Here is a 72,089-nt window from a genome sequence, read left to right as displayed (position 1 = left end):
AGGTGAAGCGGTTCCCACTAGAAATGGTGAAAGATTATTAGAACGACAAAATGATATCGTGCAAATGTGGGAATTGGAATGACATGTTCAGTGTAAAATCTGGAATCTGCCTATGTGATTTTAAAAAGTGCTATAACTATAAAAATGTGCAATTTACATCATAACTGATTTTGGCTAAAAGAACTGTGGGAGGGCCATGGGCATTGTAAGCTCACTCCATAAAACGGATGTCATGTCCCTGAAGTCCAACCAGCAGACAGAAAGGCGGTAACAGTAGCCCCTGACCAATCCAGTTGTTAGAGGCATGTCAAGCCAAAGGTCTGCCCCATAGAAAATCTGGGGATGTCATCCACCTTATAAATGGTGGAAGCTCACAGAGACAAAGGAACTCTCTTCTGAATGTTCCAGCTCCTGCATATCCAGATATTTCATATTCATCCTGCAAGATTGCAGATTCCACTGCCAGGCCAGACGATAGCTGACCCTATCCAGGCACGACCATTGATCCAGGAAAACCCCACAAAAATCCCAATAACTCAGGGAGAAAGGGGAAAGGTGGCTGAATCCTCATTGGGAATATCCAGTCCTGCCTGCTTGCCCGGCTACCTTCTCTATCCAGCTGAGGTGCTGCTGTGCCGTGACCAGACCTGTGCCCATCTGTTTTCTCCTTGGAGGGCACGCCACTGTGACCAGTGACCAGATATTGCCTCGCTGTCCAGAAACTTGGTCCTCTAGCCAAAATACCCCATTCAAGTGCTTGTTGTGGGTATTCCCTAACACAACAACCACAAACTGCATCCTCTGCTCTGTTACCTTGTATTAGGTCCAATCCCATAGAAATCCCCTAACTGCCTTAGCAGAAATCTTTAAAATTGTCAGAATTCTTTGTACATCATGTCCTTGATTTCCAAGTTTTAGTGCCATTCTTCCATTCATTTCTGTTCTGATGTAAGTCCTTAGTATTATTTTGATTAAATAAATCAGTTCTCCCTAAAAGAGGCACAGCGGGAAGGGGTTAAAACTGCAGTTTAACCTTTCTATTCACAGGTGCATTTTTTTTTTTTTAGCCACTAAAATCTAGTTTAAGTGATTTTCCTTGTCCACTGCTTTCATTTTTAAAACCAAATTTCCTTTCCCATTGAAGATCTCATCCTGTCATAAATTAGTCACTCTTTCACTTTCATATTATCCCTGTGATGTGCATCTGTCACTCAGCATAAAAATTGCATTCCGATTCTGTCTATTTCACCCGTTTTTCAAGCTGTTTTGTCATTTGGAACCTGTGTAAATTGGCAAAGGCAATTTCTAAGCATGTGATTTGGCTGCACTATGTTTTTCACTTTCAAGTTGATTTTCTGAATTGTAGGCCTGTTGTTAGGAAATTGCAGGTAGTTTCCTAGTGTTCTTACACCCCTGAAACTGTAATAATTCATATTTACCACATTTGTTCAACCGCACATGTAAATCAAATCGTTACTAATTCCGAGTGCTATTTTGTTCAATTGCAAAGGGTTTAAATGTTGCCTCCCATTTCATGGGGGGTGGTCGGATTTTAATTATGTTTGTTGCCTATGATACCTGACTCCTTGCTACTCCTTGCTACCAACACCAAAATCAGTTAATATAGATTTGAGGGAGTATTGCAGAGGGAAATCTTAACTGGGGTGCTATCTACCCAAAAAGTAATATTACTCTCATGCATGTATGCTTTGTGTATGCTATATTTGAAGGTCAACTTCAACATTACTGTGTTCTGAAGTTGTGGTAAACTAGGGTTTTTTCTCCCCTGGCAGGATTCTCAAACTTAGGTGGCCTCTCCACTGGTACCTTACACGCATTACTGTGTTCTGAAATTGTGGTAAACTAGAGTTTTTAAACTAGTTTTTGACTTTTATTCTGACAGAGACTCGCCTGCCTTTTTACTGAAAATGTGTGTCCGTGAAAAGGAATTTTACATGCAGAATACCATTTTAGCTATAGCAAAATAATAATGCAATTTTGTATCTCCATTTCCTGCATGTGTGCAAAATACAATTGTCCAGCCGCAGAGTTTGGACAGAGGTCCTTGATGTGGCTCAATGAAACAAATAGTACTGTATATAGCTCTCAACATAATCAAGTCTATAAATCCATTTGTTCAAATCAATATGTTGCGAAGATGCTAGCTCCAAAGGTTAACTCTGGTGACCAGAGTATATATGTGACAAAACACGCTGCTGGCTTACTCACCTATATAATGCAGCTATACACCTTTGTTCAAGGAAAACAGAACTTTCAGACCAGATCGAGCTAACCGATGATGGTCTCCTTGATTAACAGTTTAACAGGATGAGCTGGAGCACAAAGACATCAATAATCATTTTGCTTCCATTATAAAACCTAGAGTAGAGGCACCAAAAAAAAAAAAAACAAAGAGCTCTAAACGAAGTTCATTTCTTTACTGCAATGACCTGGACAAAGCAGAGCTCCCTTCTGGATCAACAGCTCAGGCATTATGTCTGTGAAGTGAAGGCGAAGTTCTGATTCTTCCTTGTTAGAAGAGAAATAGAGTGCAACTTGTAATGCATTGCACAAAGTTAAATTGGCGCTGAGAATTGTCTTCTCCATGATGGTCATAAATAACAGTGCCGAGCAATCTTGTTCCAAATTAAAAATAAGCTGTGCAATTGTCGGGCGCAGCAGAGATTAAGTTCTCTAGCCTGGTAAGAAATATGCAAGAAATAGAATGTTCTTTTCTACTTCCTCGCTTTGCAGTCCATGCATTGGTAGATTGGTGGATTGTTCAAATGTATCCTTGTTTACATTTTAATTACCACAGTATTATCATGTTTAGACTCACAGTAAACCTTCATTATAGGTCACTGTATTAGGCTCCTAATTTGTATTTTGCTTGCACCTACTTCCCCCATAAATGTTTAGGGGGTAATACATAGAAATCAGCGCACAAGTGGCGCACGCGGCTGGCGCACAGTGTGCGTGTGCGACAGTCGGCGCCAGCTGCGTGCGCCAAAACCCATTTCAGTGCACAGCGTATTTATGGACTTCAACATCCATAACCAGCTGTGGCGCAGAGCTGCGCAGCCACTCTGCAGCAGCTCCAGTTACACCCCCAACCCCGCCCCATGCGCCATGAACAGCGCATAAATCCAGTACATGGCGCAAAGGCCGGTGGACCAGAATACAGCCACCCAACCACGAAAAAACGTGTAAAACTCCCTGTGCAAGCCCCAGAATACACGTACCCCGCTCGTTCCAGCGAAAATGCATGTAAAACTCCCCGTGCACCCCTCTGAATACACGTACCCCGCTCGTGCCAGCGAAATTACGTGTAAAACTCCCCGCGCACCCCTCTGAATACACGTACCTCGCTTGCGCCAGCGAAAATGCGTGTAAAACTCCCCACGCATGCCCCAGAATACACGTACCACGCTCGCCCAGGTAAATTGCATAGAAAAAGCACCCCCCTGTGGCGTGGGCTGCCTGTGGGCCATGCCCAGGGTGGATGGGGTGCCTGGGTGTATTTGGGGGGTGTGCGGGATGTTTCACACGCGATAGGCCTTGTGTGAGCAGGGTACGTGTATTTGGAGGGTGTGCGGGAAGTTTCACACACGATAGGCCCTGTGCGAGCTGGGTACGTGTATTTGGGGGGTGCGTGGGAATTTTCAAACAATATAGGCCTTGTGTGAGCGGGGTACGTGTATTACTGCGGTGCGTGGGGAGTTTTACACACGTTTTTGCTAGCACGAGCGGGGTACGTGTATTCAGAGGGGTGTGGGGGGTGTTTTACACATGTTTTCGCTGGCGCGAGCGGGGTACCTGTATTCAGAGGGATGCGCGGGGAGTTTTACACATGTTTTCGCTGGCACGAGAGGGGTACGTATATTCAGAGGGGTGCGCGGGGAGTTTTACAGGCATTTTCGCTGGCATGAGCGGGGTACGTGTATTTGGGGGGTGCGTGGGAATTTTCACACGTGATAAGCCCTTTGCGAGCGGGGTATGTGTATTTGGGGGGTGCACGGGAATTTTCACACTCAATTGGCCCTGTGCAAGTGGGGTACATGTCGTTGGGGGGTGCGTGGGAAGTATCACACGCGATAGGCCCTGTGTGAGTGGGGTACATGTATTTGTGGGGTGTGTGGGAAGTATCACACATGATAGGCCCTGTGCGAGTAGGGTACGTGTATTTGGGGGGTGCGCAGGAAGTATCAAACGCGATAGGCCCTGTGCGAGCAGGGTACGTGTATTTTGGGGGTGCATCATGGGGAGTTTCACACGCGATAGGCGTTGTGTGAGCTGGTTATGTGTATTTGGGGGGTGTGCAGTAAATTACACACGCGATAGGCCATGTGCGAGCGGGGTACATGTATTTGGGGGTGCGCGCAAATTTTCACATGCAATTGGCCCTGTGCAAGCGGGGTAAGTGTATTTGGGGGGTGCGCAGTAAGTTTCACACGCGATAGGCCCTGTGCGAGTGGGGTACATGTATTTGGGGGGTGCGTGGGAAGTTTTACACATGATAGTCCTTGTGTGAGCGGGGTACGTGTATTACTGGGGTGCGCAGAGAGTTTTACACGCGTTTTCACTAGCGCGAGCGGGGTACGTGTATTCTGAGCGGTGCGCGGGGAGTTTTACATGCATTTTCGCTGGCGTGAACGTGGTACGTGTATTCGGAGGGGTGCACAGGGAGTTTTACATGCATTTTCGCTGGCGCGAGCGGGCTATGTGTATTCAGAGGGATGCATGGGGAGTTCTACATGCATTTTCGCTGCCGCGAGCGGGGTACGGGTATTTGTGGGGTGCGCGGGAACTTTCACACACGATAGGCACTGTGTGAGTGGGGTACGTGTATTACTGGGGTGCGTGGGGAGTTTTACATGCGTTTTCGCTGGTGCGAGTGGGGTATGTGTATTTGGAGGGTGCGCGGGAAGTTTCACATGCGATAGGCCCTGTGCTAGCGGGGTACGTGTATTACTGGGATGTGCAGGGACTTTTACATGCATTTTCGCTGGCGCAAGCGGGGTACGTGTATTTGGGGGGTGCGCAGGAAGTTTCACACACGATAGGCCCTGTGCAAGTTGGGTACATGTATAACTGGGGTGCGCAGGGAGTTTTACACGCATTTTCGCTAGCGCGAGAGGGGTACGTGTATTCAGAGGGGTGCGCAGAAAGTTCCACGCGTGTTTTGGCAGTGAGGGCCCTCCCTGGTGTGTCCCTAGCCCCCTGCCCATGCCCTGCAGGCAACCCGCACTACAGGAAAGCACCCTACTCCCCTGGGCATGCCCCACAGGCAGCCCGCATGTCACCATGCAACTGGGAGCCTTGACACATGTCCCCCACCCCACCCACCATTGACGGGTACCTACCAGCAGGCCCGACTCATGTCCCCCGAACCCCACCCCCAGAGAGGGTACCTGCCAGCAGACGCCGACTCATGCCCCCCAACCCCACTCCCAGTGACGGGTACCTGCCAGCAGGACCCGACTCATGTCCCCCCACCCCCAGTGACGGGTACCTGCCAGCAGGCCCCGATATATGTCCCCCCACCCCCAGTGATGGGAACCTGCCAACAGGCCCGACTCATGTCCCCCCAACCCCACCCCCAGTGATGGGTACATGCCAGCAGACCTTGACTCATGTCCCCCAACCCTCACCACCAGTGACGGGTACCTGCCAGCAGGCCCAGACTCATGTCCCCCCCACCAACCCCAACCCCAGTGACGGGCACCTGCCAGCAGGCCCACATACGTGGCTCAAAAAACACCATGTTCTCTCAAAACAGACCCATGGGCCTAATGCCTACACAACTCCCCCCTGCCCCCCAGTCCAAGCATGCAAGTATCCACTGCCCCCACTCACAAATTACACATGCAAGCCTCAAAAGAACCACCATGGGCATGCATAAATGTACAACAGAGCCACAAAGTGGCAACACATGACAGAGGCAATGCTCATCGAGCAATGCCAAAAACCAATGAGTGTGCAAAACACCAATAATGAAGAAATATGATGTGTATTAAAATATGTAATTAAAAAAACAGAAAGAAAAATCAAACTGGTAAATGAAGAAACAACAAAATCTAAAAATGATGATGAATCCAATGTAAACCAAAAAAAATAAGAGGAAAAAAGGGAAGTGGTCCGTTTCAAAAGTCCAAATAAAGTACTTGAATAAATCAAAAAAATATTGATCCATGGTGATGACAGAATAACCAAAGTATGTACAAGTCTTGAATTATATATACTGAAAGTTTGAAGGGTCCATGATGGCCAAACAAAAGGAAACCTACCAAAAAACCCTATAAAAATATCTATGTACATAAAGTGGAGCAAAGTCCACGAACTCCAAAATAAAAAAAACCCAAAGGAAACCTAACACTAATGAACTATATACAATGGCGGCGGGCAAGTCCTATGGCTCACTAGTTGATTTCCTGGGCCAGGGCATCATCGAACTCCTGTTCAACGTCCTGGAGGCGGGCCTGTTCCCTGGCCCCGAGGTCTTGCAGGGATAACGCCATGTCCACCTCCAACTCCCTGCAAATTCCCTCGAGGCACTCAGCCCGCCTAAGCACCCTGCACATGGAGTTCTCCGCCCTGATCATAGTGAGCCGTGCCACCTTTGCCCACCCTCGCTCCGCACCTATCCGCTGGCCCAACCGCTGCCACACGGAAGACACTCTCATTCCAGGGTCCTCCTGCCCTTCGGCCGATGCCTGCCCCTCTGATGTTGATGGCACCGAGCCATGATGCCTCCCACGTTGAGCCTGCCGCTGCCTCCGACACAACTGCCTCTGCCAACACAACGGCATCCAGGCTGATGGAATCCACCGGCGGCGTCGTGCAGGTGCCCTGCCCGATGATGCTGGCACATACTCCATCTGCTGGGGTCCAGTTGCTGGGGTGTCCACCCCTGCTGGACCTCTGACTCCCAACTGTGGCAGGGATGGGATCTCCACCGAGCTGGCTGCGTTGGTTGGGGCAGGTCCACAAGGGGCCCTGGTGGCATCTGGGCCAGAAGACGGCATGGAGACCTACTGGCGTATAGTCTCCACAGAGGAGGAGAGGGCTGCCAGAGTGCCCGACACATGTACGAAACCCCTGACCATGGCCCCTCCCAACTGGGCCACGTTGGCACACAGCTCTTTGTGATGACGTGCGTGCTCCCCCCAGGAAGCATGCACGTCATCCCAAAAGTCACGCATGTGCAACGTGACACCAATCAAGACGGTCTCCATATGGTCACGGGTCGCCTCGTCCACAGACAGAGGAGTGTTAGATGACGTGGACCTCCCCCCTACCTGCGGACGGGCATGGGATGGGGCCTCCCTGCTGGTGCATGGTGGTGCAGTCACAGTGTCAGGGACAGTGAAATGCACAAGCCCCTCCACGGCGACCTGTGCTGCCTCCTGCCCCTGGACTGCACCACTTGAAACAGTGGTACCACCCCCATCAGGCCCCATGTGCAGATCAGTACCAGCCTCCTCCTCCTCTGTGCGAACCACCAACCTGGATGGCTCCACACCGTCTTCCGCCGTTGCAAGCCCCTGTGGGGGCTCACCCACCCCTTCCTCTGCAGCCGTAGTGGCAGACGCAGCACCAGTCACCTCGCTCCCGGATGATGGTAATTCCTGGGAGGGTGACTGGGCCTTGCGTCGCCGGTCGGTGGAGGCATCCGGGCCGCTTTGCTCCACAGTGCCGTATCCGCCCTCTTCTTCACTCACCGCTGTGTAGAGGGAGACATAGAACACAAGCATCAGGGTGCTGTACAATAGTCCCCTAGACAGGAGGCAATAGCACATGAGTGGCACTGTCAAACGTCACTTCCATCATGTCCCTCCACAACACATGGGTCAGTGCAGGCAACACACATGCAGAAACAGGCACGGCGCATGCGAAGAACATTTGCATACATGTCCAAGGAACTGTTGAAACATGCAATGGTGGTTTGAAACTCACATGCATCATGGGTCATACTGATCACATGCACACACATCACCGTAGTTTCATCCATCTGGCCTCGTACACCCCAGACACAGTGGAGACAAGGATGACTAGGCTGCATCAGTGAATCAGAACATTGTCACAGACATGTGTCATGCATCCATGGCGTTTACAAGTCACAGACACGCTACTCAGACACATAGACATGTATACTATACATGTCCTTGACAGCAGCACCCATCTCTCACACCCCATCCATATCCAACAAGAGACAGGCATGCATTCATGTGTGCATTCCGCATGTTGCTCCGCATGTTGCATTGTAACACATACACCATCCATGTGGTTCACGCATGACTGGTCTCACATGCATCACCATGGTGTCCCTGCACACACACATCCATACATGGCCTATGTCACACATACAGGCAAGTAGCTGACTACCAGCACACTGCAACATGCCCTGTTTCACACAGCAATGCATGGCCACTTACCGCTTGACTCCAGAGGGGCCTGCATCCTGAGGATCTAGTGGTGAAGCACTGGGCGAATGCACTCCAGGACCCTCATCTGCTGGTTGGTAACCTGGCCCTGGCGCCCCACTGCATCCTCTGCGTCTAAGAGGAGCCGGGCCTTCTTGAGGGTCCTGGACTTGTAGTCTTCCCAGTGCTTCTGGATGTGTTTCATGTTGCGGAGTGCCACCCCCTCTGCGTTGATGGCACCCACTATGTCCGTCCAGATCCTCCACGCCCTTCCTTGTCAGCGCATGATGGTGTGAAGAGGGAATTATACTGCCCCAGGACTTGCTCTACCAGGTTGCCAACTTCATCGGAAGTGAAGCTGGCAGCCCCCTGCCTCTCTGGCTCGGGGTTGCCACTGGTGCCGAAAGGTGTTGTGTCGGACATGGCAACCGCGAGGCAGGTGTGCGTGGGCAACTGGGTCCTGGGCCTGTGGAGTGATGGAACACCAGTCAAGAGTCTTCTGTTCCAGCAGGGGTGGTCACTGCAACTGGACCCCTGCAGATGGCAGATGTGCTGGCACCAAATGGCATGGCACGGTTGCAGCAGGCAGGAAGCAGCAGATGGCTCGTGGGAGGCTTCCCAGGGCTCTGGGGGGCAGGAAAATAGCCTTCTGGGCAGGAGCGTGATCTTTGTGTGTTGTTGCGTGGCCAGCTTGATAAGGAGTGATTTGGCACGTGAAAAAACTGCACGTCAGCGTGTAATTCGAGGAAAGGCCCTTATTGCGTAAGCGTGTATGTGACGTTACGTGCGCGGGCATTTCCCTCGTGACGGGTGCATAGTGAATCAGGACGTGAAGAAACTGCATGTCCCCGTGTTAATGCGTGTAATCCGAGGAAAGGGCCTAAGCGCGTAAGTGACGTGACGCTTGCAGGTGTTTCCCTCAGCACGGGTTAAAGGTGAGCGGGGCCAGGAGTTCACTGTACGTGCCTTTCATGGAGACCGACATGTGTGTTGCTACTTCGCGTTGTTTCACGCGCCATCACTACTTCACAGAGGATCAAGGACCTATCTCTTCTTTTGGCAGGGGTATTGGCTACGTGTGTTTTTCATTATCACGGTAGTCAGACGGTGAGTCGCACATGCTATTTTTCCCACTGCGGGCACCCCTGTGTATCGCGTAACTTTTTCGAGGGCTAAGTCATAGTAGCCTGCGTGTCCCACGCGTATGCATTTTTCGTGTTCCTGGGTTCCACCGTGTACTGTGGGAGGTTAATTCCAACATGTAGGCTACGGGGGTTGCGTGCACAGTTTTACAGCAGTTTTGGGATGCCTGAGCATTGCGTGACCCATCACTTAATCACTGGAGTAACATACAGCCTTGCAGGTGCAGGGGTGCTATTAACATCTTGTATCCCACCCCCTTCACCCCAATTGCCGAGGACAATTGGCGTGTACACCTCCCATTGGCACTATTACATCTGTGCCAGCACTACTTCATCTGTGCCATGGCTGGGAGGCCACGAAAGGTGAGGGGTGCATCAGCTGGGCATACTCCCCATGGCGGGTGTGGTCAGGGATGTGGGCGGGGTGACCAGGGAGTAGGGGGACTCCAGGGTATCCAGGGTGGCTGCAGAGGGGGAAGAGGCAGGGGTGTGCCAGCTTGGCATGATGTTGTGCCACCTGTTGGTGCAGTGAAGCCACCACCCCCTGCGGCTCCGGGAGATGCAGGTCTTGCATCTGGCACTGGTGCCCATGTGACCCGGCAGTTCGTTTCATCGACTGCCATGGGCCCAAGGCTAGTGGTAGCTGCAGATGCAGCTGTGGACACCACCACCCAGGCTCAGGGTCTGCCAGCGCAGGCTGCGTAGGCACTTGAAGAGTCCATGGAAGATTTCCAGGAGGTCAGGAGGCACACCGTAGGTGCACGCAGGGCTGCCCTGACCGAGGCACGTGTCCCTGGGGCAGTAATGTCATCTGCCGGCCCGACCAGCCGGGTGTTGGCAAGTGCAGGGGCAGATGCAGCCGACAACCGGTCAATGACCCTGGCACAGCGGATGTTGCTGCGCAGGGTCCATTCCAGGGCACCCAGCAGCCACTGACGCAAGTCAGGGCTTCACTCCATGTTCCACCTGCCACTCCCTCGGCTCATTCCACCAGCGCCACTGCCAATACTGATCTGGGCGGCATTTGCCAGCCAGGGTCCGGACCAGCGTCCAAGAGGAGGAAGGTTGCACCTGCAGTACAGGCTGGGACCCCAGACACAGCTACAGCCTCCGGCACATCGAGGAAGAAGCCTTTTGCAAGCAGGAACTGGACTTCCTCGTGGACTACGTGGGGGTACACAACCGTACAACAACTAAAGGACCGGAGTAGGGATTCTTGTTTAGGTGAAATAGGCAAGATTGAGGCTTTAGAGACACAACTAATCTCAAGTGTAACTGAAAAATACAAACCACTACTTAAGACAGGAGGGGAAAGAATTCAATTCACATCCTCAATTCAATAGATATTTTATTTAATATACTAGAATATATCATAAGAATTCTAAAATCTCTTAATATATCAAAACACATTAAGGTCATAAAAAACATTTCATGAAACAGTATTAGTACAAAAATGTCAAGGAAAAGAAAACACAGAACAATATGCAGCACAACCAGATCCATACAATTCACCAATCACTCCATTCATACTGAACTCATACATCTCTAAAATCCATACCTCAAATATAATATTGAAAAACACAGACTATACATATAAACACCAATAGAGTAATTAGACAAAATATTATAGCACCATGTTCAAATTCTAGTACAATACAAGTACTGTATTACTAGAATATCAGTAGAAAGTCCTGGTATTGGAGACCTTCAAGAGTCATATTAATTGACAACTTGGGCCACAACATGAGTGGACCACTTAAAAAACCGACATGTTTCTTTAAATCTTCATGATTCGATTAATTGAACGGAAATTCATCAGGGTGACATAAGAAATGGAGTCATCAATGATTGATGGTACTGGATGGTTGCAAAGCTCCGTAAGCCAGTCTTGCCATTACACCTAAGCAAAAGAAAACAGAAATTACTGATCTCAAATCAAATAATTACTTGAGTTCAGTGTATATCTGTAACACACACTATCAATGGGCGTGAATACAAGGTCACAAGACCTATTCAAAACCACCTACGGTGGGTCACAAACAAAAAATGAATGGACCAACAGGGCATATAAACTAAATAAATACAGTTCTAACCCAATGTACAGTGCAAGAGAGTGGGTACAACAAAAGAAGAACAAAGTCATGTGTATACCCCAAAAGAAAACAATCATCTGGAGAAGAGAGCATAAACTCAGGCTTCGCTCTGGATGTAAAAATAACACATATTTACAAATGAACATAAAAATTAAATGAATAATAAATGCTAAAGAGCAAAAGACATGTGCCAGTTCAATTTTGAGCACGGCGGTCTGGTACAGAGCACGCGGTACGTGAATAGTAAGTAGTTTTCAAGTAATGAACCGCTGGCACCTATGGTTAACCATAAATGATGGGCGTCCGAGTGTCGAAGCAACAACGTGTGGCTCTGGATACATATAATGTTACACTCGATGGTCTAGAAGACTATAACGTTTACCAATATATGTTCAAATAAATGTGGAACAAGGTAGAACTATCGTCAAAGTCACACTTACTCTGCCGTGAAACGGGTAACAGTATCCAGCCCAATGGATGGATCAAAAAAGTAAAGCCTAGCGCAGCATAGCCAAGCGATGGTCCCGCAAAGACATGACCTATGAAAATGAAGCATGAGATCAAATGAGGCGAATAGCTCCAAAAGCTAATATATGAACTACTAATTAAGTACGAATCAAGAGAAGCCAATGGCGATCAAAAACGGGCAAAAATAGACAAAAGTAGACTGGGGCAATGAATGATAGACACCGAAAAAACGTACTTGAATAAATCGGTGTAAGCATCAACAAGATTTGTAGTTGCGCAGAAGCATATACGGTCAAGCACCTCGGACACAATTCATAGATGTACGGTGAATCGTGGCAGATGCATCTCGAAACTGGCTTTTCAAAGTGCCTAATAACTGAAACAATGAGTACACGCGTTGTGAATGAATTGTCCAACCTCTCGGTGCATGTGCTGTAAGAAAGCATGGTGTCTGAAGATTGGCTGTCTCACTGTACCAGATGGTAAAAAGTTCCATGATTTAAAAAAAGAAACAAAATTGCAGAGGGAAAATAACCAGCATCCACAAAGCAGTGAAACTGCCAAACAAGGCTGTACAGGAATGTACGTAACAATATGGGGCGGGCACCTATCATGAATGTATGTTATTATAAATCATACAGGTAATGGTTGGCAACTCGATCCCGCCCATATAACTAGATGTGTCCCGGTTGTCAGGGTGACCACAGTACACACTGGTTCTCAAGACAAACAACAGCAACGCCATGGATCGAAATTCCAGTACCCTCGTGTGTGGTCAAAATATTAAAGACCACAAAACGTAACATCGCATTCTTACCAGCAGCATAAGCATAACCGTGACATGCTAGTGGGGCCGAATTGTCAAACTACGGCTGCCCATTGTAATACCCACTGGAAGCAAGTTGCGGATCATGTGAGTGCATTCGGCCATGAGGTGCGCACAGCGCAAGAGTGCAAAAAGCGTTGGGATGACCTCAAATGCAGCACTAAGGTGAAGAGTGCCTCTAATTACAACATGACTCTGGTGACTGTCAGTGGGCCACCACCTGAGGAGGAAGACCTCAATCCTCACGAGTCACTCGTTGTGGAGTTCATACCAACAGGAATGGTCGAAGGAGTGGGAGAGATGCCGGACTTTGATGACCCGTCCGGTGAGTGTTGTCACCTGTTTGTCGAGGACATGTGTGTTTTGCTTGTGTTGTGCTTGACTGCCACTGCATGTCATGTGTACATGGTTCTCATGTGCAAGTCATGCAATGCTTCACTGATGCATGCCTGCTGTGCAGGATAGTGGACATGTAGAGCAGACGGGGACTGTGCTCACCACCACACTTGCACCCTACTCACATGCTAGTCACCCAGCTGCCCTTACAGTCCATGTTCCAGCTCAATGGCCCTTCTGCATGTAGCCTGGGGTGTGTTTCCTCTCAGCACTAGGACTATATCATTGCATGACTGACGTGCATGTGTCCTCTGCATGCATGCGGGTACTCTACGTAGGCATGCTCCCTTGCCCCTCCACCGCCCCTACACCCCAATTTCAAGATTGCACAGGTGTGCATCATTTTGGCATACTGCAATGTCCTGTTCAAGACTCCTGTGTACATCCAAACTTCCACCAACCAACCGACCAGACACATGCAGTGGGGTACATCCTCTGCACTTCATGCAGGGTGTCTCACTTGGACTGTGCAGATGGCAGATGCTCTGCAGGGACATGAGTTCCCATTCATGCTCCATGTGTATTCCATGCATGCCCCTATGTGTCCTTGACTGGATGATCATTGTAGTACGTGCCCAGGATGACCTACATTTCTTTGTATTTGATCATCCATTCCATGCCCACTCTGGCTCAGTCCTGCATCACACACATGTTAAGGGTGTCACAGTCTGTGCGGGGCACAGGCCTCCCCCCGTTCCAGGCCCACTGACTCTGTTCAACTGGTATAGCGGCTTCTGCACACATGGCTGTACTACTGAGGGTGCATCATGTGTCCTGCTTTCTGTCCCATCATCATCTGATGTGTTGTCAATTGACTCAGATGATGCAATTGATGCTAGCCAACACTGTCTGCCAATACACAGGTCTCTGGTCGCCCTTTCACTGCCATGCAATGCATCCCTGCATTTTCACTTGGGGGGTTTGCTTGTAGCCACGCAACACATTGCATGCACATTGCAAATGATGCCTTAACTTGCCCTTGCACTGCCTTCAAGTTAATTGATACACATCATGATGTACTTGTTCATGTAGATAGTGGATAACGTTCACATGTTCTGCACTGCATCAACCCACTTCAGAGCTGTGTTACACCATTCTACATGCCTACTCCCTGATGCTATGTCAAAGTGACCTGGCATGCATGCCAGGTTCACATTTGTGTGTGTCATGTCTGCTTCATGTGTTGGCTGTCTGTGTGATGTCTATGTGTGTGTGTGTTATGTGCTCCTGACATGTGTACTAAAGTACATTTTTCTCCACTTTCCAGATGATGACGCAATGGAGCCAGAGGTTGGTGTTGTCATGCCAGACACAGGTTTGCTATCACACCAGCAACCCGGCACAAGTGGAGGTCGTGGGGTGGTAGACCACGAGAACCCACATGTGTTACAGGCCATCTTGTCTATGGCTGGCAATGAGTCCAGCCCGGATGATCACTCTGACGACAATGTCGAGTTGGATGTGCATCGGGTCCATTTGTCAGGGGTGGGTGATTCTAATGTGGGCAACTGCACTGAGGGGCCAGACAGTGGTGGGACCTCCACCTGTGGTGGATCGGGATGCAGGGTAACCCTCCACACCAGTTGCTGATGTGCCTGGGGCATCACGTGGATGGGGCAATGTAGTCCTGCAGCCGCGGGCGATGCCAACCCAACAAGGACGTTGGTGCCTTTAGCCCCGCAGGTTGCAAGCTCAGCAACGCGGTGGCCTTGCGCCACTGGGGTATACTGATTGGGAGCAAGCCATGGTTGCCAATTCAGAACACCAGGGGCAGCAATTGATAACATTGCTGAGAGCATGGAGCGTGTGGCCCAATCCGTGCTACCCCCTGCTAGGCAGGTGGAACTCCAGCAGCAGGCGGCACAGTCCACGGCCCACTCGCTCAGGCAGGGCATGGCGGCCTCAGACAGGGCACGCCGGGGTGAAATGGTGTCTTTGCATCAAGCAATTGCTGCTCACGCAGAGGCACACATGGAGGCCCTGAGGGTTGAGTATGAATCCCTCAGATCCACTCTGGGTGTGCTCTTGATGTCCCAGAGGGAGCGGTCAGAGGAGAGGTTTGCGCAGCTTGAGCATACCATCTTGGCTGAGCTACGTGCTTGCCGGGAGGTGTATCAGTTGTCCAGCCAGGCCACGCAGTAAGAACACGTGTTACCTTGCATGAGGAAGCACGCATATCACGGGAGGTTATGCATGCTGACCTACGTGTCACCGCCGCACAGAACCAGGCTCACCCATCCAGCAGACTTGCTGCCGATGAGGGGAAAGCTGCGCCTAGGTGTGGTCAGGCTTTGTGCCACATCTACCTTTTCAGGAAGAGGCTGACTCGGACGAAGAGATATCTCCCACACTGGTCGGGCTGTGCATGCGTTGAGCCCATGGAGGTTTTTTTTTTTCTCAACATCATCGCATGTGGGTGTTGAGGTGCACCCTGTACCTCCCCCCTCCTGAGTGCCCCCCCCCCCCGGGTCGTATGTGGCCATTTTTGATTTTTCATTTTAGTTTAGTTAGTTAAAAAAAATGTTGATAGTTAGTTTAATTAGGTAATGTAGGTTTTTTATAGTTAGTTTAATTAGTTAATATAGTTTCAAATTGCTTGTCTATTGTGCATTCATGTGACGGTGTGGTGCTTTGTGTCTTTTGAAAGCATCCACTGTCTGTTCCAGCTGGGCCCTTCAAGATTGTCTCGTGTATGTGTTTGCAGCTTGGGGCCCTAACTCACGTAGGTCACTCCTGCTTCCCTTATCCATGGTTCGGTGTTACAGTCATTTACACAAGGGCTTTGGACTGTCATATCTGTGGCCTGTCTGCTGCTGTACTACTTGTGTTAACACCCCTAGTGGGGATTGTGGGGGTTTTATCCACGGCATGTCTGTATTAGATTTGGGTGGGTTCATGATTGATGTGTCAATTAATTGATATAGATTGTGATGTATGTTTCTTTTCTTTGCTGTACATGTGCTTGATGCACTTCATGCTGTAGACAGTGGCCGGCACCCTTTGCCTGTGAAAGTCACACTGATGGTGGGAGGAATTCTGATGTAGGTCTCTGAAATGGCCCAGTCACAACCAGCATGAAGAGACACACACAGGGAACTTTCCAGCGTTAATTATATGTTTTATGCCCTTTCTGCAGGAGAATGAGCCTCCATACCAACTTTGCCAGCCGACATGGGGCAGAGTACTACAGACAGCTGGCCACGTTTGGTGGGGCAGACATGCGCATGTGTGCGCAAGCAGTGGCACAGGGCATGTGCTTAGACGTCCAACAGAAGCAGACATGTTCCCAGGCTCTCCAAGCAAGGTGAGCAGCACAAGGGGGCCAAACCGCAGCGAACCTTGTACCATGCCACTTTCACATGCATGCTAAATAGCGCCACTGATGGGGAGCTTGAACAGATATTGTTGTTGAAGCGCACAGTAGAGCTAAGATGCATTGGGGGACAAATGTCAAGTTGCTTTCCCAGATGTCAGAGGCACACGCAGGGGCTGTCACACATATCCTCTGGTCCCCCCTGCTCCATAGAAGCAGAGTTATTAGCGCAGTAGCGTTCCTAGCCAGATACTTATACAGCGCACAGGGACACCCAGCAAGGCACAGACTTGTGTGCAGTGCATATCATTGGCATGTGCAAATTGACACATGCACTACCTATTGAAATCTGCGGATGCCAGAACACAACTTGTACTGAAGTCGTACCTCGCTATACGTGTCTAGCTGCTCACCCAGGGGCCATTGTATGATGTGTGATTATTGACGCATTGGTCTTACATTTCACGCACGCCCACATGCGCCTGCCTTACTGCATTGTCAGTGTATGAACCATCATGGGGGCAAGCTAACGTATGTGTACACGGCAGCAGACAAGAGTGTTTGTTTGTGGAGGAGTCACTTACTTTGGGGCATGAATGGTGTTGTGTGTGTGTGTGTGTTGTAAACACACACAGATTAGTACCTCACATTCTCTTTGCAGCACTGAACTGCTCCTGTTACTGGACCAGAGAGTGCGCAGACAGGAGGCCAGCACTAAGTCTCTCTTTGGCTGCATTTGACTCATTTGGTACAATGTGCACGATGAACATGTTTTGTCTGATTGAGTATGTGTTATTGTCAATAGTTGTTTTTTGTATTTTGCCTACTTTCCCTTAACAATCCTACTCCCCTCTCCTGCCCTTTGTTCCGGTTATCCTGAATACCAATGCCTGTCGGAACAACATATCCCTGACCCTCCTTCCCCACCGGGGTCTCAGAGGCCTGTGTAAGTTTGACCTTGCAGGCGCCCAGACCACAGAGGGGTTGGTTGGTTCGTGCCACTCCTGTGCCTGGACACCAGAGCTGTGACACTACCCATCAGTTGTTGCATCATCATTGTATATTATGTACCGAACATGGTAACCATCCTGTTGGAGCATTGTTGAACTGTGCTACCTTGGTGGTTCTATCATTGTGCTTGGACATGTGCTTGCACATTTTCTGCTACTTCAAGTCATCTACTGGAGACTCTTCCAGGGTTTTTTGGTGCCTACCGGCTTTTTCCCTGGTTTGTGGGTTTGGCTCCTTGGAGTTCTCTGTGATTTGGTATTTTTACCAGCCAAGGTGGCCTCTGAAGGGGCTGGACCCTATTTACGCACAGGGTGGAAGATAGAGACCAAGGGGTAGGGTGATCCTGTAGCCAGTTAGACTTGAAGGAAGAAGGCTACATACCCCAGACACAGTTGTTCGGTAGGTCATGGTTGTGTCTGAATGACGGAGGGCCTTTTGTTGTTGGACAGTTGGCTTGGGCTACAGTGTTTTGGGCACTCTGACATTGTAATTGTGGGGTACTATGCACATGATGTGTTCTGCTGGTCAATGCCTGTTCATGTGTTGTCTTTACTTTTCAGGTGTCAGGGGATTGGTGTGGTTTGACATGCTAGGGTGTATACATGAGCAATGTCCACATGTGATGTGTACAGGACACTGAGGGTCACTTGATTTCGCATGCATGTATTGAGTGCATGTCCCTTCTAACACACCACAGTTGCACAGTGATCCACCACATGTACAACCACCCTTCCATGGCCACAGGTGCACACAGATTGCCTTCTGGGCCCGCTGTGTCCCTGCAGCACATGATCTCTGATCATTTGGGGATCCTGTACATGAGTCAATTGGTTATTTATTTAATTAGTCCTTTTCATGTGATGCTCAAGGTGTATCTGCAACCCAATGGCTGCTCACTGTGATGTGTGCTGAGCAGTGTGTTGCAGGAGACACACACAGCACACGGGTTCGGGAGTAGGGATTTTGTCTTGCCCAATGTGCATGTGAACAGGCATTCAGTGTTATGTTCATGCTACGACTGGTGGAAATCATTTGTGTATGACTTGGTATGTGTGGGAGGTTGTTGGTCAGTCATTTCATCTGATTCCATGTCAGGCATCATTGTCTCGAGCCACTTTCCATTTATCACATGTCACTTCATTTCTTATTGGTCATGTGTTGGGCTTTTGCTATGGCTTGCCATGTCATGGTGTGGCAGACAAGGGTGATGTGGGTTGGGAGGGTTTGGGTGACGTACCAGGGATTTCCATGGCCTGTTTTGCGGGGGGTGTGATGCAGACCTTGCATGTGTTCCTTTTGGTCACACAGGATTGGTTAGGTTTAAGTAGCTAGGGATGCACACAATGTAGCACTTCCATGGCAACATTCTCAGGGTGGTAAGGTTGTAACAGTTGACTGTCTCTTTCATCGATTGTCACCTGGTATGTGACAGGCCTGTGTGCACTCCACAGGGGTGGGAGTTTAGGTGAAAAATGTGGCCACAAGCTGGGTCCGGGCTGCCTCGCCACGTGCCCTATCACCTCCCATGGGCAGCGCCTGTGCCTGTGGTTGGGGATGTGGGGCACCACCATGTCCACCGGTACACCCTGCCATGTTGCAACATTGTGCAGGACACATGCTGCCACAATGATCCTGCACACTACTGGGGTTGCATATAGTAGCTGCCCACCAGAGCGGTCAAGGGAGCGGAAGCGTGACTTGAACACTCCGAAAGTGAGCTCCACTATGCCCCTGGTTGCAATATGGGCAGCTTTGTATTTTACCTGGAGTGGTGTGGTGGGGTTCCGGATTGGCGTCATCATGTGGTTGCTCAGAGGGTAGGCACTGTCTCCTGGGGAGGTGATAATGGTTGTGATTATTAGGGTTTGTGTATTTGTCTGTATGTGACATGCATGCATGTGCACAGGCATTTGTATTCACCTAGGAGCCATGTGTCGCCATGCTGCCCAGCTTCCAGGGCCCGGCTCAGGGTAGACATTCTGTATATGAAACTGTCATGGGTGGAGCTAGGGTAGTTTGCATAGACAGAGGTGATAATTCCCTTTGCATCGCATACGACCTGCATGTTGATGGAATGCTAGTGCTTGCGGTTTCGATAGATGTGCTCAGTGGCCCTAGGTGGACGTAGGGCCACATGGGTGTAATCTATGGCACCGAGCACTTTGGGGAAGTGTGCCACCCTGTAAATGTCCTGGACCACGGCCTGCCTTTCTGCGGGTGTTCTGGGCATGTATATGTGCCTGCGGACTGAGGGGCGCGCAGTCATGATTGCCAACACCTGGTGTAGGCAGCGTGACTGCGTGGCCTGTGAGACCCCCCCCCACTATGGCAGTTGTCCGCTAAAATGTCCAAGTGGCCAAAAAATGCAGGACATTGAGCACCTTCTCCAAGGGGCTCAATGCTTGGGAGCACAGGGTGGGGGATGTAAGGTCATCTTCCCACTCCCTGACCAGGTCTAGGATGATACGAGGTGGAAACCTATACTTGCCATAGACCTGGTTGTCAGGCATCCCAAAAATGCTAGTCTGGTGGGAAAAAATGCGGGCCCTGGCTATTCTCCTCCTCCTGCGGTGTCCCACGATCAGTGCTGCGACAAATGGGGCATTCATCGTAGCTGTATATACGTGTTTGATGTGTGCGTGCACTTTTATAATGTGCACGGGGACGCTTCCGCCTGCCTTCGTGTGGCGGACGTGTTGATGCCTGTGCGAGACTTTTAGCGTGTGCGGGTTTCCCGTATTCAATACTATGAATACGTGCTCTTCGCGTGCGTGTGGGCGTTCTGTGTATTTCCCTGCAGTACTTCCCTAGTTCTGCCTTCTTTTTCATGCGTTGTTCCCCATTCCGCGTGTCACGCCCATGTCCCGCCCCCTTTTTGGTGTGTGCGCCAGCGTTCGGGATGTTTCAATGACGTATGCGCCCGTGTGCGCCACTCACGGTTTGGCGCCTATCCAGGGGAAAACACGCAGAGGCCCTTCCTTGAATCGCGTGCGCTTGCTTTTTCATGCTTGCGCCAGCTTGCGCCAAGATTTTCGGCGCACATTTGTTCCATGAATCGGCCCCTAAATGTATACAAGTTAAGACATGATTCATACTTTTGCAAATACCCTTGACTGGATGGTCCATGCCTTATCTGTTGACACTGCATCTCTTTCTTAAACTACTGAGGACAAATTGTGAGGTTAAATGGAGACTGCGGCTCACCAGTTACATGCAAGCCATGTTGGAGTGTTGTGCAAGAGTATTGTTTCATGTTGAAAACACACTTTAATATATTTTGTCAGCGATGTTGCAGTACTGTACTAGCCAACCAAACAGTGTATGTCGTCTTGTTGAAAGTTAACAGGCAAAAATATGGATTTAGACTTTTAAAAGAGTAATAGCGGCAAGAATGCATGTTTTATTTTATTTTTTACGAAAACAACCACATACAAGGGCTCATTATGGGTTGGGAGGTGAACACTGCAGTAATTCCTAACAATGTGTAGCCACGCGAAATTACTGTCTTATTAGAAAGTGACAGGAGCATGCACAGACCATCGTCAGTAGCAGTAATTCTGTCAGACTGAATTAAAACCAAAAACTTTGGACGTTAATTCCACCAATTTTAGGAAGAATTACCATTACCTCCGGGCACATCCGCGCTAATTCAGCCAGCGGAATTAGTACGGATGGAATTACTCCCACAGCTGAATACGACATATGTTGGTGGTAATTCAGCCGGTGCTAATTCTGCTGGCGGAATAAGCGCCAACACCTCATTCGGCGCTGTGATAAAAGTGGCAGCAATTCCGTTATTGCGACTTTAACGGCCCCAAATAAATACATTTCTGAGAAAGTTCTTGTCACTGTCGATTCAAGTTTAATGTGTATAATCTGACCAATTTTAATGCAAAGTCACAGAAAGCAATGGATCACTGCATGTAGAACTGGTGTGGAGTGGAAGGAGAAACAAAGGAATACGACAACTAGTTTGAGGAGGGAGTGTATTAATTAAGCTTTATAGAGTTAGCCCATGCACTGTACCCGAAATTATGGGCCATGAAGACCAAGTTAATGGCCTGAGTGCAGCAAGGGCATTTAACAATGTCTTCAGGGACCATGATACAGCCTGATGGTGTCTTCTATACAGCTATTATGTCCTAAAAAATGAAAAATAAAATAAGGCAATTCTCCTGAAGTGGTTGCTGGGACCTAGGTAGATCCCAGCAACCATTTAATAACTTGATGAGGTGAGCTGGACTTAGAAAATAGTTTGGTCGCTGCTAGGTGCTGCCCTCAAGGTGGCGGCAGGAATATTATGAAGATGCCGGGCTGCGTCTGACAAGTATGGGCCGGTGAAGATTTTATCTTCAAGGATCAAGCAGAGCCATTCGTCTCGCACCTCAGTATGGTCAGGAGAGGTGGTAGATCTTGTGACCAGGATGCATCTGTCTGGTGCCACCCAGGGCCGCAGCGCCACGCTGCTCCCCTCAGGGCTCTCAGCAAGGCAGTCCCTCAGATCACAGAAGGGACATCTGCGAGGAGACACATGAAGGTAGGGGTGCTGGCATCAGGGTTCAGTGTGAGAGTCCTGTGAGGAGAAGGAGCCTGAGCTGAGAGGTCGGCCCCGGCAGCATGACTATCAGCGTGGAACACCCTCTCAGCACAGGAGTGGACTGCTGACAACTGTGTCACTGCTCTGGCGTCAGGGCTTCTGGGAGCTCTAGACATAGAACCTAGACATAGACATAGACTATAGACATAGACTATAGACATAGACTATAGACATAGACCCAACTCTAGACATAGACCCTTCTGGGAGCTCTAGACATAGACATAGACCCTCATAGACCCTAGTGGAATGAAACTGCTTCACCTCATTGTCCAATTTCTAGACCATACGAAAATGACCAGCCATGCTAGCTCATATGTGCCGGCTATTGGCCAATGTGGGGCAGATGACACGTCACTCCTCCAGGACATAATCATCATAAACACAACCCTGGGGAAGGCAGCACAGAGCAGTACATATTCGGAGTTCTTCATGAGGCTGCTTTGTGTCAAAGCTATAGCAGTTGTGCCAGGCCTTTCAGTGTTGCCATTATGAGCCTATGATATATTGTAAGAAGAGAAACCTCTCATAGTTTACTATTATCAAGGGCAATACTCAATTTAGGAAGAGCAAGGCATTCCATATGCCGGCTGCATGATGTACAAGAATCCTGGGTTCAGATTATTATTAAGCATCTTTACTGGTTAATGTGGGTGCATCTGTATCTTTACTCATCACTGGAAGAACTCGTGAACTGTGTTTTCACCAAAACCACACAGCCTCCGTACCAGAGTGGACTCCAGTACAGGCCAGCAAACCCCAACGCTTGGCTCCATCACCAATGTGACCATAAGCATGCCTCTCTCCATTGAATGGAAGCTGCAAGACTACACAGACTATCTTGACTGAGTCTGCCAACCCCTAGTAGGAATGTTTCAGTCACGCCATATAAATCTGACTGGTCACTCAGGAAAGACTGACCTCAAAAATCGAATATGGAATGCACTAAGGGACTTTTTGAACTGGCTTTACTTAACCGGCCTACAGAACTACATGCATTTCACCTTTAATGAAAATGCAAGGAAACATTTAAACGTAAACAATTCTCTTAAGACGTTTGTGCTTTTAATTATTTATTTCACTGTGCACTTGTAAGGCACTTACATATCAAGTAAATTGTGTTTCAAAGCGCGAACCAAATTGGGAACCAGGCAAATTCGAATGCAAGTTTACAACTTTCTGGCCAGTCCCCAAAGAAGAAGTGATTGATGTTGTAGACATGTTATCCTCTTAGTCAATTGTATATATAACAATGAGGACCGTTTTGGGATTTCCTACTGTGGGTTACTCAGTTCAATGTTCACACTTAAGAAACACACAGTTTCTTTGTTAGAGTAAAAGTTTTGAAAGAGCAACGTGTCTCTAAATAAACTTGCAAGCGTATTTGAATGCATTGTGCCGTGCTAAAAATCATATGTTGGACCACAATGGATCATGTGTTTGCCGCTTTCTACATGAACAGAAACAGAATTTTAATGGATTTTCTCTATTAAGCGGGTGCACAATGTTAAAACAAGGAAAAAGTAGAATGGTGGAAAATATTCTATAATCAATTTCTCAATTTTTCTCTCTCAATATTTTCGTTAAAAAACAGGGAATCCACAGAGTTGTTGTATTGGGGATTCAAAAACCAAATGCACTGACTCCAGGTAGTCTTGTTGTAGTCTTGGGTCAGGCCATTTTATAGCCGACCGGTTTCTGTGGTGAAGAGTGGTTGAACCACATTCATCAGGGCTTAGAATATGGGCCGGTGAGTAAAAGCCCTCTTCATTACTGTTGCAGCGTTGTCTGCATTAATAATGTTCCTCTACCTGTGAGGGTGACAGGTGGGGAGGGGGAGAAGAGAAACAGGGGAAATACCCAGATTACAATCTGTGGTGTGGTAATTACATAACACATTGCACACATAGTAAAGGATGGAAGTGTATCTTACCCTAACCATGTTGCTGGTTGTGCACGGAGGGGTAACAGTCGGCCTGAGATCTAGGGGCCAAGAGACAGTGTTTAATGTTGTCATGTTTTGTGCATAAACACAATAGCTTCAATGCATGCTTGTATCTATGTAATTTTGAGAAACCAGAGATTGCAGTTAAATACACAGCTGGAGTGGCCGCCGATGGCGTGCCCACTCATATATGCAAGTACACTTCGTGGGCGGGATCCGATCCAGCGGACCCGTCCACGCACTCATCTCGAACGAGCAAGGGCTGTCTCACGCTGGTCGGGGACAACACCTGCTGGGTCAGCAAGGGCGTTCAAAAGGGATTACCTGCTGCTTGAGTCTGGGTCTGGCGGGCCGCGCGCGAAAGGTTCTCGATGCTGCGGCTCGTCAGACCCTTCTGTTTATTGTTGACATGGCGCCAGGGTGCGTCAACGTGTCTGTTCCCAAAATGGCCGCCCCAGATGGAACAATGGTCCTCCATTTTGGGGTCAGGCCGAATTTGGATTGCATACCGCCGCATTGTGTGCAATGTTGCTCATGGGGGTGTGTATGGACACCTCATATGACATGGGACAGAAGTGACAGTAAGTAACATCATCTAGCTACAAATTAGTGTGTAGAGGGGATCACAAGTCTGGCAGCATGAAATGAGTGAATGACTTTACACAAGACATCTAGCATATAAATGTATAAACAACATATGAGTATGTGAACAACAAAGTAGAGTGAACACATCTCCTTGTTCATAGTGTAGCCAAAGTTTACCAACTCGTTGACTCATTCAAGCCAGTTTTGTCAGTTTTTAAGTGAAAAATCCAAAGTTGCTCTCTTCTGAAGAGGAGGTCATGGATGTTGCCACCCATCGTAGGTACTTTTATCTTCTCAATGATAGACCATGTGAAGTCTGTTGGATTGTGCTTTAGTTCTTCTTACAGCCAAGGGCTGTGGAACCAAGCTTGAAACGTCAAGCTGCCCTGTACCAAGTCGCCTGCAGTTCTGCAAGTACACGTACGTCTTTACCTCATCCTGAACTGCTCGAACTGAGCCCACAACAAAAAGCCAACCATGACAGAAGCAAGATGCCTAGCCTTTGCAGAAGACCTAGTAGAAACGATACTAGCAATTCCATCAATCCTAGGGGAAGACATAACTATACCCATACCCGGCACAACGAGTGATGAATGGAACGAATTGGAAGTCCTCAAGAAGCAACTGATTAGGACAGAGCTCCATGGAGCAATCATGACCGAGTACCTCAGAGCGCATGCAGCACCAATGGGTCTCATAATCAGAATCGAGCTGAGAATTTTTCTTGAGCATATAGAATTCAGGAAAGACTGGAGCTATATATCAAACAAATGTACTAGGGATTGGTTGATACTAATTATAAGCACGGCAAAAGCCGTTTCTGAGAAACTAATGAAAGAAATAGCAGATAAAAAAGAAACCATGAAATCCTCTAATGTACTAGCTCAATACAAGAAAAGCCTGGAAGACCTGGATGCAACAATGAAAGAGTTCAGAGACTTTAACCTGAACAAAAAAATAACTAAACTCAAAAAAGTTCTATCCGTCTATACACAACAAAAGATCTATCCATATATCACAGACGCCTACTATGAAGATATGAGTGCCAACAACCCGGCTCCACCAGGCCAGCATCTAAACCAGCACAATTAAAAATGGATCCAGAATAACAGAGCCAGACCTAATAATTGGTCTTTTTCAAGCGGCAGCTCAGGGAGTGGTTAAAACTCATCCGGCCTGAACAGCTCCATGAACAAACAAAGTCCCACCCAACACTGGCCATCCATCCAAACCTTTTTTTTCAAGGCGGGCGGAAAAGAGGCAAGAACAAAGGCAGAGGCAACTGGCAGCCACAGGTCCATTGGCACAACCAGTCACCAATTGTAACCCGCAGCAGAGGCCGTGGACAGGGACAACAGGGACAGCCAGGACCCCTAGCCGAGTAGATCCCACATTTGAAGGCGAACTAGAGAGCCATGACCAACATCAGCAAAGTCTCGTCATGAATCTATCTAAATACACGTTATCTATAGACGAGATAGACCTACTTGAGAAAGGCCTCTCATTTGTACCATCGGCAGACCATGACCCTTTCCAGACTCGAATAGAAGTGGCTCAATTGGTGAGAAAAATCCGGTTAAAACAATATTTTGGCTCCATCACCACCACTACAGGAGAAAAGGGTGTCACCAACCTACGAGGCAAGTCCACCTTTTATCCTCCACCGAACGGTATCTCTCCCGAATCCATTACATTTGAAAAGGCTCTATTAAAACAACTTGATACACTAGAGGCAGATCTAGTTCCTGGCTACAAGAACTTCTCCAAGAAGAACAGACTAGCACTCCAATCACTAGCAAATAATGAATCTATAACCATAAAACCTGCAGACAAAGGTGGAGCAATAGTCATCATGGACACCTCAGCATACAACCTCATGGTCAAAGTCTCTTGCAGGACACTTCAAGCTATAGACAACTCGGCTCAGATCCCACAGAATCAATCAGACAACTAATATTGCCCACCTTGGAAGAAGCTAGCGTTGAAGAATTTATCAGTAACAAAGAATATGATTTTCTCAACCCCAGGACCCCTAGGAAGCCAGCTGTTTACACACTCCCTAAAGTACACAAAGGAATCACTCCTCGACCAGGAAGACCCATTGTCTCTGGAATAGGCTCCATTCTCGAACCCTGTCCCAATTTGTGGATTTCTTTCTCAAGCCAGAAGTGGCCAAAATGAGATTGTATCTCAAAGATACAACGGGGGTCATAGAACTCATACAAGAACGGTCTTTTGACTCGTCCTGCGACCTATTAGTGACCCTAGACATCGAGTCACTCTACACAAGAATTCCCCAGACGGCTACTTTGAGAGTCATAGAAAAGATCTTACAAGAAAGAGAACCACCAATGAAGATCACGGTCCCCTTTGTGATGCAACTAGCGGAGATCGCATTGACCAAGAACTTCTTCATCTATAACAACATGTATTATGAACAAATATCTGGCACAGCAATGGGCACCACGTTTGCTCCAAGCCTCACTAATCTATACATGGCCAACTTTGAGGAAGAGAAGATATACGACCCAAACATCCCTTGGCTGATCAGAATAAAACTCTGGTCAAGGTATATCAATGACGTGCTCCTGATTTTCACAGGCAAAGAAATAGACCTCTCCGCTTTTATGGTGTGGCTTAATAATCAAAATCCTTTCTTGAGATCCTCTGAAATTCACAGCAAAAACACAGTGCATTTCCTTGACCTAACATTGGAGGTCAGGAATGAGACCATCATGAGCACTGTCTTCAACAAACCCACAGACAGAAACTCATTACTCACATACAAGAGTTACCATCTGGCCAGTCTCAAAAAGAATCTACCGTTTGGACAGTTCCTCAGATATCGAAGGAACTGCTCACAACTGACAGACTGCAACCGCCAATCATCAGCTTTGGCCACCAAATTGAGATGGAGGGGCTATCCAAAATGTCTAGTTAAACAAGCCCGAAAAAGAGCTATGAACATTCCCAGAGAGCAAACCCTGGAACATCACGCCAAGCAAAAAGAATCAGACAACCAAATCATGGCTGTGCTCAGTTTCTCACCTTTGACAAACAAAATCAAGAAGGAAGTTTTAAAACTTTGACCTATATTGAATGTTGGCGACTCGTGCCTGGACACCCCCAGATTTGCCATAGAAAGACTTAAAAATTTGAGGGAATCCTTGGTGCACTCCTACAAGGACATCGAACCGAAACTCAATACCCTGTGGGGCCAGAATCCTGCTACTGGCCACACACCAGCAGATCAACCAGTATAGACATCGGTTCGCATTTCCCATGGACACAAAAGAACTTGACAAACTGTAACAGCAGCAATGTCATTTATGTCATCACCTGTCCTTGCAATAAACGATATGTGGGCATGACCATGAGACCTATCAGAACACGCCTCGCCGAACATAGGACTTGTATACGAACTGCAAAAACCACTGCCCTGATGGTGACACATTTCCTTGAACTAAAGCACAATCCAACGGACTTCACATGGTCTTTCATTGAGAAGATAAAAGTACCTATGAGGGGTGGCAACATCCATGACCTCCTCTTCAGAAGAGAGCAACTTTGGATTTTTCACTTAAAAACTGACAAAACTGGCTTGAATGAGTCAACGAGTTGGCAAACGTTGGCTACACTATGAACAAGGAGATGTGTTCACTCTACTTTGTTGTTCACATACTCATATGTTGTTTATACATTTATATGCTAGATGTTTGTGTAAAGTCATTCACTCCATTCATGCTGCCAGACTTGTGATCCCCTCTACACGCTAATTTGTAGCTAGATGATGCTACTTACTGTCACTTCTGGACCAGGTCATATGAGGCGTTCCATACACACCCCCATGAGCAACATTGCACACATGGCTGCGGTATGCAATCCAAATTCGGCCTGACCCCAAAATGGAGGACCATTGTTCCATCTGGGGTGGCCATTTTGGGAACACACACGTTGACGCACCCTGGCGCCATGGCAACAATAAACAGAGGGTCTGACGAGCCGCAGCGTCAAGAACCTTTTGCGCGCGGCACGCCAGACCCAGACTCAAGCAGCAGGTAAGCCCTTGCGAACGCCCTTTCTGACCCAGCAGGTGTTGTCCCCGACCAGCGGGAGACAGCCCTTGCTCGTTTGAGATGAGTGCGTGGACAGGTCCGCTGGATCGGATCCCGCCCGCGAAGTGTACTTGCATATAGGAGCGGGCACGCCATCGGCGGCCAATCCAGCAGTGTATTTAACTGCGATCTCTGGTTTCTCAAAATGCCATAGATACTAGCATGCATCGAAGCTATTGTGTTTCTGCCCAAAACATGACAACATTAAACATTGTCTCTTGGCCCCTAGGTATCAGGCCGCCTGTTACCCCTCCGTGCGCAACCAGCAACATGGATAGGGTAAAATTCCCCTTTCATCCTTTACTATGTGTGCAATGTGTTATGTAATTACCACACCATAGATAGTAATCTGGGTATTTCCCCTGTTTCTCTTCTCCCCCTCCCCTCCTGTCACCCTCACAGGTAGAGGAACATTATTAATGCAGACAACGCTGTAACAGTAATGAAGAAGGCTTTTACTCACCGGCCCATATTCTAAGCCCTGATGAATGTGGTTCAACCACTCTTTACCACAGAAACCGGTCGGCTATAAAATGATCTGACCCAAGAGTACAACAAGACTACCTGGAGTCATTGCATTTGGTTTTTGAATCCCCAATACAACAACTCTGTGGATTCCCTGTTTTTTAACGAAAATATTGAGAGAGAAAAATTGAGAAATTGATTGAAGAATATTCCACCATTCTTCTTTTACCTTGTTTTAACATTCTGCACCAGCTTAATAGAGAAAAGCCATTAAAATTCTGTTTCTGTTCATCTAGAAAGCGGCAAACACATGATCCATTGTGGTCCAACATATGATTTTTAGCACGGCACAATGCATTCAAATACGCTTGCAAGTTTATTTAGAGACACGTTGCTCTTTCAAAACTTTTACTCTAACAAAGAAACTGTGTGAACCTCTTAGTCAAACCACACTGTTGTCCAATTCAGTATATATGCTTGAATGTTACAAAAGTTTTGATGTTAGGTTGAGTGCTGTGAAACATGAAATTAGCATTTTGTACTTAGAGATGTATAAATACATTTTTAACAGCAAAAATGTCAAACATAACTTCATGTGGTCATTCCTATGTTCCCAAGATGCGTTTTGATTTTATGCACAGGCTGATGGATCCATCACCGGTGCTAATTGTCCACGTAAATCCGATAGAACAGAACTAAAGAAACTGCATCCTGAGAAGATGCAGAGACGTTTTTATGGGAGGGCAAAAGTGGCACTTGCCAGGGCCCTCACCTTAGAGGGTGGGCCCACAAGGCTGCCAGATCTGAAGAAGTATGATTCAATTGTTCACCAGTCTTAAATAGCACACATCAGGATATTTTATGGGGTGCTGCTTAGGCTTCAAACCCATTGCCTTTCTGTTTTGACAAGAACATTCTGCCTTCATCAATTCATCATGTATTGCTTTATGTGTTCACTGTGGTATACATAGTTTGTGTGTTCCTTACGGCACAACTCTGTCACATTCTTTCCTTCCTATGGGAATTATGTTGATCATGTGCAATAGGCAACAGTGAAATGCATATTGATAAATTGAGTGCCACAATGGTTCAGAAGTTACCTCAGTGTGTGAATCACCCATTGCAGAGACATGTGTTCATATGCAAAATATCACATTCCAGCAAAGTTGGATGAGCCTTTCCTATGTCTGAAGTTTATAAAACTGCCCACATATGTGCTTGGTTTTGCAGAACAACCTCTGAAAGTATCAGCAATGTACCTGCACCAGATAGGGAATGCCATAAAAACTAACATATCATCCGCATGGTGAAGGTCTAGAAATTGGTTTTTTCAGCTGGCCTGTTGTAAAACCCGGGCAATTGCCTCCAGCAATGGCATAAACTGCTAGTCCAAGAGGTGAATAAGTATCCAAATTTAAGACTATGGGACAAAAGCGTTCATGCTTGTATCCTGGATTTGCCAGCAGACGATACAGTGATCCTGGACAAATCATCTAATATATCTTACATTACTTTGCTGTCTTCTGTGAGGTTTGCCTTCTTGCATGCTGCTGGTATCATTTAGCCAATTAATTGATCTTTCTTCTTATGTAGGTCATTTGGGTGGAAGGGTTGGTTGACAAAAGAGAACATACCAGATGTTGCAGGCCTCAGGCAAGCATAGTTTAAGGTCTGCTTGTTTGACACAAAAAACGATTTGCTTTTTGGTAAAAGTCAAAGGTTTTTATGTACGTTTATAAATGAAAATGTCACAAGCCATTGTTTCGGAAGTATTTAAAGCTTTAAAATACGAAAGAAAAACCCAGATTAAATTTGTTAAATCACATCGATTGGTATGCTAGTACTTATATACTTCCCTTGATGATGGAGAGAATGAAGCTAGAACCCTTCCCATTTTACATAACACCCTTCTATAATAGTGTGTTTAAAAAGGGTCATGTTTGGTAATGTAATTTGTGTACTTTCCAAGTCCGTTTTTATTTTGAGATTGTTTTAGTTCATGGCAAAAACTGGAAAAAAAAGTGTTCAAATGCAGAAATTGCAGAGTCAGCACAAATCCAAGCTTCACCCCTTCAGCCCTTAACCAATATGTGATCTCGGGCATCTCATTTAATCTTATATTGCCAGTCCCTAAACCTTTCAAACTTGTCAGCCCTTCAAAGTGATTTCCTTCTCATGGTATGATCTTCATAAAAGACGTATTCATGGTTTCACTGGCTATAGGGTTGCTTGCACTTTAATAGAGAGCATATTTATATCGCACACCACAGGCATTTGTTCCCTTGATATCTAATGGCAACACTATTTGAAAACCATATCCCACTTTCTAATCTCAGTCTGTCTGGATAAAGACACCTTCCTGGTAGCTTTTAATCTGCATCCACTATCCGTGCTGCGGTATGTGTAGCTTTCTCCTTCCTTTCAATTGGTCTTCTCTATCCATGCATGATCACTTTTCCATTCTGTGAGGCAGCTAATGTGAGTTCTGTCTATTATGGGTTGCATGTAACTTTTTACATATGGTCCTGCATTAATACTACAAGCTGCATACCTTCCTGGATGTTCTTGATAAAAATGATCCTGTATGCACTAGAACAGTAACTTCTTCGTAGACTGCTAATGTTGGTCTTCAAATGCTACTTGTTTATCATTCTGATTAGAGCAAGAATGAAGAAGGTAAGGGGACTTAAAGGGAGCAAACGTGTTTATTATACTGCGAGATAGCATATCAACCTATAGGTTGTGAGCAAGACGGGTGCGGGTGCGGGGTGCGACCAGTATTCTTGATCCTTTAATTCCTTTTGTTTAGTGGAGGGGGGCCCCAAAGAGTCCGTGACCAGGGCCCCAAAAGTGCTTAAGATGGCCCTGAGAAGATATCCATTAATCCACTGCAGACTCAACAAGACTCAGGGATGACCGTAGATGCCACTGCTGGACCTTTGGGTTCATTGAGTATGAGTCATCAAATCTGGAATGCACTTGTGTGATAGAACTCAACTGGATGTACCTCCACAATGATAGATATGGTCACCACCAAATGCAAGTGGGTGTGGGAGGCACTAGCTTGTAAATAGTTTCAGGAGAAAACATATATACACATAAACTGTAATGTATAGACATTGAGTCAATTCAAGACATTTCAGGAGCAATGGGTTAATATCTCAAGGCCACTTGAGATAAGGGAAGACTGCACAAAACAAACACCGATTGTTGCCAAGCGGTGGCCCTATCATGCATTCCTTGGGGGACGAATAGCCCCAAAAAAATCAGTAGTCTAAGTAGTGGAGCACTCAAGCCAGGTAGATCCATAGTAGACCGGTATGGTAAATCAGGGTTTTTGATTCAGTTAGTAAAATTTTAAAATAATTCTTGGAGAGCAACTATCCAAAAAATGTTTGACGAGCAAATATTATAATCCAAGTTCCAACTTCAACAGTAGAGTTCAAGTAACAGAATACTTCAAAAGAAATAACGTGTCCTCAGTTCTGACTTCAACAGTACTGAGGACACACAGTTTCTGAGCTATGCTACCCGTGCCAAATAAAGTCTAAAGCAGGGGTTTTTAATATCCAGGTACAGTTACCAGTATCTGGCTATACTTTACAATACAGTATGAATAACCATTCTCAAATATGTATTGGCTAGAAAAGTATATTTCAGAAACGATTGCTTAAACAAATTCGACAGTACAAATATTTAGTTATTTTCGACTTAATATTACCTGATGTGTCAAATCCTCTTAAGCTCAGCAGTTTCTCATGCTTCTTGCTAGGACATATATGTTCTTCCTCAGGCGGGATCAATCACCCTATAGTTGCTTGTCCAGCAGTTGAAGGCTTGGCGCTCCTAACCAAGGCACTGTCTCCGTCTACACCGCAGATCCTACTTGCTGCTCTTCCACCGCTGCTGCAACCACATGAAACTTGAGTGCAGAGCAGGTCATTGGATAGACAAGTGGAATGACAGGCAGACAGTACAGAGAAGGAACACTGGGAACAGGGGCAGGAAGTTGCTAAGAAGCTTTTACTGTGGTGCAATTCTAGGCCCGTGCCAATTGTGCCAATGTCCTGGGGCCACCAGGTGTGCCCAGGCGGCTCCTATGGGCAGCAACACTGGCCCCAATGCAAAACAAGGGATTGCAAATTAGCACTTTGCGCGAGGTGGCATGAATCCTCCCGTCACCCCAACCGCCGGTTATTTATAAACTGCGCCATGAAACTCAAGAATCCTCTCCGAGCATCATGAGACAGAGTACATATTTGAACGTATAGATGGAAAGCGTATTATCAATCAATGATCCCAAAGGAACCAGCAGGACACTTAACATTTGTGTGAAACATGCATTTTCTAGACCGAAAGACATATCTGTTAATTTTTATTCGGAGCACGTCAGCTGCACTATCTAGACCCGAGCACCTATACGGAACATTCCGCCCGTTGTCATGTAGTAATAAGCCTGATTAATGTATTCGGGGATTTGGGACCATTTAACATGCATATGAAGGCAACAATCCCTATCTACAGCATTATGAAATGGTTCTCCTGCTGCATTATAGCAGTTTTTTATTTGACTTGAAACAAAAGATAATTTGAAGCAGTGTGCTGTAAAGTTGTACCCTCGGGGCATTCTGAACTAGAAATCCATCCTTGATAAGGACACTTTCCAATATGTTTGAGCCTGCTCTCTCTCTCTCTCTCTCTCCCTCTGATATTGTCCTTTTAATCATCGCACCGTGAATGGTGATGCGCCTTTTACTCATGTCTCAGGGAAACAACTCGCTAATGTGGCCAGGAGTATCTCCGGCGTATCTGCACGAACAAGCACAGCGCGTGCATTGTAATCTGCTTTATAAATTACCGTGACACCACTAATGAAGGCTATTCCTCAGACTGGGTCGGGCAATTATAAGATGACTAATGCATTAGCTCCAGAATCAGAAAAAACTAAATCATACATGATTGTAAGGAAACATCAAGGCCGCTGCAACACATTGAGGACCTAGAAAAAAACATAGACATGGTTATCTGTGCCACTCTCTGTTTTTACTACCTGTTTGGCCTAGTTTGCAATAGCTTTTGAAATGTGCAGGCATTTCTTAGAAAAGACGTCTTCTAGCTAGTTTATCTTTCCACACAGTTTTACTTGTATTTCTTTACATTGAATGTTATGATCGATGTGACGCTCTATTTCTGAAGAGTGTATTATTGAATACAAGGTATTTTATATTAAGGGCTGAATTTGTATCACTCCAGAGGAATAAGACTGCAGAATGTTTTATTATTAAGGCCAGTAAACATCTGCAGTATGGTCAGGAATGCAAATTACCGAAGTACCAAAACATGCTCACATCCAAATTCTCAATTCAAATAAAATATTCTCTAGGATCGTCCAGTGCCCATTTCCTGTTCTGCACATACCGCAGCAAGAACGCATTGGGCCTCATTACGAGTTTGGCTGCCGCCAAACCGGGCTCCTTTACCGGGTTCCCTGAATGGGGAATTACTGGGCCATTCTGAGTTTGGAGGGCCCGGTAATTCCTCCCTCTGGGAACCCCGACACGGACCTTCCCCATTCCCATTTGAGCCCCCATAGGGCTCAATGGGAATGGGAGAGGGAGCTAACAACGGGCCGATTACGACCGGCCCATTTTTAGCTCCCGCTTCCCCTCGCGTTTTACCAGGCATCCTTACCGGGTCCTGCGAGGGGACCTCGTAATCAGGCGGAATGGTGTTAACGGGCCTGCCACCATTAGAGGAGCCCGTTAACCCATTCCGCCTGACTTGTAATGAGGCCCATAGTCTCAAGCTTCAGCTTTTCTTCCTCAGTGCTTCTGCCCCATTGTCTGTCTTTGGCCCTCTTCCTATCATTGTTGCCACCCCTAATCGCTGTTGATGGAAACACGGGGGGAATGGGTGCAAGCGTATTCTTGAAGAAGCCTGTCGAATGGTGTTTCTCAGTGCCTTCACCCCATGCCACATATATTCTTAAATTGTGAAATTTAGTAGAAATGCCCCATTAGTCTGAAAAGTATATGTCCCTGATATGTCCATCACAGTTTACAATTGGAAAGTTTCTAATATATCCTGATTGCTCCCATCACTGTTTCTGCACACATGCACGTGCTTCTCGTGGTTCTTTTGCTTAAAAATGCCTTAAACTCTCCAGTTGTTTCGGACTATGATTGATTTGATGCCTCACCATTGACAATGCTGGCTAGAAATGATGGGCGTTGTATTCCAAAACATCTGGAGAGTCAGAGGTCCCAGACCCCTGGCATAAACCATAGACTGTTTTGGAATTCCATCTTGTGAGCATCCTTCAATCTTCACATGCTCAAGGTTTGACCTTCAAAGGCAGATGGCATTCCAGAAGATAACTCATTAGTGGAATCTACATTGTTAACACTATAGGCCTCATTATGAGGTGGGCAGTAAGGGATTACCGGCACCGGTAAGGGCACTGGTGCCGGTAATCCCTTACCACCCTACTACGAGGTCTACTAGAATATCAATATTAAATACATGACAGTTGACCAACGAGGAGCAAGCAGTCATATTTGATACACATAACTTGCCAGATATAAATCCCAATTGATGAATCTGTCCCCCACACCAAAGCTGCGACTTTTGTTTGCAAGTTTTGATGCCATAATGTTGAAGACATAAAGCTTAGCTGTATTGGTGCCCACCTCTCCACCTTGATATGTAATATTTTGTTGGGGTCTTGCATAGATTTTTGAAATCTATCTCTACAGTTGACTTGTTCCTTAACAGAAAGCTTGGCAAGGACATTATCATGGCATGACATATAAACACCAAATGCTGGATTCATTCTATGGCGTCATGTAAGGGATTTCAATCAGGCACACACCGAAATCTCGGCAAGCATGTAGTGCGCAAATGAAACCCTTATTTTATGTTTGTCTGTAAGTTCAATATTCTGAATGATATACCACTCATATGACACCCTTCTCAAAATACCCCCCAGGTCACACTGAACCCGGAATCAGGCTAGTTTGTAAGGGTAAAGATGTATTTATTTATTTAATATTCAAATCACACATAAGTTTGATATATATAGATACATGGGGCAGCAATCACCCACAGGGTGACAATACAATTAAAAAATGAGCAAAGTAATTGAATTCACTTATACCATTGCAGAATAGAAACACAGGAAAAAGGACAGTTTTGTTCTGTGCACAGATAGCGCTTAGGTTACTATTTCCCCTGCAAAACTTTGTTTAAATACAAATGAGCAATCCTACACCAGTTATAGGCAATCTTCCCTCCCTAAACAAGAGAGAAAACCGTTTTGCCAAATGACACTTTTAAACTGACATGAAAAATGGCTTTGTGAAATACTGCAAACGGGTGCAAAAATGTTTAAATGGAAAACAGTTCTAAGGAAAGCAACACTAGGTAGGTCCTAACATGCATGAGCTATAATATAAACAATACACAATTCAGATCAGGATGGGATGGAAAAAACACTTTAAAATGGGGAAATGACACGTGTAAACTTGCAAATTTTGCAAATTCACAGCAAACTTTTACTATGCAATATTGAAGAAAAACGGGTCAAATACACTGTTCTGCGATGCCGTTTTTAAATGTGGATGTAGCTAAGGAGGTTAGGTATCAGTGAGAGTTGAAATTTTGTTTCTATCTTTAAAACTGAAGGAGTTTTTAGTGAGAGGTGTTTTTGCAAAATAGGCACGAAAATGAAAACAGAAATGAGCTTTTGAAAATGACAGATGGGTTTGATTACACTATATTATGACTATGAAAGAGAATGGGCCTCATTCCGGGTTTGGAGTTAACCATGGAGTAATTAGCCCCATGATTGCCTCCGAAACCGTCCCAAATCTGGCATGGTGAATGGAGTAATTACCGGTCCATTCCACGGTTGGAGGGACCGGTAATTCCCCATTCACCTTTTGCCCTTCCCCATTCCCATTTCTGCCCTATAGGACTCAATGGGAATGGGGAAGGAGGTAATTACGGCACCGTAAATTACGGTACCGTAATTACCTCCGAAGTACCTTTGCGGGTCCCGTACTTAACTCATGCTAAAAGCAGGAGGTAAGGAAGGACCTGCAAATGGACCTCGGAATACGGAGATAAGGGATTACCGGCATCGGTACCCTTACCGGTGCCGGTAATTCCTTACCTCCAACCTCGGAATGACCCCCAATGTCACATATGGATCTTACAGTCACGTGATCAGCGTAACCCGTCCCATTGTGGATACTCTACTTTTTCCTGGGATTTACTTTAGTTATTCAGAATCATTATGGAGTTGTGGTTTTGGAACACAGATGAGACAATCAGCACAATATGGATTCTAACAATACTGGAGTTCTGAATTAAAGATGGGATGGGTTGAGATAGGGATAATACAATGAAGATATACTATGGGACACTGTTCTTCCTTTTAATACTTACAGAAGAAGTTATTAAATATTTACCGTCAGCTCTGGTCAATGAATTGGATCTGGTCTACCGGCAGCAGGGCATCTCTAGCGGGATTGGATCAGCAAGGCAGTTCTGGCCAATTTGAACTGCACCTCAGACTGGATTTGTAAGGGCCCCTTCTAGTTACTGGACATGGTAGATAGCAGGATGTACGTTTTCAGCAGGCAAGCCTTAATGTTAGCAAGCAAGCTGAATCAGAATTAAATCCCTTCAAGTTTGGGATGTTTGCAATTGGGTCAGGCTAGCAATAATTTTGCAATTCTAGAGTCTGTATTCTGCAAAGAAATCTGGATCTTTCAAAGAATTTTGGAGTCAGCAACAAGGAGATGATTTCTGCAATGAGGTGCTGAGCAGACATCTGGATGGGTTCTGGAAGCAGTGTATCTGGAAGCAGTCTGTGTCTGTGTAATGAAATTCCTATATTTACACATTGTCATGATGCCTGCCCCGAAAACCCCGGAACTGATGGGCCCACCCCAGTCACAAGCACCCATAAGGGCTTATCAAGCCCCTAAGAACTCTTAGGACCCCCTTAGAACCCCCTCAACTCAGTCCTGGCGCCATTGGCACCAGTCTCATAATAAGTGTTGAATTGCATGGGAATACTTACTCAGCCTAGTGAGGTTGAGCCTTTCTGCATATCCAAGGTGTGGCTGAGGTTACTACTTTGCCTGAAAGGCAGGGTGTGATTAAGGGACTACTTTACCAGGAACTACTTACAAGGTTATTTAAACCACACCCTGCAGGCAGAACACGATTCGCATTATTCTGAACTCCTGCAGTGTAACGCTCACCGTGTCTGTCCTCGAAATGCTACAGCCACGCCCATTCAAAAATACCATCCATCGGTACCTGAGAGAGGAAAGAAAAGAGAATAGGAGTCAGTACAGCAACGAAGGCCTAACCTGCATCATTTCATCCCATCGGTTTCTCCTTCAGCTGTTCTCCGGACCGCCGCACTTGCTAAAAAGAAGGTATCTGCTCTGGCATCCAATACTCACCCGGGGCCAGCATTCTTCCGGAATACGTTGGAGTGGTTCATCCATCCGTTATTCCGGAGCCACGCCGCATCTGCAAAGAAGGAAAAGAAGCAGCAGGTTAGTCGCGCACAGAGGAGAAAACTGTGATTCAGACATTCAACGCCACTCTCTCGCGCTATTACTCGCCTGAAGGAAACCTGCTCACCATCTTAGGAAGAGTCAATCCTCCATTCAAAATCTGCGCCTGAAAGAAAAGTCAAAACACAGATCAAAACTTGGGCAATAAAGACTTCAAGCACCTATACCAAGTAACCATTGGCATATAGACCTACCTGTTTGGCCTAGCTTTCCTAGACTCAGCAACAGCCCACTGGATCAGTGAGGTAACTAGATCCGGGCAGTCTGTGCTTACTGTGCCCCTGCCAGAGATTGCCGGACGGAGAACCTACCTCACAAAACGCTAAGGTGAGACCGAAGATGAGCAGGGCATCAGAAGGTTAAGGAGGTGGATTCAATCCAGTCCCACCCAGTAGCTAATATCTTCTTTCAATCTTGCAGACCAACGCCTCTTTTGGGATAGCAAGGGAGAAGTCGCGGCAAACAACATCATCCACACAGTGCCACACCAGAGCAGACATCATTTGTGCAGCCACGTGCTACGCCCCCATGGAGACCAGGTGAGCATGACACCAATTACAAAGTGTGTGGCCTGGGCAGAACTTCAAAACACACCCCCATGGTTGTGAGTGGCTACAGGCATGTGCTTTGTTTTGGTTTGTTTTGGCAGCCTGAACCTAGCAGTCATCTTATGACAGGATTTAGGAACTCCCACCTGGATTTCTAACCAAAACCTACTTTTGCACAAATGTACATTTCTACCATTATGTACCCTCATAAAATTGGACACACATACTTGATATTCGATTGTCTACATTTACATTCACTTCCCATCTTTGTGAGAGCTGTATTGGTCATTCTATGGATTTTTATCAATTTTACCCATAACACTTTGGATTAATCATTTCTAATTTGTTACATCTCTGGGTGCTTATGAGTGGATCATGTCCATATATTTGTACATTTGCAACATTAATAGTTTTGCCACAATCAGACATTTTTCGTAACTTTGGTTCCTTATATGGTACATGTTTTCTCAATGTCTTCAAATCACAAGGCTGAAATTAGTTTAATGTCTACCAAGTTTCAGATTTATCCCTCTGTAGGTTGCTTAGTTAAAGAGTTTTAAACTTTAATTCAACATAAGGATTTTACATCAAAGTCTTCCTGGGTAACCTCCCCTTTTTAGGCAGCAGCTGTCCAGTCCTTTGAAGTTCACTGAGAAAGCCCCCCCACATCCTGCCCTTCCTTGCAGAGGTGAATCTCAACCTGTCCTTTGTTCTTTGGTTAGCTAACAGACGAATGTCTAATGCGGCCCCATTGTGTGCTTGCTGGCATAATGCGGGAACCATTAACAGTCATTAGCCTTCCTGTTCTCAAGGGGGTATCAAACGAAGATGTCAGATTTCCCAAGCCAGGCTGTCAGATCAGAATTAAATAGTGGATTGGCCCCAGGCTGGGCTCCTTGACATTAAAGTCTTTTCATTTCAAATATAAAATATAAGCACAGTTTATAAAAGATTTAAACTTTTTTTTTAAAAAATGAGCCTTCACAAACATGCTTGAAATAGTGGATTTTGCAATTTTTCAGGAAAAATAAAATACATTTAAACTGGGTTTGACAGCCAATTTCCCTAGTCAGCTGTCAGGCAGTGATGCCTGGATTCCTCTGACTGCCTGGAGAAACCATGATTTCAACACACTCTCCTTTCCATAATTCTCTAGGAAATGACAGAATCTTTAAGGGCATTTTCAGATTAGGCCCTTCTGTGGCCTTGTTTCAGGCGACAGATGACAGCAGTGATTCCTGCTTTTACACCAACTTTGCCTCTGTGTGTGGCAGGGCGTGCAGCTCTTTTGGTGGTTTATGAACTCTGCACAATTTTGCAAATTTTCAGTGCGCTTGGGTTATTGCTTCCATTTTTGGCTGTTTTCTTTCCCCATTGGCAAAGGGGTGCAGTGTGGTGCAATGGCGTGGATAAAAATACTCCACATACCCCCCCCCCTGACTCCCTCGTGACATCCAGTCGTGGGGGAGTTGAGCAATTTGGATTATTTTTCTTTCAGTCCATGTGAAAAATCTGGTTGCTTCTCCCATCAGTGATAGATGCAACACGCTCTCCTTGCTGGTTCTGGTTGGGAGTGTGGAGCGACACCCTGGGGTCTTGGTTCCTTTTCTGGTCCCCGAGGAGTCCTCCTTGGTGATTAGGGGGATTTTAGTTCCAGTGCTAAAAAACAGAACATAGCATGGTTATGGAAATTCCTCCACTACTACTCCCCGAGGATTAGTGGGGCAGATGCATGCATTGAATACAGTTTACAAAATTCCCTGCCTATATTTACTAATGGTCTTAACAGGTGGATTATCTAGGTGAGGCCTGGGATGGTCACCTATCCTCCATTTCTGAATTTCCATTTCCTACCGTAGCACTAGTGCTGACCAGAAGGCTTTCTTTAGGTTTGCCAGGACCCTGAGATTTACTCTCCAATTGGGGCCGGGCTTGGCAATAACTGGGGTCCAATTTAATCTCCAATTGGTTGAAGAGGTCACTGGTCATATAAAAGGCAGAAGGAACACCTCGCACAACCCACCAAGTATGTATGCTTCTGTCATTCCTAGAAATTTTGATCATGCAACTGCTCAGCAGAGGATGTTTGGAGTGAGGTGTTTCTAGACCCCATACCCATTGCTGCACTGACTCTATGGCGGTTAGGGTCTGGTCTTTTTTGAGTTCTTTGAATAATACTTTGCTGATGAAGCTTTCTTCGCTATTCAATCAACTTGGGCGAGGACAGACTCCTTCCCCTCATTTAACTGAATCGCGAGGAAGAGATGTTCACCCTTTTTCAGAATGCCAGTTTTGTGCTGGTTTGATATCAGTTTTGACTATGGACTTGGGATTTTCTTATTGTACATTAGTATATAATTTCAATGTATCCCCTTCCAGGGTGGAATGCCACTTGAACTGGAAGGGAGGCTGATTTGCAGAAATGGAGAGGAGTTCTCATCACCAGTTGGTTGTCTCACAGCTATTACAGTGATGTCGGGTATGTCATGTTTTGCAAGTAGAACCTGATTTGGTCTGGTTTTTGTTCAACCATGTTGCATGTGCCATTTAGACTAACATGGTTGATGCTTTGTTTTAATTTAACTGGCCTGTGATTTTGTGTCCAGAGTACCTTATTCACACAATCTATTAGGGGAGACAGCCTGCGGAGGATGTAATTCCCTAATAGACAGGGGGTTCCCTCTGGCACCATGACTAGGAGCGGGTGCTTCATTTTGTATCACCCAATTTTAATTTCCAACTCTGCAGACCCTTCAATAGGTATTTCCTTGCCGTCAAATTTCTGGAGCTGTCCAGGAAGAAGGGTGAGAGGAATTTGGTATCTTCCCCCCCTTCCTGAATTAAGATCCTCTTTGACAGCAAAGTTGCTTGGGATCCAGTGTCCACCAGTGCAGGAATTGCACATTGCCCTGGCACTTGGATGGAGGCATAGAATCTACCTTCCTTCTCCGCCAAGGGGCAAAGGTAATCGGTGTTCTTGGTAAGCTGGATGGTCAATTGACTTATTTCTAACTCTGACACCGGGGTAGTTGGGTCAAGAGACGGTGTTGGTGTTGAGGAATCTGTAACAAAAAGGTGACAGTTGGAGATTGGGGAAGTTTTGAGCTCCCCTGTTTCTGATTCTGGGCTGCCCCCCCCCCCTTTTTGGAGGCAGTCAACCAGAATTGATTTGGGCAAGGTGATTTTCTGGCTTGTCATTCTGGGGTTCAATGATGGGCGGTTTTAACTCAGTCCCCACATGTACCCTGTCTTGATTAGGATCTCTCGGGACCCATTTTTCCTTTTCCCAGAATACTCTGAGGACCCCTCTCATTGAAATTGGAGGACTCTAACCTCCTCCACTAAATGGGTCTTTTTAGGCCCTTTATTCCTCCCATCCGCCCTCTGTTCTGATTTTATTTTATTTTATTTTATTTATAAAGCTCAGAAACCAGGCCCATGGACAATCGGGCGCATTTGTTGTTCTCCTTAGGTTGCAGACTTTCGGGGGCAGGAGATTCTGGTTCCGGTTCCTGGGTTTTCAGGGGCTTTTCACAAGTGGGGAAGGAAGCATCCTCCAAGGCTTTACACCCCCCTCACCCCTGTGCCTCCTCCCATGGAACTAGTGGATTGTCGGGGTACTCTCCCCATCCTTGCTCTGGAGTACCAGATCCTTGGTTTGAGGAGTTCTGGCCCACCATGTTCATCTGAGGGTTCTGCTGAGCCCTCAACATGCGACCCAGATCCTGTGACAAGTTCTAGACTTGGCACTCCAGTTGGGACACCCGCTCTGGCTGGTACGGGGGTCTCTGTTCCATCCTAGGTTGATCATAGGAAGGGTAACTGTCCCTTCTCCCATAAACCCTGGTTGGGATAGTTCTGGTACCCCTCCTCACTTGGCCTCCCCTCTCCCGAATTGGGTTGTCTGTGCTCAGGAAAGTGGGGAAAGAAAGAAAGGTTGTTTTGGGGGTTGATGTTTGGCGGATACCGGGGAAAGAAACTCAACCCAGCATTTGAGGGATTACTGCCCTCCTGGGGAAAGTTAGGAGGGAAGTTACCTGGGTTAGCAGCTACCTGTTCGATTCCCCCCCCTGGGCTGGGGGAGTCCACACATAGCCCAGGATGGGTTTGTTGCCCTTGTAACAGGGCTTATGTAATCAGGGGTGTTAGGGGTCCCATTTGTGGGGTTACCTCCCAGACTACCTGTTTGGGATTGGCCCGAGGGCCTTCTGGGTCTTTGGTTAGGAGGACTTTGCACAGGAATATTTTCAGCCCCCCCACCATCTCCAAATCCAAAATGGGGGCAACCTTCACCTCCGCCACCTTAGCAACAGCAGGGGTGTTGGTTGGTTTGGGGTTTTATTGGTATTTTTATTCTCTACCGGTTTTTGCACTTCATAAATGTGAGTTGCCCTGTCTAGTGATCTCTTCTCATGAAAGTCCCTCACCAGCTGAGTCATGATGTACTTAGGAAGTGCTTGAAAGATGGTATTAATGAACTCCCTATTGTCTGTGGGCACCCTCCTGTTGGTCTGCGAAAAGGCACGTTTTAACTCTTGTACAAATTCTTGTGGGGCCTGGTCTTCCCTACATTGCAGGTTGTAGGCCGCCTTGCCTGCCTCTTGAGGATTCCAATGTATGGAAACATGTTTCAAGATGGCCGTCCTATAGGTGGACCGTCTTGAGTGGTTCTGATCCTCCCGCCCCGCAAAGAACCTGGAGTATTCAGGGGAAAATGTCCACTTGGCTATATTTCAACTGGAAAGTATCAATCATTTGCTCATACAAATCGAGGTGCTCCCAAACTGAATACTTGGCATTTTTATGATAGGGAATTATGACGCTCCTAATGACCTTGATTTGTTTCAGGGGATCTTTTAGTAGGGCCCTCTTAATTTTGTTGGTCTTTTTAGTCTTAGTCAACCTTGTCCACTCATCCTCTGACTCAGAGGCACTGCTACAGGAGGTGGCTATCTGATCCTCTAGGCTCTCCCTGATTCTGCAAGCTTGGGAATGGCTTGCAGAATGTGGGGGCCTAAATTCTTGAAACCTAAAGTGCTCATAAGAATCTTCAAACTCTCCCTTGCTCCCAGCATTGGCTGTGCACCCCCCCCCACACTGCCATAGCTGGGAAGAGGTCTTTAAGATACTCTTCGTGGACCTAGTTTCATGGAATTCCCCACCAAATTTTACAGACTGATCCTTTGGTAGGCAATATTTTTGAGAATCCAATTCTCTGATTCTCCCCTCACTGGAGTCTTCCTGATCAGAGATGCTAGCCCTAACATTTGGGAATCTGTACAGGGCTGCCCGCCCATCCATTTCTGGGAAGTGCTGATCTGTCAGTCCCATTTTTCCCATTCTACTGAAGTCTACCATCCCCGTGACCCTTGGTTCATATGAGCCAGTGGACATGTAGGCGGCAGAGTCCATGGTTCTGAAGGCGTTAAAGTCCCTGATGACAGGGGTCCTGAGGTTATTCTCAGGGGTTTCTCTGTCCCTTCCTACCTCCTACCTCATCTCTTTCAGCCCCTATTCCCTGGTGACATGCCAAAATATGGCCCTTTTGCTCCTCTATTAAGGTCTTACTGGTCTCAATGATTTGCTCTTGCATGGCTATCTGTTTGTGGAGCCTGTCATTTTTTCACAGAGAGCCTCATTGTCTCTCTGTACTTCCTGCCCGGATTGGGAATACTGGGCCAATTTTTGCTGCAGGAGACTCACCTCCTGAATTTGGTCCTTATTGATTTGAGTGTTCTTTGCCAGAGCATCCTCCACCCGCCCGGTATGCTCTAGTAGCTTCTCATATTCAGTTTTAACTTCACTAAACTCATGAAGGGCCAGCTTTGTTTCCGCTAACTTCGTTTTTAATTGGCTGACTTCCTGGCCTAAGGTGTCCCTCTCCTGGGTTAGAGTGCCCCTCTGTGCAGCCAGGTTTTCTCTCTGTTTTTTAAATGCACTAGATTTCTGGTGTTCCTCATCAAATTCCTCTTGAGAGTGGATGTCTTTAATAATTAATTTATTGTTTTCCTCTTTTAATTTGTCTATGTGGTCTTGTAGATAACTACCTGTTCTGCGCAGACTCTATTAAAAGTTAATTGCTGCTCCAGTTTCTGTTGACTCTGTTGTAAAGAGTCAACCCTCTCCTGACATTCTTTTTGCAGCCTCTGTACCTGGGTATCTTGCTCTGTATTCTTTTGCTGTAAGAGAGCCTGATCTTCCTTTAATTTGGTAATTTACTGCCTAGCCTCTGCAGTGTTTCCCCTTGCCTCTTTGCCAGATCTATGTTGTGTGCATGCTTTTCCTGTATGATTCTTATGTGGAGGTACAGCTAGGCTGCTTTTTTGGCAATTTTACATTGTTCCTCTTTTATTTTTGGGGCCATGTACAGTTTGTTAAGTGCTTGATGTAATGGACCCTTGTCCTGCCATGTATTCAGGTCTATTGCAATGACCTGTTCTTTTATCTCCTGCAGCCATACTTGTTCTTCCTGTTCTGGCCACTCACCCCTGACAAACAGTTTGTACGGGAAGTGTTCCCTAACAATATTAATTTCCACTGAGGTCGCCATCTCAGAAATATAAATTTCCTTATGGCTTATATCAGGGTTAACTTACTTTTGCAAACAAGCCCAATTTTTGGAGTATTTCTTTTGAAGGGTGCTTGTGCAGTGTAGCACAGTATGCCAACCCAGCAAGGTGTCTGTACACTGCAGGTTAGTATGCTGTGTTAGACTGTCACGGGTGGTATTTCAATTCAGAATCACGGCATGAGCCCCCAAGCTGTAAGGGATTTCAATCAGGCACACACCCAAGTCTCACCTAGCACGTAGTGCGCAAATGAAACCCTTATTTTATTTTTGTCTATGATTTCAGTATTCTGAATGATATACCACTCATATCACACCCTTCTCAAAATACCCCCCAGGTCACACTTAACCAGGAATCAGGCTAGTTTGTAAGGGTACAGATTTATTTTTTATTTATTTATTTAATATTCAAATCACACATAAGTTTAATATATATAGCTATATGGGGCAGCAATCACTCAAAGGGTGACAATACAATTCCAAAATAAGCAAAGCAATTGAATTCACTCATACTAATGCAGAATAGAAACACGGGAAAAAGGACAGTTTTGTTCTGTGCACAGATAGCGTTTAGGTTACTATTTCCCCCTGCAAAATGTTGTTTAAATACAAATGAGCAATCCTACAACAATGTGAGTAATCAGCAGATGCTCAGGAAGGAAATACAATGCCTAGAGTTATAGGCAATCTTCCCTCCCTAAACAAGAGAGAAAACCGTTTTGCCAAATGAAACTTTTAAACTGACAGATGAAAAACGGCTTTGTGAAATACTGCAAAAGGGTGCAAAAATGCTTAAATGGAGAACAGTTCTAAGGAAAGCAACATTAGACAGGTCCTAACATACATGAGCTATAATATGAACAACAATACACACTTCAGATCAGGATGGGATGGAAAAAACACTTTAAAATGGAGAAATGACATGTGTAAACTTGTGAATTTTGCAAATTTGCGTCAAACTTTTACTATGCGATGTTGAAGAAAAATGGGTCAAATACACTGTTTTTAGTTGTGGATGTAGCTAAGGATGTTAGGTATCAGTGAGAGATGAAATTGTGTTTCTATCTTTAAAACTGAAGGAGTTATAAAGGTTTTAGTGAGAGGCATTTTTGCAAAACAGGTGCAAAAATGAAAACAGAAATGTGCTTTTGAAAATGACAGATGGGTGTGATTACACTATATTATGACTATGAAAAAGAGAATGCCACACATGGATTACACAGTCATGTGATCAGCGTAACCCGTCCCGTTGTGGATACTCTACTTTTTCCTGGGATTTACTTTAGTTATTCAGAATCATTATTGAGTTATGGTTCGGGAACACAGATGAGACAATCAGCGCCAGAAGGATTCTAACAATACTGGAGTTCTGAATTAAAGATGGGATGGGTTGAGATAGGGATAATACAATGCAGACATACTACGGGTCACTGTTCTTCCTGTTAATACTTACAGAAGAAGTTATTAAATTGGATCGTCAGCTCTGGTCAATGAATTGGATCTGGTCTACCGGCAGCAGGGCACCTCTATCAGGATTGGATCATCAAGGCGGTTCTGGTCAATTTGGACTGTACCTCAGACTGGACTTGCTAGGACCCCTTCTGGTTACTTGTCGTGATAGATAGCAGGATGCAAGTTTTCAGCAGGCAAGCCTTAATGGTAGCAAGCCAAGCTGAATCAGAATTAAATCCCTTCAAGTTTGGGATGTTTGCAATTGGGTCAGGCTAGCAATTGATTTTGCAATGCTAGAGTCAGGATTCTGCAAAGAAATCTGGATCTTTCAAAGAATTCTGGAGTCAGCTACAAGTTGAGGATTTCTGAAATGAGGTGCTGAGCAGACATCTGGATGGGTTCTGGAAGCAGTGTGTCTGGAAGCAGTCTGTGTCTGTGTAGTGAAACTTGTAAGGACATATACTGGATAGAACTTCATAATAGAATGCTATTTATGGTTTATAGTGATAATGTAGAAAGACAAAATGTAGAAAGTCAAAATGTCGAAAAATAAATGTAGAAAAAAAAATGTCGAATTTTATTTTATGACGTTTTTTATTCGAAATGGGGGGGTTCCCTCAACCCCCCTTTTTTTCTTTTTATTTTGTTTTACCTATTTTTTTTTATTCCCGGACCCCAAAATAAATATATAATTAAAAAAAGGGAATTCGACATTTTTTTTTCTACATTTATTTTCGACATTATTGTCATTCTACATTTTATTTTCGACATTTTGACTGACCACCGCTATTTATATCAATGCATTGCTTAATGCTCTAATTAACTCATGATATTTATTCCAATGATCCTTGGCACTTTTTTGTCAACATTATAATAAGAATCCCTTGTACAGAGTTTTTGTGAAAAGTACATGTACATGTGATGTCATCAGTGATGTCATCAATGACATTTGTGATGCCATCTTTGATGTCCTGGGTGTTAGTCTTAGCAGTGCATGGTGGTGGCACAAGTTATGGTTCCTTAGCTTACCATAACTGGCAAATTTCAGGGGTTTTTCGGTTTTACTTGGAACCATAACGTCCCTTTAGCAAAGTTTTTTTACTGAATTTCATAGGTTTTTAGTAGCGCAACTTAACCATAACATCCCTTTAACACATTTTTTCTACTGAATTTCATAGGTTTTTAGTAGCACAACTTAACCCTAACGTCGCTTTAACAAAGTTGTTTTACTGAATTTCATAGGTTTTTAGTAGCACAGCTTAACAATAATATCCCTGACTTTATATGCATGTAACATAGAACATACTGAACCCCTGCTACAGAATTTGATGTCCTCAACTCTTCGTATGTCTGCGGACAGACGAGGACAGCAGCAACACTACCCAAAAAGTCAGGGGGTATCTTAAACTGTTATATCATACCATATGAAAACTGCACAAGTTCACAAACCAGCACACATACACATTATATGTAGTAATAAATAAGAAGTGTAACCCATATATGTAACACATCACCCATTCATTTAAATACAGTATGTACTAAAATGGAATATGCAAAAGAAGAAAGATAGGCTTCCAACCTAATTACCTCACATAAACTGCACAACTAGGAGCAACAGCAGAGCTACAAACCAGTAACAACACAACTTACCAGAAGCTAGTAAGTGTACTTCATGTTTATTATATATTTGTAAAATTTCTGTATTAGATCCAAAAAAAGTGATATAATTTTCTTTTCTCACAGAAATGTCCAGTACTTTGGAGTGGCTTGAGGAGAATTTCCCACTTGAGGAAAAGTCTGAAGATAGTGAAACTAATGGCAGACACTTCTCTATATAAACCAATTAATAAGTATTACTTTATATACACTTAACATATAAATCTTTTTTTTGTACAGACCATACAAACATTGTAAATAGTACACCAAAAGAAATATTGGATAAGACTCTCCAGCGCATGGAAGAAAAAATGGACATGCTCATGGCCAATTTCAACAATTTGAAAAACTTTGTGGAGGATCACTTGAAAGAAAAAACTAGATACCATTGTCCCGCATGTACCTGTCCCCCCTAACCATATCCCAGTCAATTATCCCCAAACTCTCTCAATGAACAAAAACGTCCATCCCTTCTTTACCTCCTATGAATCCTCTTGAAACCCCCAATTCTACTGTGTTTGTCTCAGTTTCTGCTTCCCCTTCTCTTTCATAAATTTTACATTACATGGCCACGGTAGTGGCCATTAGATATGGTTAAGTTGGTGTTTCCATAGGAAGAACACTTTTTGGGCGGCTTATAACTTCGCTCCCCCTGAACGAATCCTCACCAAACTTTGCAAAAAATGTATATGGCTCACTCTGATTTTTTTTGCAAAGTTTGGTGAGGATTCGTCCGGGGGGGAAAGTTATAGGGAGGGTCCCAAAACTTGTTTTTTCCCATAGACATAATGGGAAAAAACTTTGCTCACGCCTACAGCCCAAACCGCTGGACGGATTTACACCAAATTTGCAGCAGGAGCGGCGGCTTGGTCCCGAAAGCTTGCTTTGCTTTATTTGGTGTAAATCCGTCCAGTAGTTTTCAAAAAAATGACAAAAATGTAAGAGAAAAAAATTTGTGATATCTGTGTTCGCTTCGCGGACACACTTCACTGTTCGCTCCGCGGACAGGATGGTGATTGGGCAAGCAGCTTGCGTGATGTCCGCGGACATCTGACGTGCTCTCTCATTGGATGCAGTGAAAACGTGCAGTGCATCTGGCTTCAGAGACGCCCGCCATCTTTGTTCCTCGCATGAGAGGCTGTGTCAGCAGGAGCGGGATCTGCCGCCTGCACAGTAAGTCCGCCCCCGCCTGTGTCTGTCTCCTGTTCCTCCCACCCCCGCTCATGCCCCGTGTGTCCTTCTTGTCCCCCCACCCCCACTCATGCTCCGTGTCTCCCCTGTTCCTCCAGCCCCCCGCTCACGCCATCGGCACACAATGGCTAGCGGAGGGCCGAGGAGCGGGATCTGCCACCTGTACACGAACGCTGTGTGTCTCTCTCCTTCCCCCCACCCCCCGCTCATGCCCCGTGTGTCTCTCTCCCTCACCCCCACCCCCCGCTCATGCCCCGTGTGTCTCTAACCCTCTCCCCCACCCCCGCTCATGCCCCGTGTGTCTCTCTCCCTCCCCCCAGCCCCCGCTCATGCCCCGTGTGTCTTTCTCCCTCCCCCCAGACCCGCTCATGCCCCGTGTGTCTCTCTCCCTCCCAGCTACCCCCGTTCATGCCCCGTGTATCTCTCTCCCTCCCCCCCACCCCCCGCTCATGCCCCGTGTGTCTCTCTCCCTCCCCCCACCCCCGCTCATGCCCCGTGTGTCTCTCCCCCTCCCGCCCACCCCTCGCTCATGCCCCATGTGTCTCTCTCCCTCCCCCCCACCCCCACTCATGCCCTGTGTGTCTCTCTTTCTCCCCCCACCCCCGCTCATGCCCCGTGTGTCTCTCTCCCTCCCGCCCATGCCCCGTGTGTCTCTCTCCCTCCCCCCCACCCCCGCTCATGCCCCGTGTGTCTCTCTCCCTCCCCCCCACTGCCCGCTCATGCCCCGTGTGTCTCTCCCCCCCCACCCCCGCTCATGCCCCGTGTGTCTCTCCCCCTCATGCCCACCCCCTGCTCATGCCCCGTGTGTCTCTCTCCCTCCCCCACCCCGCTCATGCGCCGTGTGTCTCTCTCTCTCCCCCCCACCCCCGCTCATGCCCCGTGTGTCTCTCCCCCTCCCGCCCACCCCCCGCTCATGCCTTGTGTGTCTCTCTCCCTCCCCCCCACCCCCGCTCATGCCCCATGTGTCTCTCCCCCTCCTCCCACCCCCCACTCATGCCCCGTGTGTCTCTCATACTCCCCCCCACCCCCGCTCATGCCCCGTGTGTCTCTCTCCCTCCCCCCCACCCCCGCTCATGCCCCGTGTGTCTCTCCCCCTCCCGCCCACACCCCGCTCATGCCCCATGTGTCTCTAACCCTCCCCCCCACCCCTGCTCATGCCCCGTGTGTCTCTCTCCCTCCCCCCACCCCCGCTCATGCCCCGTGTGTCTCTCCCCCTCCCGCCCACCCCCCACTCATGCCCCGTGTGTCTCTCTCTCTCGCTCCCCCCACCACCGCTCATGCCCCGTGTGTCTCTCTCCCTCCCCCCCAACCCCGCTCATGCCCTATGTGTCTCTCCCCCTACCGCCCACCCCCCGCTCATGCCCCATGTGTCTCTCTCCCCCCACCCCCGCTCATGCCCCGTGTGTCTCTCCCCCTCCCCCCACCCCTTGCTCATGCCCCGTGTGTCTCTCTCCCCCCCTGCTCATGCCCCGTGTGTCTCTCTCCCTCCCCCACCCCTGCTCATGCCCCGTGTGTCTCTCTCCCTCCCCCCAACCCCTGCTCATGCCCCATGTGTCTCTCCCCCTCCCCCCTCCCCCGCTCATGCCCTGTGTGTCTCTCTCCCTCCCCCCCACCCCTGCTCATGCCCCGTGTGTCTCTCTCCTTCCCCCCACCACAGCTCATGCCCCGTGTGTCTCTCCCCCTCCCGCCCACCCCCGCTCATGCCCCGTGTGTCTCTCTCCTTCCCTCCACCCCCGCTCATGTCCCGTGTGTCTCTCTCCCTCCCCCCCACCCCGGTCATGCCCCGTGTGTCTCTCTCCCTCCCCCCCACCCCCGCCCACGCCCCTTGTGTCTCTCCCCCTCCCGCCCACCCCCCGCTCATGCCCCGTGTGTCTCTCTCCCTCCCCCCCACCCCCGCTCATGTCCCGTGTGTCTCTCCCTCTCCCGCCCACCCCCCGCTCATGCCCCATGTGTCTCTCTCCCTCCCCCCACCCCCACTCATGCCCCGTGTGTCTCTCTCCCCCCACCCCCGCTCATGCCCCATGTGTCTCTCCCCCTCCCACCCAGCCCCCACTCATGCCCTGTGTGTCTCTCTACGGCTCATGCCCCATGTGTCTCTCCCCCTCCCGCCCACCCCCCGCTCAAGCCCTGTGTGTCTCTCCCCCTCCTGCCCACCACCAGCTCATGCCCCGTGTGTCTCTCCCCCTCCCGCCCACCCTCTGCTCATGCCCCGTGTGTCTCTCCCACTCCCGCCCACCCCCCGCTCATGCCCCGTGTGTCTCTCCCCCTCCCGCGCACCCCCCGCTCATGCCCCATGTGCCTCTCTCCCTCCCCCACTTCCCCGCTCATGCACCGTGTGTCTCTCCCCCTCCTGCCCACCCCCGCTCATGCCCCGTGTGTCTCTCACCCTCCCGCCCACCCCCCGCTCAGGCCCTGTGTGTCTCTCTATCTCCCCCCCACCCTCCGCTCATGCCCCGTGTGTCTCTCTCCCTCTCCCCCATGCCCGCTCATGCCCTGTGTGTCTCTCCCCCTCCCGCCCGCCCCTGCTCATGCCCCGTGTGCCTCTCTCCCTCCCCACTTCCCCGCTCATGCACCGTGTGTCTCTCCCCCTCCTGCCCACCCCCGCTCATGCCCCGTGTGTCTCTCCCCCTCCCGCCCACCCCCCGCTCAGGCCCTGTGTGTCTCTCTCCCTCCCCCCCACCCCCCGCTCATGCCCCGTGTGTCTCTCTCCCTCCCCCCACCCCGCTCATGCCCCGTGTGTCTCTCCCAATCCCGCCCACCCCTCGCTCATGCCCCGTGTGTCTCTCCCCCTCCCGCCCACCCCCTGCTCATGCCCCGTGTGTCTCTCTCCTTCCCCCCACCCCAGCTCATGCCCGTGTGTCTCTCCCCCTACCGCTCACCCCCGCTCATGCCCCGTGTGTCTCTCTCCCTCCCTCCACCCCGCTCATGTCCCGTGTGTCTCTCTCCCTCCCCCCCACCCCGGTCATGCCCTGTGTGTCTCTCTCCCTCCCCCCACCCCCGCTCACGCCCCGTGTGTCTCTCCCCCTCCCGCCCACCCCCCGCTCATGCCCCGTGTGTCTCTCTCCCTCCCCCCCACCCCGCTCATGTCCCGTGTGTCTCCCCCCCTCCCGCCCACCCCCCGCTCATGCCCTGTGTGTCTCTCTCCCTCCCAGCCACCCCCTGCTCATGCCCCGTGTGTCTCTCTCCCTCCCCCCACCCCCGCTCATGCCCCGTGTGTCTCTCCCAATCCCGCCCACCCCTCGCTCATGCCCCGTGTGTCTCTCCCCCTCCCGCCCACCCCTCGCTCATGCCCCGTGTGTCTCTCTCCCTCCCCCCCACCCCCGCTCAAGCCCCGTGTGTCTCTCCCCCTCCCGCCCACCCCCCGCTCATGCCCCATGTGTCTCTCCCCCTCCCGCCCACCCCCTGCTCATGCCCCGTGTTTCTCTCCCACCCCCGCCCACCCCCCGCTCATTACCCGTGTGTCTCTCCCCCTCCCGCCCACCCGCCGCTCATGCCCTGTGTGTCTCTCTCCCTCCCGCTCATGCCCCGTGTGTCTATCCCTCCCTCCCCCACTCATTCCCCGTGTGTCTATCCCTCCCTCCTGCCCAACCCCCGCTCATTCCCCGTGTGTCTATCCCTCCCGCCGCCCACCCCCCGCTCATGCCCCGTGTGTCTATCCCTCCCGCCGCCCACCCCCCGCTCATGCCCTGTGTCTCTATCCTTCCCCCCACTCATGCCCAGTGTCTCTATCCCTCCCGCCGCCCACCCCCTGCTCATGCCCTGTGTGTCTATACCTCCCCCCACCCCCGCTCATGCCCCGTGTGTCTATCCCTCCCCCCCACCCCCGCTCATGCCCCGTGTGTTCATAACTCCCCCCCACCCCCCGCTCATGCCCGGTGTGTCTATCCCTCCCCCCACCCCCCACTCATGCCCTGTGTGTCTATCCCTCCCCCCCACCCACCGCTCTTGCCCTGTGTGTCTCTCTCCCCCCCCCACCCCCCGCTCTTGCCCCGTGAGTCTCTCTCCCTCCCCCCACCCCCCGCTCATGCCCCATGTGTCTCTCTCCCTCCCCCCCACCCCCGCTCATGCCCCGTGTGTCTCTCTCCCTCCCCTCCACCCCCCGCTCATGCCCTGTGTGTCTCTCTCCCTCCCCCCACCCCTGCTCATGCCCTGTGAGTCTCTCCCCTCCCCCCACACCCGCTCATGCCCCGTATGTCTCTCAATCCTCCCCCCCAACCCCGCTCATGCCCCATGTGTCTCTCCCCCTCCTCCCCACCCCCCGCTCATGCCCTGTGTGTCTCTCTCCCTCCCCCCACCCCCCGTTCATGCCCGTGTGTCTCTCTCCTTCCTCCCATCCCCCGCTCATGCCCCGTGTGTCTCTCTCCCTCCCCCCACGCCCCGCTCATGCCCCGTGTGTCTCTCCCCTCCCCACCACCCCCCGCTCATGACCCGTGTGTCTCTCCCCCTCCCGGCCACCCCCCGCTCATGCCCCGTGTCTGTCTCCTGTTCCCCCCACCCGCTCATGCCCCGTGTCTCTCTCCTGTTGCCCCCCGCCCTTCCCGCTCATGCCCCGTGTCTGTCTCCTGTTCCCTCCACCCGCTCATGCTCCGTGTCTCTCTCATGTTGCCCCCCACCCCCTGCTCATGCCCCGTGTCTGTCTCCTGTACCCCCCACCCCCGCTCATGCCCCGTGTCTGTCTGCTGTTGCCCCCACCCATGCCCTGTGTCTGTCTCCTGTACCCCCCACACCCCGCTCATGCCCTGTGTCTGTCTCCTATTGCCCCCCATCCCCCTGCTCATGCCCCGTGTCTCTCTCCTGTTGGCCCCAACCCCCCAGTCATGCCCAGTGTCTGTCTCCTGTTGCCCCCCACCCCCTGCTCATGCCCCGTGTCTCACTCCTGGTGCCCCCCACCCCCCACTCATGCCCTGTGTCTGTCTCCTGTTCTCCCCATCCCCCGCTCATGCCTCATGTCTGTCTCCTGTTCTCCCCACCCCTCGCTCATGCCCCGTGTCTCTCTCCTGTTGGCCCCACCCCCCGCTCATGCCCCGTGTCTGTCTCCTGTTGCCCCCCACCCCATGCTCATGCCCCGTGTATCTCTCCTGTTGCCCCCCACCCCCCGCTCATGCCCTGTGTCTGTCTCGTGTTGCCCCCACCACCGCTTATGCCCCGTGTCTTCCTCTTGTCCCTCCCTCCTATGATGCCCCTTGTTGACCTCTTGTTCCCCCCACCCCCCGCTCATGCCCCGTGTCTTCCTCCTGCCCCCCACTCCTCGCTGATGCCCAGTGTCTTCCTCCTGTTCCCTCCCACCCCCTGCTCATGCCCCGTGTCTTCCTCTTGTCCCCCCTCCTATGATGCCCCTTGTTGGCCTCTTGTTCCACCCACACCCCGCTCATGCCCCGTGTCTCCCTTATTCCCCCCACCCCCTGCTCATGCCCTGTGTCTTCCTTTTCCCCCCCACTCCCCGCTCATGCCCCGTGTCTCCCTTCTTTCCCCCAACCCCCGCTCATGCCCCGTGCCTGCACTGTTGTAACAGGGCAGACATGCGGCATGAGCGGGGGTGAGGGCCCCACCTTGCCCTACCCCCGCTCATGACCCGTGTCTCTCCTGTTCACCCCCACCCCCGCTCATGCTCCGTGTCTGTCTCCCTTCTTTTCCCCCCGCTCATGGCCTGTGTCTCCCCTGTTCACCCCCACCCCCTGCTCATGCCTCGTGTCTCCCTTCTTCCCCCCACCCCCGACTCATGCCCCGTGTCTCCCTTCTTTCCCGCTCATGCCACGTGTCTCCCTTCTTCCCCCCCACCCTCCGCTCATGCCCTGTGTCTCCCTTCTTTCCCGCTCATGCCCCGTGTCTCCCTTCTTTCAACCCCCTGCTCATGCCCCGTGTCTCTCTCCTGGTCTTCCCGACCCCCCGCCGATGGCCTGTTGTGTTCTCTTTATACACCCTGCCTTCCCTTTCCCTGGTGTCCATCTTGGTAAAAGATTTTCCTTCCAGAACCGGGACGCTTGCCTGCAGCGTCCCGGTTTGGGAAGAAAAATCTTTTTTTTACCAACCCGGGTTCCCACTTTGAGAACCTAGGATGCTAGTGGTCTTCCTCAATTGAAAAGGACATAATGGTTACGTTGCACTAATAAAAAACTATGAAATTCAGTAAAAAAAAATGTGTGAAAGTGACTTTATGGTTAAGTTGCACTAATAAAAACCTATGAAATTCAGTAAAAAAACTTTGTTAAAGGGACGTTATGGTTAAGTTGCACTACTAAAAACCTATGAAATTCAGTAAAAAAACTTTGTTAAAGGGACGTTATGGTTAAGTTTCGCTACTAAAAACCTATGAAATTCAGTAAAAAAACTTTGTTAGAGTGACGTTATGGTTAAGTTGCGCTACTAAAAAACCTATGAAATTCAGTAAAAAAATTTGTTAGAGGGACGTTATGGTTAAGTTGTGCTACTAAAAACCTATGAAATTCAGTGAAAAAACTTTGTTAAAGGGACGTTATGGTTCAAAGTAAAACCGAAAAACCCCTGAAATTCGGCAGTTATGGTAAGATAAGCAACCTTAACTCGCGCCACCGTGCACTGCTAACACTAACACCCAGGACATCAAAGATGACATCACAAATCAATAATTCAGCTACCACTACTGCCAAAACATCTCCTATAAATCTTAATATATTGGCAAGTAAAGATACCAAAAGAAATATTTTAACAAAAATGTTCCGCCACAGAGTCCTTCAAAATCTTATAAAAACAGGAGAGAAATCATACACAAACCTAAAAACCTTCCGTAGAAAATTAATATTAGAAGCTTTGATAGATAGTGCAATCCTACTCAAAAGAAACTTTTTTATTTTAGTGTTAAAAAGAATGAAACCACTAACAAAACTAATTAGTAAATTACAAAAAAGACTTCTCAATAAACAGAATGTCAACAAAAATAACTTCTTAAATATCTGTGGAGGTGAATGGAGTCACACCACAAACACAGAACCATATTTTAATGAAGAAGCATACAAACAAAAGCAAACAAATGTGATTGCTATACATAGCAGTGGACGAGGTTATGAAAAAATTAATAATACCATAATGGAACATGAAATACTGCTTACAAAAATATCCCCTGAAAACTCAGAATTACCTCTTCATTCGACTGGACAAAAACATCCAGTATACAAATGGTCATGCACGTCAATGTGTAACATTCCCAAAAAATCTTTCAAATCTTTACGCCAATTCCTCAATCAATATGTGAAAGGCAAAGACAAAATCAAAATTAAACTGCTGGAAAATATGGATACCTGTCCAGTGAGTAAATACACAGGGCTACAAGGACATTCATTAGCCTGCATTTTTAGGACCAATTTGCAACAGCACCTTTCATCATATCAAAATGATATCAACACATCATCCAACTATAAGAAATCTAGTCTATAAACTGTACTATGCTAAAGGCCCTGCATTAGCACTAGCCAATTTAAATAACAATCTTCTACATGGTACAGCCAAAGAACTACTTGAAGAAATTGACCATATCCAGAAAAAATATTTTGGAAGTGAAAGCCACTTACAAAATGCAATACCTTTACAACAAACTAGCAAAAGTTGTACACATGGCAACCTTCCACTACACACATACAAAAAAGAAATACTAAAATTTAAAAGTACATCAGCTGAAATACCAAACCATGTGTGTGTGTTGCCGCAGAACTTTTTATAAAACGAATACAAAAACTAAAGACATAACATACAAAATAGATGACAATGAAGATTCTAAATGGTTTGAATTAGCTCTCTACCTTATAGCAGAAAACAAATATGAAATAACTGACCCTTTAATATTTTGCAGTTACTGCACCGCAAAACTTGACAACAACCAAACTCCTTCATGTGCTATCACAAATAATTTGGAATTATTTCCACTACCAAAACCCCTGTAACAACTCAATTTATATGAGAGCATCATAATTCAAACAGTACACTAAATTCAAGCAACATTACCTCCCTGTGAATTGGTGAAAGGTATTTGTGGCAAAGTAGTTTATTTACCATTAAATCTGACAGAAAATGTAAACACTCTAGGAGTGCAACGTCCAATAGAAAAATCTTTAAATATCTTATTAAATGGTGTACCAACAAAAGACAAAAATATTTGGCAACAACTCGTCGACTTACATAAAGTTAGACAAGCCTTGCAATATCTAAAAGACAATAATGAGTACTACAAAGAAATAAATATTGAAGAAAACTAAGTTGAACAACTGAAATAATTCAAGAGTCATGAGAAACTGGTCAATTTGAACTTCTGGATCCAGCTGCAGCATCCAATATTTTAGACCATTATACAATTCATCCATTGCACTCTAAAGACAGCATAGATGATGCACTAGAAACGTACCAAATATGACAAACCAAAGGATCACCCATGAGCATATGGGAAAAAAGTATAAAAGCACATGCTTTTCCTCTACTATTTCCTACTGGCAAAGGAGGAAAATACGATGACAGACCAACTCAAATAACAACATCAGAATACCGTTCATTACGAATATATTCTGAAGATCCCAGATTTAGACAAAATGTGGAATACATATTCCACCTACTCTTTGAAAGTGAACTAGCAACTTTCTGTTACGGAGTTGCACACATATTGAAATCAAGAACACAGTTTCAAAATATGTCAGCTACGTAATTAATACAAAAAGTGCACGAAAAAGATGAGGTTTTACAATCAAGTATTACAAATCTATTTGCAAACATGCGTGGTACAAAAAATACTGGTTCCGACGTCACAGAGGTGTACGTTGTATGATCAGAAACCTTGGACCACCCACTTGGTTTGTTACATAAAGTTGTGCAGAATATGCATGGGAAACATGATTTCCTACGCATATCAAACAAAAACAAAACAAACATAGATATACTAACACCTGGAGAACTTTGCTCTCTAGATCCTGTTAATGTTTCAAGATATTTCAATCATTGCTTAATTGCTTCATTGCTATGCTAGCCTTTATTTGTAATAAAACTGTTCCTCCCCTCGGAGAAGTGGAACACTTCTTTTGGAGAAAAGAATACCAAGCCAGAGGAGCACCACATATCCACATGCTTTTATGGATTAAAGATGCTCTTAAATTTGGCCATGACAGTGATGCCACTGTTTTGCAGTTCATCCAAAAATATGTCACTTGTGAAATCCCTTCACCAACAACAAATAGTGACCTTCATGCACAAATTGTACAATTTCAAAGACACAAATGTGGCCAATATTGTCGTCACAAATACAAAAACAAAGGGAAATACTACACCAAATGCCGGTTTGGTTTCCCTAGACGAGTTACAGAAACAGGTGAAGTAAACAACTTCATGTCTTCAGTTAGATATAGTGTTAAAGGTAAATCATCTAAGAACACGTATTACATAAAAAGAACAGAAGAATCAAAATATATCAATGATTACAATGCAATCATTGCCCACTTATGGAATGCAAACATAGATGTGCAGTGAATTGCAGACAATTCCACTGAAGTTGCACGATATGTTACAGCATACTTAACAAAAGCAGAAAAAAACAGAGCTTCAAGACCTCTGGAATGACCTATTATCAGACAAAACACTATCTCAGACATTGTACTGCTTAGGCATAAAAATGCTCTCTCATAGAGAATGTGGTGCCTATGAAGCTGCAGATCATTTAACCGGTACTGCTTTCTATGGAAAATCTGAAAATATAGTATGGCTAAGTCTTGGTCCTGCTAAATCTAGAAAAAGAGTTCTCAAATCATATGACGACATAAAAAGAATAGCCAAAAATGATCCAAACAGCCAAGACATTTTGAAAAACAATTTACTAGACACATACTACCCAAACAGGAGAACCACTTTGGAAACATGTGTCTATACCACATAGCCCAAAACTTTGCATACAAAAATATTATAAAACCCGATGAAAGCAAACATAGATATACAGTGACAGATTGTGAAGGCAGTTTAGTAAAACTTACCAAACCAAGTTTAATTAATCACATCAAATTGTCATTAAAAACTCCTCAACAGAAAGAACTATATTACATGTCCCTCCTACAACTTTTTAAACCATGGAGAAAAGAAGAAGAGTTACTAGATAACTATGACTGCAACAAAGACGGTTCAAAGCAAACACAAGTACTATCACTGATGTAAACTTTATGCAGTACAAAACAATGTTGCAAAATGAAGAGCAACATGAAGAAGAACTCCAGGCCCAACTAGATAAGGACACTCCCAACAGTAGTCAACCTTCTGTAACAGGAAGCCAAGAACCTCTGGGACAGCCACTAATAGCAAATGAGGCAGATTTAGCTATGACAGAAGTAGAAAACACCATGTGTCACTATGAAGAAGATACAGAAGACTTAACTGTGCTACAATCAAAACTAAACAAAGAGCAGTGCACCATTGTTGAAGAAGTAACAAAAGAAATTGCACATGGTATACAACATGAAAATTAAGTATGTACCTGCCAAAATTACAAACCTATACTACTATACGTCAGTGGTGAAGCTGGTAAAGGCAAAGCATTCTTAATCAAAATTATCAGCAAGTTCCTTCAACAATTTACAAACAACAAACTGACAGCTGTTGCAACTGCCCCCACAGGTTTAGCTGCCTACAACATAGTTTGTGTCACTTTACACCGATTAATACGCCTTCCAGTAGAACACCAAAACAAATTAGATTATTACAAACTTTCTACAGAAGGTGCAATGTAACTACGCAGAGTGTTAAAACAAATGCAAATGCTACTAATAGATGAAGTGAGCATGGTCTCCTACCTAATGTTGGCTTTGATTCAATTCAGATTACAAGAAGTGCTTAAAACAAACTACGAAGAGCTCTTTGGAGGAAACACATTATTGTTTTCAGAGATCTTCAATTGACGTCAGTGAAAGGTGAACCTATTTTTAAAACCTTAGGACACAAACTCTGCCGTAAAACTATTGGCAGCATAGGAAATGTCAAACTTTGGCAACATTTCCAATACAAAGAATTAACAGAAAACATGTGCCAGTCTACAGACCTCACCTACGCCAACATTTTAAAAAGTATTAGAGTTGGTGTACTATCTCAAGAAGCACAAACAATATTAAAAACCCGGCACATCCATGCACTTTATGGTGATAACTCATGTGCTACTGATGTTATGGAACAATTAGCGCAAAAAAATGTCAATTGTATGGCCTTAATGCCAACTCTTGCAAGCTGTTCCAAATTCAATGAAACAATGTTAAAAAAAGAAATGCAACCAATAATTGAAATTTGCTCCACAGACAAACTGGACGTACATGGTATTACACTACCAATGTGTCAACAAGCCACAACAAGATTAAATACCTTAGAAAATTCAATCTCCAACACAGCTGGTTTTGAAAAAATATTAAAATGATCCTTAAACTGTAGAGTAATGCTTAAACGTAACCTGGACATGGAGCAAGGACTCGTTAATGGGGCACTGGGTACAGTTGTTGGCTTTCAAACATACCCACATGACAACAACATTCAGTTTGTCAATATACTCTTTGACAAACTTTCAGAAGTAAAAAGGATAGAGCGCTCAACAGCTCGATTCCTTCTCTTCAAAGACATGTATGTACACAGAGAACAATTTTCTCTAACTCTTGCATATGCAGTCACCATTCATAAATCCCAAGGTCTTACCCTAGACAAAACATTGATAGATATTGGTAACACAATCTTTAAGGAAGGCATGAGCTAAGTAGCACTATCACGCTTACGTACACTTGAAGGTCTATTTCTAATCAACTTTGATGCAAGTAAAGTCAACGCTGATATTCCTTGCATTGTAGAATACAATAGACTACTTTCACCATACACCCCCAATCTAAAAGCATATCCTGTTCCACAAAAAATAAAACATTGTAAAAGAAAACTAATTCAAACAGAAATGCAACAAAATCTGACTGCAAATCCTCCAAAGAGAGTAAAAGAAGCTAATACTTCATCATTCACCATAAGTAAAGAAGAACCTATTAGTCAAAGTAACTTAGATACTTCTTCAGAGAGGCAACATACACTCCGAAAACATGACTTGGACACAGAACTACCTGGTCCATTCAAATTTTCAAATGTAACTGGTGTAAGTTGTTACGCAAATGTAGCAATGAATATTCTATTTCAGTTGCCACCAATTGTGACAAAATTTACTCATACAGAAAATACCAATTGTGTTTGCAAAGGTTAGTCCTTCATAGAAACACAAAAAACAATCCTGACAACACGTATAGTGTTCACAGAATAAGACAAGAATTGGACTACTGTGCTGGAATGGTAAAATTCACTATAAACTCACAAGAAGATCCACAGGAATTTCTAATGTACTTACTACAAGTATTGGAAAACAAAAACATACCTATAAATGAAATCTTCCAGATTTCATACATGTGGAAACGTACCTGCACTCTCTGCAACAATGTTATACAAAAAGAAATCCCTAACGAGCGCTTTGTGTATGTATCCATACCAAATTGTGAATCTATTCCATTTCAGCAACTTGTACAACATGCAAACCATGGCAGATTATGTACTAACTGCAATTCAGATAATCACTCCTTCTTACTAATACAAACACATAGTAAATACTTAATACTAATGCTTCTACGTTACAATGCAGATGATATCAAAAACAACTGCAAGCTGGCTGGATTCACACATGGTCAAGTATCACTTGGTAGAAAAACCTTCACAATAATAGGTATAATCTACCACGCAGGAGCCACAACCAATGCAGGTCATTACACTGCATATATAAAAAAGAAATGTGGATGGTTCGAATGTAATGATAGTACCATACTCAAAAGCAGAGATTACCAGCAAATCTTTCAAATGCTTATTTAATCTTTTTAAAGCCAAAATGTAATAACTAATCTGTACTTAAACATTAGCAAAACTTCAATTAGAAAACTATAAACTGTTAGAATACGCCAACAGGTATCTAACTGCCCCAAGATTCTATAACAACCAAACAGATAAATCAATACCACTAAATTAAAAAAAATAATAATGATTACAGTTAGAATACGCCAGCAGGTATCTAACTACTTAGAAATCTGCAACAAAAATGTGGATGGTTACTCTAAAGTAGAGATTACCAGCAAATTTTACAAACGCTTTTTTAATCTTCTTAAAACCAAAATTGAATAACAATTCAATGAAAAAACTATAAACTGTTAGAATATACCAACAGTATCTAACTAGCCCAAGTTTGTATAACAACCAAAGAGATAAACGAATACCAATAAATTGTAACAAAAAATAGACAGTTAGACTATGCCAACAGGTATGTAACTGCTTCAGAAATCTGCAACAATCCTTCAGATAGAACATTAACCAGAAACAAGAAGTAAACACTGAAAGGAAACAAACAAATAGACTGGAGCATAACAAAAAAGGGTTTTTTAATCTAACAAGGATTTTTTTTTTCCCACAGACCCAATGATTTCAAAAACAAACACAGAAAATGAGCAAAATGCACAGTACACTAGTTTGTAAACCAAATATGAGGGTAAAAAAAAGCTCAAATATCTATTATGAAATGTAATAAGTCTTTATAGAATACATACACTAACATCCTCTTTTCTTTTATCACAGAACTTGAAAAAGAATACTTCCTCCAGGTACCAAACTCATGTAAAAAATGTAGCAAATGTCAACAAATCATGCAATAAGTATAAATGAAACCATTTGAAAGATAGTCAAATCTATAGGTGTGATCTATGGCTTTGATGTGGTGCATTGGTTGTGGTCAGGACCTACAGTATTGAGTATACAGCCTACAGCCTACAGCCTTCACTCATGCACCCTGCCACAACCACCACAACATATCACACCCCTAGTAGCTTACAACTTCAGTACTTATAACTTCGGTCTTGGGTACACTCTGGCCACAACTCCAAAACATATTACACCCATACATCACACCCATGTTTGATTCTATGGGTGTGATCGATGGGTGTTATATGCTGCGGTGGTTGCCACCAGGGCCTAGCGTCTTGGGTGCATGGCCTTTGACCATGCACCCAAGACTCTAGGCCCTGGCAGCAACCACTGCAGCATATCACACCCATAGAATCAAACATTTTTAACTATGATCACACCCATAGAATCAAACATTTTTAAGTAGGCCTCATGGCATTTTTAATGTCCTCGGACACCTTGGGTGTCCTTAGAACAGTTTCAACTTGCCTGCGAACAGTACGGACAGGTATAGTGTCCTTAGGACACCTCCATTTTCATTTATTTGCGGACATCCCGGACACGGCATGTGTTCTTAGAACAGTTTCAACTTGCCTGCGAACAGTGCGGACAGGTATAGTGTCCTCAGGACACCTTCATTTTCATTTATTTGCGGACATCCTGGACACGGCGTGTGTTCTCAGAACAGTTTCAACTTGCCTGCGAACAATACGCACAGGTAAAGTGGCCTCAGGACACCTCCATTTTCATTTATTTGCGGACATCCCGGACACAGCGTGTGTTCTTAGAACAGTTTCAACTTGCCTGCGAACAGTACGGACAGGTATAGTGTCCTCAGGACACCTCCATTTTCATTTATTTGTGGACATCAGAACACAGCATGTGCTCTTAGAAAAGTTTCAACTTTCCTGCGAACAGTATGGACAGGTATAGTGTCCTCAGGACACCTTCATTTTCATTTATTTGTGGACATCCGAGACACAGTGCGTCTTCTGAGAACAGTTTCAACTTGCCTGCGAACAATACGGACAGGTAAAGTGTCCTCAGGACACCTCCATTTTAATTTATTTGCGGACTTCCCGGACATGGCGTGTGTTCTTAGAACAGTTTCAACTTGCCTGCGAACAGTACGGACAGGTATAGTGTCCTTAGGACATCCCCATATGGGACGATTGCGGACATCAAGGACAGCGCTACTGTCCGTGGACACAATGAACAAAACAGCAGTGCCTACCACATAAATAGATACAATATTCAAACCATATTTTACCCCCCCACCATCTCCAAACATTCTTACAGACCAACACACTTGCCAAAATTGTATTTCCCCACCTTTTGACACCGCGCTGTCCGCGGACGTCCATGGATACAATCTGATGCTCTTCACCATCCAATCGGCGGACACGTCATATGTCCACGGACATGACGCAAGCCATTTGACCAATCAGGACACTGTCCGCTGAGCGAACAGGGAAAAGTGTCCGCGGACCAAACATAGATATCACCATTTTTTTTACATACTTTTTGGTCATTTTTAAAAAAACTACTGGATCAAATTTGGTGAAAATCCGTCCAGCGGTTTGGGCTGTAGACTTGAGCAAAGTTTTTCCCCCATTCAGTCCATGGGAAAAAAGACCCCCATATAACTTTGCCCCCCCTGAACCAAACCTCACCAAAGTTTGCAAAAAAATGAGGTGAGGTTTCGTCCAAGGGGAGCAGAGTTATAGCCCACCCAAAAAGTGCTGGAAACAGCAACTTAACCATAACTACACAGCCACTACCGTGTAATATATTACATATATATATTTGTGATGTCATCTTTGATGTCCTGGGTGTTAGTCTTAGCAGTGCAGGGTGGTGGCATGAGTTATGGTTGCTTAGCTTACCATAACTGGCGAATTTCAGGGGGTTTTCGGTTATACTTGGAACCATAACGTCAATTTAACAAAGGTTTTTCTTTGAATTTCATAGGTTTTTATTAGTCCAACTTAACCATAACGTCCCTTTAACAAAGATTTTTCATTGATATATATATATATTTTTTTTTTTTGCCAGTATGACATGTAAAGGTGCTGTTGGTGGCATGCAAAGTACAGGTTTTACAACACAGCCAAACCCAACTTGAAAATGCAGAGAATGAAATGCACGCATAGAAAAGCTTAGTGCTGCCAGGCCAAATAATGAAGTGCACCATATTTTTGGATACCTCAGACATGGAGACTACATTAACTTATATAACTGACTAACATAATTCACCTTGCTAAAATACTAAATTCTAATTTCCCTAACATTATAATGCAGTCTCATATGCTCCATGTTTTATTGGCACTGCTGTAATTCAATTCATTTTTAAATGCACACTGTGCACTGGCATTTTTTTTTCTGTATTAGCTTGTGGAGAGCAGAGGGAAATATTCAGCAGGAAACAGAATGAAACTTTTATTCAAGGAGGCCTAAAGCCCTCATTGTTCTAAACATGAGGGTTGATACAGAATGCATTCTTGTTAACCTGATTGGGGGAAATTATAGGCAGACAAGAAACGTCAAAACGGGAAGGACAGAAGGTTTCTTGGGACAAGAAATGCGGAGAAAAGTTTAGTTTGTGCTGGGCTGAGAAGACTGACAGTGGTCCAAGGGGTCAGAGTGCTGGCTGTGAAAGATATCTCACCGGTGCTCTCCACACAAGATTACAGAATCATTTTGTGCTGACACTGGGCCTGCCTTTTGCGAGTGGAGCAAGGTCGTGCTGAGAACTTCAAAGAAGTACTAATCTCGGTAAGATATGTGCCAAGTGAGGATCAATTGAATGCCGTATGTTTGGCTAAGATTTATTACAGTGTAGATAGGTTAGGAAAAGACTGCATGGTTATTTTTCATCATGTTCAGAATGTGGGAACACTGACCCATGTTTCAAAAGGCCTGTTTGTTCTGTTTTGTTTTCTTTTTTGTATTTCAGATGATGATGCAATGTATCCATGATAAGATTTGATGACATGTAACTAAGATTCAATATAATAAGTATCCATGAAAACAAAGGGGATTTAGTGTAATTTTTGCATCTATGAATTTATGTATATATATATATATATATATATATATATATATATATATATATATATATATATATATATATATATATATATATATATATATATATATAGTATACAGGGGAGGTTCATTTCTGTTCAGTAGTGTATTTGTCAATTTGCTACTGCAGGTAAAATAACAACCCAGAAGAAGCTAATAATATGAAGTGATATGGCAGGTTTGTGTGTGTGTGTGTGTGCCTTTTGATTGGAAGGAATTTGATATGATATATAAATTACTGGGTGACCATGAGCCAGTAATGCCTAAGGGCACATAGGTTACTGGATGTAGATAAGCCAGTAATACCAGCCAGAAACTGTCGGTGGCGCTCTGAATAAAATCATTGGGTTCTCACAGTGCATAAGTCTGGGGCTCTCTACAGACCACTAAGAGGTATTCTAATAGAAGGGAAAGTTTTGTTTTATGATGGGCTTATAGTATAAAGAAGAAAACCATGCTCACCACTATACCACAGAAATAATTACCGCAAAATAAAATACCACTAAAATTACCACCAATATAAGCTAACAATGTATGGTCACTAAAATAATGTGATGCCAAATCCGATCCAAGTGCAAGACTAATTTACCACCAAATTACCACCACTACTTTTACAGTAAGAAAATACTGCCAAATCCCAAATTTACCCCAATAAGACAAAAACCTATAACAGTAAATGGTACGTTGGCCAGGAAAGTGACTGTAGAGCACCTACTGGGCGTGGCAAGTGTGTCTAACACTACCATACGTGCATTGAAGGGAAACCATTTTATGTGAGCAGCGTGAAAATAGAAGTGAATTTCAGAATGTCTCAAATGGAGGCCACATTCCCAGAGTTAGTGCAATATCTGGAGGCAAAGTTATACGCACATGGAACATGGTCATCAAATAATGCCACAGAGTGGCATGGCAGCATATATGCGGAATTGCAGAAAGAACCATTGGATAATATTTTTGCAGAAGGTAGCATAATTCAGGTCTGCCTTTTGAGATTATTAAATGCTGCTGATAAACATGCAGAGAAAGATTGTCTGATACGGCTATGTGCCAAGACATGGTTCATTTTAAACAGGTCTCTGCGAATGCAAGAAAATGATTCCAAGATGATTAGCAGATTAAAAGTTGAACTGGATGGAGCTAATGATCAAGAGGAAAAGTTCAGAAACCGAACTGGAGGTGTGTCAAAAGGACATGCAGTCAAAATGTAAAGACCTCGACACTCAATTGTCCCAAAGAAAGAAACAGTTTGAGGATAGTGAGCAAGAATTAAAACACTTGAAAGGGTTGGTAGATCATATTAGACAAGATAAAGACGAGGTTATTTTGGAAATGCACAGTTTACAAAAAGAACATTTTGACAAAGAAAGTGATCTTCAAAATGCTGAACAAGAGATAGTTAAAATGTTTCAAGGAAAAGACAGACGAGACAAAGAGTTCAATGAATGCCAAATGCAACTGAGCGATAGGCAAAATGTGATTAATAAGATGGGTGATGAAAACAATTACTTGCATAAGGAGGCAGATCGACTCCTTAAAAAGTGCAAGGATTTGGAACAGCAAATTTGCATTTCCAGGTCGCAGGACAAACAACAGGGCACCTCATTCAATGGAATTGAGGTGAATTGCATTTCTACACAGAGAGCTAGTGCCCCAGTGGCTGTGGCGTTGTGTGAACTTGGTTGTAGCACCCTTGGGGATTTGACACACCCATTGGGGGCAGCCACCAATCCCATACACCTGAAGCGAGGGTTGAATCACAAAGTAGTGTAATCCCATGCATAGCAACAAGTCACCCTATCAAAATAATGAAATCAATCAAGGCCCTCAACAAACCATTCAAAAAAAGAGGGGAGTGCTGTATAGAAGACCATTTAGAAGTGGTGCACGATATATTAAAAGCCCTCCAGATACCTAAAGAACAATACAGACAATGGGCCTCATTACAAGTACTCCGGTCCGGAATTAACACTGCCGGTAAAACCATACCGGCACCGTTTCCATGTCCGCCCAATCATGACCCGCGGCCCCGGTAATAGCACCACCCTAAACTGCCACCACGGAAATAGGGGTCCTGTTAAGTCCGTCTGCACGGAAACCCCTCCGTTACCTTCCACACGAAACACCGTGAGCATCACAACTAGTGCGGACACGGAAATACCGGCAAAAAAATGGCGTAAATACCATGATCACGGTGGCGGAACCGCCGCCACCGCGAACATGGCGTTATACACTGCCTGCTGAACTGAATCAGGGCACAGGTGCACCAAATCAGCCCAGCTGGACCTAGCAGGCCACTGGGAGCCTACAAAAGGGCCACACCCAGCCCAACACAACACAGAACCATGCAGGCAGCAGGTCTAGTAGCACTGGGACTGGGCCTACTCAACCAACAGGCAGCACTGCACATGGTGGCAGTAATGGCGCAGAGGAGGAGGCGTAGGCGGAGGAGGCGCACGCGGCAACCAGCCAACCCTGCAGCTATGGCAAACCCCATTGCCCAGCCAGCCCGACCCCGCCGCCAGCCAGCAATACCACAGATCAGGGCCTCACCCTGGAACCTCACCCCAGGACAGATCCACACACTATACAGGCTGGACCGTGCAACAATCCTGCACATCACCGCCATGATTGAGGACAACATCAGCAGCCTAATTGACACCCCCACTGCCACCCCCCCCTCTTGAAGGTTGTCTCAGTACTGCATTTCCTTGGCACTGGCACCTATCAACACACGGTTGGTGAGCTGCACAGCATATCACAACCCTGTTTCTCCAAAATCCTGGTACAAGTACTGGATGCCCTGTTGCGCCATGTGTCGGAACACATAGCCCTACCCCGCACCCTCCCCGAGGTCATTGCCACCAAGTTGGCCTTCCATGCCATAGCAGGCATGCCAAATTGCATAGGCGCAGTTGACTGCACCCACGTTGAGCTGACAGTACCACGTTCAATTGAGGCGGTGTCCCGCAATAGGAAACAGTATCACTCTTTGAATGTCCAGATGGTTTGTGATGCCATGCAACTGATTACACACTGCTGCGCACGTTTCCCAGGCTCATCACATGACTCAATGGTACTGCGGAATTCCACGTTGCCACGGTACATGGAACGCTATGCCGGACACAGCACATGGCTATTGGGTGAGTACAGCTGACGATGCTACAACCCTGTCGAAGTGGTGTGTGTGTGTCCAGGCCAATGAGCATTGTGAGTGTGCCGCTGTGACCGCACATGCATCACCCCCCTTCCATCTACCAAATACACAGCGGATGCCAAACATCATGAAGGAAGACATGACAGCCAATCCCGTCACTGTCCCATGAACCCTGTGCCACTGCAGACACCCACCCTCAATTGAAACACTGCCTCAAAAGGCATGAGAGGCGTGTAAATGAGACGACGTGTATTTACTACTTCTGTACAGTGGAGTCACTCTGCCATGTGTGGACAGCACTGCACCGTGACATGCACACAATCAAATGTCACCCACAGGGCACAGTAAACATGCAAGTTAATGTGTAGGCCCATATCCAGTCAGCGACATACATCGTGATGCCCAAAACATACCTCCATACACTGCATGGTACATATGCATGAATGAATGATGATACAAGAATGCACAGCAGCAGATGAGGACATGATGCCACAAACACTGACATGTTCCCCCATCTACATCCCATGTAGGTGATGCGGGATATGCACTCACACCATGGATGATGACACCTGTACAGAGAACAAGGAACAGGCATGAAGAGGCATACAATAGGGCACATATCCGCACACGTGGAATGATTGAGAGGACATTTGGACTGCTGAAGGCCCGTTTCTGCTGTCTGAGCAGATCTGGCGGATCATTGCTGTACAGCCCAGTGAAGACGGGTAAAATCACGCTCGTATGTGCCATGCTGCACAATATATGCCTGCGCAGGAACATCCCAATGCCACCAGACGCAGATGAGGAAGATGGGGATGGGGATGGGGATGGGGATGGAGATGGGGATGGGGATGGGGATGGGGATGGGGATGGAGATGGGGATGGGATGGCACCGCCTCCCCCTGGGGGTCCACATGATGGCCAGAGAGCACGGGATGCCCTGATTCGCATTTACTTTTGAGTCACAGCACATTCACAGAAATGCACGAACATGGTGATGACAATGAATTAATAGTTGCACTGCAAAATAAATGATCAATGTCCACACATGTATGTCTTGATTCGAAATGGTGATGTATTGATGTAATAACAACAGGGAAGGAGGTGCATTGGTTAGGGAAGCTGTACACCCGGGGCCACCCACCACCCAAATGTGCCCACCCCCACCCAGACCCCATTGTTCAAACCCCCAAAACTACCTACCCCACCACCCAAACGTGCCCACCCCTCTCACACCCTTGTAGTCCACATGTGTCCTGCACTGCCCCACACACGGCATCACTTCCGTGTGCGCTCCTGTGCAACCTTGCCCGAGGGACCCGTTAGCCTACTCGAGCGCCTCCTTGGACTGGCAGTAGTGGAGCTGTATGGGGTGGTTGTGTTTGATTGGGCAGAATCTGGGATTGAGGGCATCCGTGCCAGATTTGCCTGTTGGCCAACCAACATGGCCTCTACAAGCCTGGAGGTGTGGTCGTTGCCCTCCCGCACATGGTGTGCAAGGGTCACTATAGTGCTCGCAAAGCGTCCGATGGACCTCGACAGGCGACGCACTGAGGCGCTGTAGCTCTCCCTCTGCAGCCTGGATTCCTCTAGCTGCCTCTCCACCAGCTGGGTGAGGGTAGCCTGCTGGTCCTCCATCCGCTGCATGCGGGCATTCTGTTCGGCCATGGATGGGGTGGGCGACCTCATGGGACTCCCCAGTGATGTGGGGCTGAACTCCAGCTCATGGAAGGAGC

The sequence above is a fragment of the Ambystoma mexicanum genome, chromosome 5p (genome assembly GCF_040938575.1).
Source record: "Ambystoma mexicanum isolate Mex_15411 chromosome 5p, UKY_AmexF1_1, whole genome shotgun sequence".
NCBI classification, from domain to species: Eukaryota; Metazoa; Chordata; class Amphibia; order Caudata; family Ambystomatidae; genus Ambystoma; species Ambystoma mexicanum.
This window is presented reverse-complemented; position numbering follows the sequence as displayed.